The sequence below is a fragment of the Oryzias latipes genome, chromosome 4 (assembly GCF_002234675.1).
Source record: "Oryzias latipes chromosome 4, ASM223467v1".
In the NCBI taxonomy this organism is placed as follows: Eukaryota; Metazoa; Chordata; class Actinopteri; order Beloniformes; family Adrianichthyidae; genus Oryzias; species Oryzias latipes.
This window is the reverse complement of record NC_019862.2, coordinates 3,861,525-3,928,644: the sequence shown is the minus strand read 5'-3', so window position 1 is coordinate 3,928,644 and position 67,120 is coordinate 3,861,525. Positions and strand designations below refer to the sequence as shown.

The 67,120-nt window shown below is 44.3% G+C and overlaps 5 protein-coding genes across 13 annotated transcripts in view; 2 read left to right on the top strand and 3 right to left on the bottom strand.

Moving 5' to 3' along the window:
• The first annotated feature begins 6,421 nt into the window (after nt 1–6,421).
• Nucleotides 6,422–37,014, top strand: prrc2c (proline rich coiled-coil 2C). 6 transcript variants are annotated; one of them, XM_023954005.1, is made up of 34 exons: nt 6,422–6,503; nt 9,861–10,030; nt 10,565–10,739; nt 15,800–15,903; nt 16,181–16,306; nt 16,439–16,734; nt 16,896–16,975; nt 19,844–19,980; nt 20,094–20,181; nt 20,563–20,746; nt 22,309–22,936; nt 23,979–24,142; nt 25,040–25,295; nt 25,379–25,589; nt 26,466–28,892; nt 29,376–29,533; nt 29,640–29,791; nt 29,869–30,256; nt 30,356–30,441; nt 30,530–30,724; nt 30,805–31,062; nt 31,148–31,240; nt 31,344–31,445; nt 31,527–31,695; nt 31,808–32,029; nt 32,100–32,221; nt 32,291–32,439; nt 32,525–32,756; nt 32,881–33,009; nt 33,094–33,288; nt 33,499–33,599; nt 33,951–34,077; nt 35,182–35,418; nt 35,512–37,014. In XM_023954005.1, exons 2-34 carry the CDS (start codon nt 9,916–9,918, stop codon nt 35,767–35,769), a joined length of 8,364 nt encoding a protein of 2,787 aa, XP_023809773.1. In that variant the 5' UTR covers nt 6,422–6,503; nt 9,861–9,915; the 3' UTR covers nt 35,770–37,014. The 6 variants fall into 6 exon arrangements, with proteins under 6 accessions (XP_023809773.1, XP_023809774.1, XP_023809770.1 ...); XM_023954006.1 differs by having other exon boundaries at nt 31,805–32,029; nt 32,881–32,991; XM_023954002.1 differs by having other exon boundaries at nt 31,805–32,029.
• A 137-nt stretch (nt 37,015–37,151) lies between these two features.
• On the bottom strand, nt 37,152–43,143 carry LOC101175634 (myocilin). Its single transcript, XM_023954016.1, has 4 exons — nt 42,507–43,143; nt 39,917–40,009; nt 38,191–38,402; nt 37,152–38,111 (listed from the first exon to the last, which is right to left on the bottom strand). Exons 1-4 carry the CDS (start codon nt 42,991–42,993, stop codon nt 37,530–37,532), a joined length of 1,374 nt encoding a protein of 457 aa, XP_023809784.1. The 5' UTR covers nt 42,994–43,143; the 3' UTR covers nt 37,152–37,529.
• Nucleotides 43,144–46,669: 3,526 nt separating this feature from the next.
• Nucleotides 46,670–62,163, bottom strand: vamp4 (vesicle associated membrane protein 4). Of its 4 annotated transcripts, XM_023954008.1 has the most exons (9): nt 56,907–62,163; nt 56,263–56,373; nt 54,077–54,178; nt 51,088–51,134; nt 50,868–50,918; nt 49,151–49,251; nt 47,714–47,793; nt 47,578–47,629; nt 46,670–47,507 (listed from the first exon to the last, which is right to left on the bottom strand). In XM_023954008.1, exons 2-9 carry the CDS (start codon nt 56,263–56,265, stop codon nt 47,482–47,484), a joined length of 462 nt encoding a protein of 153 aa, XP_023809776.1. In that variant the 5' UTR covers nt 56,266–56,373; nt 56,907–62,163; the 3' UTR covers nt 46,670–47,481. The 4 variants fall into 4 exon arrangements, 3 of the variants coding, with proteins under 3 accessions (XP_023809776.1, XP_023809777.1, XP_023809778.1); XM_023954009.1 differs by lacking the exon at nt 56,263–56,373; XM_023954010.1 differs by lacking the exons at nt 56,263–56,373; nt 56,907–62,163 and adding an exon at nt 56,411–56,686.
• rangrf (RAN guanine nucleotide release factor) lies at nt 56,348–66,446 on the top strand. The gene is made up of 2 exons (XM_020701773.2): nt 56,348–56,459; nt 64,112–66,446. Exon 2 carries the CDS (start codon nt 64,309–64,311, stop codon nt 64,873–64,875), a length of 567 nt encoding a protein of 188 aa, XP_020557432.1. The 5' UTR covers nt 56,348–56,459; nt 64,112–64,308; the 3' UTR covers nt 64,876–66,446.
• A 627-nt stretch (nt 66,447–67,073) lies between these two features.
• The window catches only part of itpa (inosine triphosphatase), a 1,822-nt gene continuing 1,775 nt past the window's right edge, over nt 67,074–67,120 (bottom strand). The window contains exon 8 of the mRNA XM_023954017.1: nt 67,074–67,120. This exon is cut by the window's right edge and continues 131 nt beyond it. Coding sequence (XP_023809785.1) covers nt 67,119–67,120 — 2 coding nt within the window. The 3' untranslated portion in view covers nt 67,074–67,118.

The window sequence follows — 67,120 nt, the reverse complement described above, 5'->3', positions numbered from 1 at the left end:
TTTGTTTTCGCGACCCCCGCCATATGCTTTAACGTACAAACAGGATTATGGCAGGGCATGATCATCAGACAGAAACCTACAAAAAAAGTCTCTTGGTACCAAGCTGTCACTCGCACAGGAAGTCTGCTATAATGATGTCAATTTGTCATTTCTGCTGTATTTTGGTCATTTGTAGGCCTCGTACTAGAACGAACTTCCCCTAGAGATTTGAGAGTAATAACTCCAAAATCCGTTTTTGCAAACTAGACACATGTCCGATGTTATATTGTGGAGGTTTTAAGTTTTTTAGGATGTTTGTTACCGTGGTGGCGGGTCGAACTTCGAGGTCGTTTCGAAAACACGCTATGATAAGAAAAATGGCCATTACTCAGCCATGCATAATCTAATCTGATCCAAAAATGATGTGCATGATCCCTGGTAGGGGGTACTGGGCCCTTGGCAACAGCGGCCGTGTTCCCTGGGTGCTGGCTTCCTGGGCCTGACAGTCCTCTCTCCACGCAGGTAGAGGGATCCCTGAGCTTTCTGGCAAGGCCAGAAGCCGGGGATCACATCACACCTGAGCTGGGGGGTGTCCGTGTTCCTGTGGTATGGGTTCTGGTCCTTGCCCCTGAGTGCCAGGCCTCGCCAAATTTCCAACTGTGGGTGAGCCTGGTCGGGCCATGTTTACAACACCCCTTGTGGCCCCCATCTTCTCCTGGGTGCCTTACTCCTGGGCGGGGACGGCTGGCCCCTCCCTTGCTCCTTCCTGGACCAACCGTGGGCCGGGTGGGTGGCTGCCTGGAGCGCGGAGCGGGTCTCTGTTGGGGGGGTCCCGGCTCGTACCTGGGGTTGGAGCGGGGGGATGCCCAGAACTCCTGGGTGGTGATGGGGTGCTCATCTGGGGTTGTGGGCGCTCCTCTGGAGCGGTGCCTTGCGTTGGGCCCTCCCGGTGCGGCGGGGGGGCTGCTCTCCTGGTTGGGCTGGAGCTGCGCTCTCTTTCCCCCCATGCCTCCCTGTTCTCTGGCTCTGGGGACCCCGCGGCAGTCCTGCTGGCCCTGGCCTGTGTGGCGGATGTGGTCGCCCGGGGGGCGGTTGTTCTCTATCTGCTGCCGTGCGGGCGTTGGGGGGGGGTTCTGGCTGCCGCTACTGCTGCGGCGGGGGTCTTGGTGTGGGGATGGATGGGCAGGTATGTTATAACATCTGAGTGTGTGTGTGGACAGGCCCCACCCTTATAGACTTGTATTACATCTGAACCTCACTGTAATGAGTATAACCATTCAGAAACTTGTTGCTTTATGCTGCTTCATGGTTTCACCCCCCCCCCCCCCTCTATAATCACCCTCCTATCCCCCCCTCTCTAATATCCCTCTCTCTTCCTCCATCCTTTCCTTTTCCGTCCGGTCCAACACAAAAGATTGTCCTAATCAGTGCTCCTTTCACCTTGCTGCCTCCGCCCACTACCCCTCCCCTTTTCAAAGACGGGAGCGTGCATCTGCCGGGACGGCAATTCACAGGTTTCAGGCCGTTAAAGATTCGGGGTTTTGATGCACGGTTTTACGGTTTTGATGGCCAACACATTAGGCGCTGAATTGACACCATACATTACAAACTGGCATCGCATTGCGCCCGAGAAAGACTGGTCTAACGAAACGTTGTTTTTTTTATAATTAAAGATTTGTCTGCGAGGCAGATGTGGCCATCAAAAGAGCCAGATATGGCTCGTGAGCCATAGGTTCCCGACCCCTGAGTTAGAATTTGGCCACAAAAAGCCAGTTCAGCACTGAAAGAATGCTTTTTTCATTTTTTTCTATGTCTTTTATGCATTTAGTATTAATCATTGCTTTTTTTTCATCCAAAATGCAATTAACTCAATATTTTATCTTTTTTTTCACAAATAAAATATGAATATGGTCCAAAACAAAACCCAACCTCACTACACTCCTACAGATGTAACATAGGACAACAAATATCTCATATCTTTTTTATCAATGCTGCAACTTCTTTTCCTTTCTATACATCCAATGAAATTAAACTACAATACCAACAAACACAACTGATAACAAATGTCTCTAAAAATGACGTGTATATATGTAGCACCTTTAAACACCAAACAAATAACAAATGCTTCCCAATTAAAGCACAAAAAATGAAACACAAAATGTAAAACCCAAATTAGAAATTGCAATTTTAAAAATATATGTTTTTAGCAGCTTTTTAAAATAAATCACCAAGTCAACTCTTTTGAGGGTGAAACAAAGAACTCCAGAACAATGAAGCCACTTCTACAAAGTCTCTGTCACTTTAAGTTTTAAACAAGTTCTTTTAAACAAGGATTGCAGTTAGATCCTGTGTGATGGAAATGGTGGAGAAAGATGAAGTGGATTCATTGATCATGCCTACAGCGCCCCCTTTTGGTGAAAATAAGAATTCAACCAAATACTTGGAAATTGTGTTGGAAAAATGACGAATTCCTGTGAACACTGAAGCCTTTTGCAGATGTTTGTGCGGTTTCTGAAGATCAGGTTGCGGTCGTGAGGCCGTGATTTGAATGTTGAATTATCGAATTCGATGTCTCAACGTCTCTGCCTTCACAATAAAAGCACAATCTGTTTTCCCACCGCTCATCATCTCCTTCTTCTGACCATGATATTCATTCATTCATCTTCTTCCGTTTGTTCCGTCTCGGGGTCACGGGGCTGCTGGAGCCTATCCCGGTCACTTATGGGCAAAGGCACGGGACACCCTGAACAGGTCACCAGTCTGTTGCAGGATCTGACCATGACAGTTACATAGGAAATGGATATTTAAACATAATTTCAGTCCTTATAGCACTCCTATGTGGAATTCATGATAAGTCTTACGCAGAAAGAAATCTTTATTTTTCAAAAAATTGGATGGCTAAAGGAAATTTCCCCAGTGTTACATTTGATTGACATCATTATTGAATGAATGGATCTTTATTTATAAAGCACTTCACAACACAGTCAGCGTTCCAAAGTGCCTCACAATAAAGGAAAGATAGTCGAAAGTTTAAAATTACGCAAATTAAGAACAAAATTGAAAACACCATAACATTACAAAAATCAACAAGCAATAAAATACATTAAAGATATATAATAATGTAATAAAATGAATAAAATAAAATGCCACCAACTACTGAGCATTCTAAAAAAAATACATTTGTGTGTTTTTAGTTGACATTTAAAGCTGGTCAGGTCTGATATCCTACACAGTTCTGCAGGAATGTTACTTAACAACTCAGGGCCGGCAAAGGAAGAAGCGCGGTCATCCCGGTATTTCTGTCGTGACCTGCAGGCACATGAAGCAAATGTTGATTAGCTGACCTTAAAACTTTATAACCTTAAAACTATTCCCTAAATCACACTATTTATAGATGAAATGCAGTCTTTGGAACTTGTCTGTGCTTCAAATGTGAGATCTGCATCTAAAATTACACAGAGGTTTCTGACTTTACTGCACACATTCAGGTTAAAAGGTGATAAGTAGGATTGGATCCTTTCTCCTTTTAGCTTCAGGACCCACAATTAATATGTCAGTTTTGTCTTGACTGAGCTTTAAAAAGTTCTCTCCCGTACATGTTTCAGTGTCTAAAACACAACTTAAAAGGTCAGCAATGGGTCCTGTGTGATCAGGCGACACAGTCACATATAACTGAGTGTCATCAGCATAACTATGAAAATGTATGTCATGTCTCCTGATGACATCACCAATCGGAAGCATGTAAAGGTTAAAAAGTGTAGGGCCAAGGACTGAACCTTGTGGAACACCACATGGCAGTCTGTGCCTCCCAGATGACACATCAAAAAAATCTCTTCCTGTGAGGAAGATTCAAACCAGCTGAGTACCATTTCAGTGACTCCAACCACGTCATGGAGTCTGTTCAAAAGAATGGAGTGGTCAACTGTGTCGAAGGCTGCACCCAGGTCCAGCAGTACTAAAACTGATGTTTTCTTTTTGTCAGTGTTGAACCTGACATCATTTATAACCTTGACCTCTGTGGAGTGATGGGGTCTAAAACCAGACTGAAATTTTTCTAAAATATAATTGAATAAAAACGATTTTTTCTAAAATTTTACTTAAAAATGGCAGGGTTGACACTGGTTGGTCATTGTCCAGATCTGAAGCATCTAAACCGCTCTTCTTCAGGGTGGGTCTCACCATAGCTGTCTTTAAGGACGTGGGGAAGATGCCAGTCTGAAGAAAGCGGTTTAGGATGTTCAGGAGCTCCTCCTCACAGGACGAACACACCGACTTAAAAAGCGAGGTGGGGATGGGATTAAGAAAACAAGTTTTAAGTTTAAGTTGGGAAATCACTTTCTAAAGCTTTGCAGCATCAGCCAAGGCAAAACTCTTTAGTGTGTTCTCAGAAGCCAGAGGAAATTCAACAGAATGAACTCCTAGTGGTTGTTGGGTGATGTCAAATCTAATGTCATTTATCTATTCAATGAAGTGGGCTGAAAACTCTTTTGAAGTGCTGAGAATAGAACAGAGACTGGAAGAGATTGGATTGATTAATCTGTCTGCTATTAATTGCTAAGAATATTAATTAATTAATAGACAATCTGTCGCCAGTTTACTTAGGTCAAATGAATTCATACGCCCCTCTTTTGTCAAAGTTATTTCCAAATGTTGAAAAAAACTAAAATTTCCCGACATCATGGGGAAGTGAGCAAATTGATGTTAAATTTCATAAAATTCCCAATCAATCTAAAATCCAAAGAAGTACATTTTAAAATCATAAATGCTGTCTTCTTCTTTCACTTTTGGCTTCTCCCATCAGGGGTCGCCACAGCGAAACAACCCTCCCTCCAGGATGAGTCGCATGGTTAACTTGGCAATGTTTTATGCCGGATGCCCTTCCTGACGCAACCCTCTCAATCCAACCGAGCTTGGGACCGGCACAGCAGCAGAGAAGGGAACAGGGAGCAGCCCGGAATCGAACCCTGGTTCCACGGATGGAAGGTCACGTACGGAAGGCGCCTCAAACCAGCACGAGCTAAAATGTATATACTCATAAAGAAAGTTTATGATTTCGATTTGAGGAAAATAATTGCATTCTTTGTGTTGAAAACAGTAAAATGATTGACCATCTGTTTTTTATTTGCTTTTGGGATGATTTTCATTTCTGGTGTTCTTTCAAATTCTCTGCTATGGTAAAATTAGAAATAAAAAACATTTCCTTTTTGGCGTAATTCCACACAACAGACTGTTTGATTTTAATTTTATGTATTAATATTATTTGGCGAGTTTTATATTCATAAAAGTACATGTTTAAAAACCAAACCCCCGTTTAACATTTTTCTTAAGATTTGTTTATATTTTCCTTTCTTGAGATTTATGAAAAACAAAAAGCAGGAAAGTTTCTCATCTTTGTGAAGGAGAATAAGTTATGAAAAGTGAAACCCTATATCTGTATTTTTCTTTAATTGCGTAAAGAATTTGCTTTACTCAAACTGTTCTATAATTATGTCTACACGTTTTTCAGTGTTCATTAAAAAAAAAAAAGTTTACCCGGAAGAGATACTCTCAACCCGTGACTCTGGGTTGCCAGATTTAGTTAACCAAGTAAAAGAAAGGAAGAAAAAAAACGATTGGTACGGTTATGCGGTTCCAGTATGCTGCAGGGTTCTACAGCAGCCTAAATGTGTTAAGGACTAACACCGAAGTTAAGAGTTCTAAAATAGACTGAGTTTTGTTTTGTTCATTGGCAATCTGGATGTTTGCCTGAAATAAATACGTTTTGGGCAGATTATCACAATTGCTCTTATTTTAAGATACCATTTTAATCTATTTTTACTCATGGTATGTTTTCTGTCTCTTATCCCAGGGATCGAGGACTGCACTAAAACGTTTGGTCTTCTGTGCAGGAAGACCAAACATCAGACACTTTTTTCCAGAATGTGAACAACTAAAACTCAGAGTCATGCCTAAATATGCAGCACACCATTGATGTATTTGAAATCAAATGTAATATAACGTTATAACTACCACATCTGCTTGGTTTGATTTTTTTCATGAAGTAACTTGAGACTATCTTGACTGTAAAAAAAATATTTATATATACATATATAACTTAAGTTATAAGCTACCTAACTTATATAATATAGGTTAATTTTTGGATGGATAATTTAGACTCTTTACAAATCAACCATCACTAAACTTTGGCAGAATATGAGCATCTTGGAGATAAACCCTAACTCTGTTTTAATTGGAATTATTGACTGATTAAAACAAGAAAACAAATAACGTGCTATTTTAGTTGACATTTAGCGACTATTTTATAGTTTACATCATATTTAGTTGTGATAAGACTCAAAGGCTGAATCTGGATTATTGAACCTTAATTGCTGAACACAAACAAGAACAGATGGTTGACTATGCTGATCGCTTTTAAGCGGGTATGAGGAATGAAATCTGGCAACTCCAACCTGCCATCTTTGATTGTGCGACGGCCGAGCGGGGGCCTCACTCAACGAACAAACTGGTCTGGCACGAGATAACGGGTGGGGAAAAGACGCCGAGCCACGAGTCCGCCGCGCACCGGTTCCGGTAGAGACGGCCGAACAGAAGAGAAGCACGAGGGGCAGGAAGGCGCGCCTGCGCTGATATTCTCCGTTATTTGTGCGGTCTGTCGGCAGCGAGGGGCGCCACTCGTCGTTAGCCGAAGCGGGTTAGCGGGCTAGCCAGCTTTTGTAATCCGCCGGCCGTACCAGAATTCAGCTCTCGCACTCCAGGCCGAAAGCGGGTTTTAAGCGAGGCCGCTAAGGACATACGGGTGCCGGAGGTAGCAGGTGCGTCTTGATTTAAAGCAAGTCTCCATGCTGCAGCGGTGCTGCGGGCTAACGTCCACTCGGTCTCTGTTGCTAGCTAGCTAGCTAGCACGTTACGGCTACCACTGCGGGGCTGAAAGGGGATGCGCGTGTGAAGCCGAACCATGCTAAAGGATGCGAGCTGGTGGCACCGCGTTTGGGCTTCACGCACGTGAGGTGCTGCTGCTGAAAACCCACCATAACATTTGGAAGTGAAACTCTGGAACCCGGCTGCTGAACTGAAAGCTGGGCTGCCGTTGGGTCTGGCCTCCTGTCGCCGATGCAGACCCATGGCCTGTAGACGCCTCAGAGATCTGAGATGAAGCTGAATCAAACACTTTATCAATCAAAATGTTTGTTAGGGGCTTTTTACATTGACAGTCTGGCCATGACACTTAATAATTCCTGAAATGTAACGTTATCAAAGTGAGAATGCAGAGCGTTTGTGTGCAAACGTCTGGCTGCGCGTGGTGGTTCTGAAAAAGTTCTAAGCAGAAGGACATGATTTTTATAGACATGAACGGATCTTTGCTTATTGGACAGTAGATGAGGGGAAGGTAACTTTCCTGAAGCTTGAGCTTTTCTGCAGGGACCCCCCCCCCTCACCTGGAGTTTAAGTGGAAGCAAAGATGAAGTCCAAATTTAAGTGCTAACCTCTAGTTCTGTGTGGTTTAAGAAAATCTGATTTACGAACTTCAATCGCTAAGCAATTCCCAAACCTGTGGAGCTTTAAATGTACTCCGCATACTGCTCCTTGCATTGACATCTTGCCTCTGAAGCACAATATTCTTAATTGGTTTCCAACCGACTTTTGTCTTTACTGCACATATTTTACTACCAAAATGGGAGTAATTTAGGGCCATTTCTCTAAAACATAAATGCTGTGGCATGAGGCCCTCAGCTCAACGAACAAGGGAAGTTGGAGTGGAATTAAGTTAGCTTTCTGTGTCAAGCAGTAAACGGTTATGATTTTAAAATGACCCTTTTGTAGGGGATCAATGATTAATTGATTCATCCAACGCAGATCGATTTGGTAACTGTTAAGTTGAATCAAATTCCATTCCATCTGAATTGAGACACAGTGAGTTTATTTTACTGTATAATGAAAACGACCAAGGGCATCACAGCAGACAACACACTCATGTGATGTCATGTCAAAAACTGATCCGTCCATCATTCTAGTCCAATGTGTGGAAACTCTTTGAATTTAGAAAGTCATGTGACCATCCATTGTCTAGAATGTTCCCTTTGGATTCTTTGGATGTGGAAAAACAACAGTGGACTGAACTTTAGGAAACTCAAATGTGAATGGATTTGACATTCATTCTAGTTTACTTGTTTGTTTGGACACATATTTCATTTACTCTTGATGATCTGGAAGAAATCCAAGAATCTGGAAAACTTCACTGTTGAGTGGCAGGAATTTCTGTCTGAGTCTCACTGGTTGAAGTTTTGGACAACGATGTTCTGGATCCATTTTAGATCAGAAAATTGGAATGATTGTGATATCAAGTGAATTGTGGTCATAACAAATCGTCACAGCCCTACTTTTTAGCCAGAGTACTTTCTGGTCCTCCAAATAAGGAAGTGGAAATTAGACTGGTAGGATTCTTAAATCATTATTGTTTGTGTTGTTTCTCCTGGTTGAATGGACACCTAATCAGGTAGACTGTTTATTGTGAATATTAGTTGGTAAAAGCTGCAAGGAAATTTTTTGAAACACTTAATTATGAATTCTCTTGTATTTCATCTCTTTTAAAACTAAATGATCAAATCTGTTGTAGGTTTACAGTGTGCTCTAGCCAATTGTCAGTCAGTTTAGGCTTTGCATGATATAAATAGGCGTTTGCCCCTCTTGATGAAGGATTGGAAACAATTGATGAGAGGGAAGTGAAAGTTGTGTTCTGTTCATCTTTGTCTGCAAATGTCCGTTAACCCTTAAACCAGGAGCTGTCGAAATGACACGTTCTGTGAAATACTGTGACTTTTCAGCGGTTTGCACACTGAACATGATCAAGGCTAAGCTGCTTTTCTCCACTTTCAGATTTGGTTGGAATTACTGTAATTGGAAAAAAAAACAACAACCTGTTAGCAGCATGGTATCTTAAAGGGTGCAAACGTCTGCTCTGTAATGTTACAAAGCTACAACACAGTGGATTAAATTCTTATATTTAGAAAATAGATATATTTATATATTTATTTATTGTAATGAATATCCTGAAATAATGTTGTTGTATTTATCCATCGTAGCATTGGGGTCATGGTGTTTCCAGTATCTTAACGCCACCGCTGTCTCCAAATCACTTTTTACTCAACTTTCTCTTGCTGCTCCAAGTCCAGCAGGTTTATCCTCTCGTTCTGACTGGTTCCAGTTAAAAATCGCCACATGTCCAGCAGCTTCGTCAGCCTAAACTAAACGCTACATCCAAGTGAATTAACGGGGGGGGGCTATCCCCATATTGCGTGCGCTTGCTCGTGTGCAGACAGTACAGGAGGAGCATTGAAGAAGAAAAAATTCACCAAAAGGAGAGCTAACAAACATGAGTAACTTGGCGCAGAAATGTACTCGCCATGTGGCGACTGACCCTCTAGCTTTTACTCGCCAAAGATGAGGAAATGCATGGGAGTGGCGAGAGACGCTGCTCATAGGTGAAATAAAGGATTTCTCGGAACATTTTGTAGTTTGAGAAAATTCTGTAAACGTGTGACGATATACATTTTACACTTCAATTAAGTCCAAGTGCTTGTAGGATATGAAATCTCTTAAAGAAGCTTTTTAGTTCAGATGCAGTGACTTGTACTTATTTTAAGATTTACCATTTATCTCATTTGTGCTTTCATTGGGGTTCGGTAATAAAAGTACGGCCGCAGAGCAACTCGCACAACAACAACTGCGAGCGCAAACTGTGTATGTTTGGGACTTTTTTTTCACCTTGACCTAGATGCTGTGATCTTTACTCTTTTGCTTTCCATCTAAGTATATTCTCTCCTCTAAGTACTGATGGATGCCTATAAGTAGGGTTCAAGTTTTCTCTTTTCCTTACTCTCTAGGAGGCTGGTTCTGGAGGTGCAGCCAGTGGACCAGACTCAATGAGTTTCCAGCGAAATGTCAGAGAAGTCAGGGCAGAGCATCAAGGCAAAGGATGGCAAAACCAAGTATGCAACCCTTAGCCTCTTCAACACATACAAAGGCAAATCTCTGGAAACCCAAAAAACTGCTGGTAAGAACCCAATGTTGTCTGCAATTCTTGATCTGGTACTCTGCCTCTAGAGCTTGTAAGATTGCCTCGTTGATAATTCTTGCAGTCTTTATTGCAGATGAGCACAATGTTTGTTGAAGGTTCCCATGAAACCATACTGCGTATTCAAATGTTGGCCTCCTTTAAAAAAGAATACTTTAGAGGAAACTACAAACAATTGGCATTCAGTTTTTGAGAAGCAGGGCGTATCAGTCAAAACAGCCATTATTTAACCAGCCAATGCTGGGACTTATACTCCAAATTTTCTGGAGTATAAGATTATCAGATTCTCATTCATGTTTTGGACAGCACTTCTTCTGTGTCGCTACCAGTCGCAAATACTGATACACGCACCTACAGTGCCCTCTAGTGGTTGTTGGTGGGAAACAACCACTGGACGGCAACTGCTTGTTAGTGAGGCAAATAACATCTATACGAGCCTAATTATGTTTTAAAAAAATAGCTGCTAATAAAGTGTTTCCGTAACTTACCTTTTACATCCTTTGTTTGTTAAAGTGGCTGCTAGACATGGCCTCCAGAGTTTGGGCAAAGTTGCTGCCAGTCGGCGCATGCCCCCTCCAGCAAACCTGCCCAGCCTGAAAGCAGAAAATAAGGGAAACGACCCCAACGTCAACATTGTCCCCAAAGACGGAAGCGGCTGGGCGTCCCGTGCCGAGGGAGGGGAGGAGAGGTACATTTCCCAATGTCTCTTTTCTTTCTATTCCCAATTAAAGTTCTGGTGCTACACAGCTCGCCCTGTCGCAGCTACGAGTCACAGTGGCCGGAATTGAACTTTTGACTTGCTGGCCAAGTTGGCCAGTAGATTAAAAAAAAAGAAAAGAAAAACTACCGACCAAGCATATCTTTTACTTGGAAAAACAACATTTCACCCTTTTAAATCACCTACAAATGATCAACAATTAGTTTATTAAACAAGAACAACAACAAAGAAGACTTGGGATGGACACGAAGTTGACGCTCCTCACGAGCGCGTGCTCCTTACTGCTGTTTAAAGGCAGTAAATCCATCGCTACACACACACATTAACATTGTCACACTTCTCTCTTGTTTAAATTCTCAAAGTTCAAACTTTCATAAGAATAATCATAGAATGGTTTATAGACTGAAAGCAAACATCTGATCGTGAAATGCAGCTCTTGAAAGCTGCACTCATCTGTACAAAAGACACGGCACGGAGGAGATTGACACGGTCAACAGCCAATCAGGATGCAGAACTCGTGCGCTTGTAGAAAGAGAGAGGAAAAAAACGCCATGCTAACCTGCACCGAATAAAATCTGCAAAACAGCTAAACTACGATGCAGCGAGGGAACTTAAAAGGAAAAAGGTGTGCTGTTTCTGACCATCTTAAAGGTAGGTTCATTTGAACAGCGAGAGAGTATTTGATCCCCCAGAAACAGAGTTCTGGTTCACACAGACCAATTAGAGCAGAGTCTGCAACCTTTACCCCTTACAGAGCCATTTGGATCAGTTTCCCACAGAAATGGAAACACAGGGAACCGCAGCACCCTTTGGAAAACATGGTGTTTCCAGTGAACTGCATCATTTCTCTCATTTTTAAAGTTTTTGTTCGTTATTCTCTTCTCATTCAACCTCATTCAACATGTACTATCTTCAGAGGCGGTCCTGGCTGGTCTGATGCCCTGGGCGAAACAAAATATACTTGAGAGTTAAACATGTGTAAAGCATACTTGTATAGTTTAATTCACAATTCAGATATAGTGTGTAGTTGGTCCACACTTATCACACATCAGTTTGTGTTTTCCTTTGTTTTGTTGTTGTTTTTTTCCTTCTTGATCTGAATACAACCCTGACATAAATTCTGAACGAATAAATTCTGGTCATTTCCATTGTCTTCATGAGTGAACATCAATGGAAACTTAAGGACAAATTCTCCTGTTTTTTATGCTCAAGTGTCACATAAAACTGGGCAAAAAAAGACAAACGATTGTGTAGATTGCATCTGAAACATTGACCATATGAGAACGGCAGAGAAGCTTAGATGAAATCCACCAATAAGATAATTAACAATACTAGTCTACTGAAGTGCAAACCTTCATTCGCCATGTGACAAATGTTGTCCAAGTTTTTTCTCCTCCAACAGGAAATTTGGTCTTTTTGTGCACCTAGTTGGTGTTAATTTTGGACACTGCCTGCATTCCTTTATCCTTGTAGTGTTTTTCTTCCTATTCTTTCTAAACTGATGTTTCCCTCTGACCTCTGAACCTTGAATAGACTTTTCCGTCTGTCAAACACCCAGAGTTAAAATGAGTGAGATGATGGAAACAAATTCACTTTGATGCAGACTCCTTTCTATCTTTTTTTCTTTCACTTTTCATAAATTCCAGTAAACCCAATAAAGTACCGTAATTTCCGGACTACAAGCCGCTACTTTTTTCCTGCGCTTACAGCCCTGCGGCTTATTCAGTCACGCGGCTAATTTATGGATTTAATTAGCGGCAGCCATGTACGTACTTTCGAACTCAGTGAAAAGTTTGAATTCTCTATCTAACACCAAGCACAACGCATTTATATTCAACACACCTCTAAGCAGCCAAACAGCATGGAGTTGACTTCAGGTCTTAGACACTTCAGTCATGGTTCAACAAAATGAAACACGCATGCCCGGCCGCATCCCAGAATCCTTTGGGGCCATTAGACCCAACGTGCACGTGATCGCCGCTACATTATGATGAAGCTTTCAAGTTAAAAGCAATCGTTAAAAGCAGCGTAAAAAAGTCCACCGTCACCAACGGGTTTGGAAAAGCCGGTTTGCTGCGTGACGGAGAGAACAGCGCATGGAGTGAATTTACACTCCATTTACGGTTTCTAAGGAAACCGTACAAGTGGAATTTTGCTTTGAAAAACTGCCTCCGTGTGAGCTGGAGACATCTTCTCCTGCTGATTGAGCTGCGGGGCCGATGGCAGTCTGATGGCTCCCACACGTAACAACGCATCCGCCCCTCATACACAAAACGTACAGTATTAAGTCCGATTGCTTTGCACAGAAACGATTTGGTCCGTCCACCGGCGCAACGGGGACGAAGTGCTCCTCCCTGAAGCCGCCCTGGCCATAGGTGTCGGAGTAGATAGGAAGGGGAGACAAGGAGCGCGCGGGGCGGGAGCGGAGCGCGGAGGCGTCTGCGGAGTGCAGAGGCTTCTGAATTCTGACGCACGCGCCGCACTGAGGCGCGCGTATCGCGTATCGCGCTGAGGCGCGCGCTTTTCAGTCGCTGCTGCTGTATTTTACCGGTGTGTTTTTTTTAACCAGCCCTGTTACTCCCATAACGCTGCCGCGACACAAGCGGAAGGAGAGCTGTACCCGTTCACCCCTCCATGCACTGCTGATACTTGCTAATTCTTAAACACGTACAACAGAATGGCGAGCCGGGCGTTGGCCCCGCCTTTAGCCCCTAAGACTCATGGGAAATGTGGAATCGCGGATGTAAATTTCCTCATCATAACTGAGGGATGTAATATTGATTGTATGGTTACTGTTTGTAATTTTATGTATGATACCTAGATTGTCAATAAGTAAAAAAAAAAATGAAATAAAAACACCATAACTGAGGGACTTGTGAACAGAATAGAGGTCCATGCTGTTTGGCAGATGTCAATACACTCAAATACATGAGCCAGAGGCAAAGCTGGCACCACCCACAATGTGCTAATGAATTGCACTCACTCTGGGATGCTGGCCGTGATCGGTCAGGATGACAATATCGCCTAACATTTGCGCGGCTTGTACTCTGACGCGGCTTGTGTATGCATAAAACTAATTAAACACGTGAAAATGGGTGGGTGCGGCTTGTAATCGGGTGCGCTTTGTAGTCCGGAATTTACGGTATATTAATTTTATGGATGACAACTTTTTTAATTAGAAAGCAGCTGTTCTTTTGTTGCAGGGTCTTATTTTACAAAACCACAGAGAGCCAAAGCACAGGGATGAAAGAGCAGCAGGTTGCCGACCCCTGAGTTGGAGTATCCTAATAAACCTGTCAAAAAAATTAAAAACGCCTTCTTTTTTTTAACTAAACACCTGTATAAAAGACACCTGTTGACAGAATCTCTCTGACTTAGGAAAGGGAAATGGGAAAGAGCTTTGAGTAGATTAAAATGAGAAGATTGTAGACCTGCATTAAAGCTAGAGGCTGAAGGTTAAGGTGACAACTGTTGTTTTAACTGGGACAAAATACAAGAACGTGATCATCAATCCACCTTTGGGTCTGGGACTCCAAACCAGATCGGACCTGGTGTGGTTTCCATGACCATGAGAACAGAGAGAAATCAGCCTAAAACAACACGGCAGAAGTTAGTTGATGATCTCAAAGCAGCTGGAACCTCAGTCACCAAGACAAACCATTGGGGAACCATGGGAAACATCTTGCAGTGCTGGTAGAGCCCCCCCTTCTGGAGAAGACTAGTGTGCTGACCCGTCTGAAGTTTGTCAACGAACACCTTCATAATTTAGAGCAAGGGTTGTGAACCCAAATCTTTACTTTAAAAAAATAAAATTTCATTAGATCAGTCCTTCTCTGCACGATGCGATGCCAGGGGGGGTGCGCAGTAGCAGCGGTGCTTGGAGGGAAAAAATCTGCGCCACTATTGGTTTCCTTTTATCGGTTATATCACAGAGTTTGTACCAGCCTGAAACTGAACTGCCGTCCTGCAGATGTGCGCTCCTGACTCTGAGAAAGATCAGGGGAGGGGCAGTGGGCTCAGGCAGCAAGGTGAAACGCCCACTGATTGTCAAAACCTAAAACCAGCTGCCCGTCACATACCACACACTGCAGCGTGTGAGTATTGCTGACAATGTTTGGCTCCACGTAATTAGACTAGACCATCAGCAAAACCACCATGCAGCACCAGAAGCCCCATTAATGCTAACAAATACTCATCATTTATTAGCAACAGCATAATGTAGCGTCCCTTTCTCACACTGAGGCACGGAGACTTAGTCTCTTTTAAGGTTCCTTATTCTGGTTACTGTAGGCCGTAACCAACGCCGTACAACTTATTCAGCAACTCCTGAATCTCTCCCACTGAGAGGCCCCCCCCCATACACACACACACTTTTTATTCCCCTGTTCCCGCACCAGCCCTCCTCTTTCCCTTATTCGGCCCATAGCTGAACCCCATTGGTCCAAACTCCCAAACAGCATCGCTGCTCGATGCGTTCAATGAACTCCGGAACTTAGAACGCGACCCAACAGCCACCCAGTCCAACTCAGCACTCTACAATTACAATGTTATTAAAAAGAATCCACAGACTTGTTGTACTTTAAAAGTGTTGAAATGACACAAAATGCACACATTCACTTGTATTTTTAGTTTTAAACATATTGTATGGCTCTCACGAAATTACATTTAAAAATATCTGGCGTTTATGGCTCTCTCGGCCAAAAAGGTTCCCGACCCCTGATTTAGAGAGTGATTGGGAGAAGGTGCTGGTCGTCTTGTTTAAAATTATTCTGGTCTTTCTCCATGTTTGTTGGCTAACTAAGATGTGCTTTGATTTAAAATGGTACTGTAAAGTGGTGTTGTAAATACTAGAGGTGCTTATAAAACAATTATTTTTCTACCCTCTAGATAAAATGTATGAGCACCAAGCCCTAGAACTATCTAAACAAGTATTGTTTCTTGTATATGTAGATTTGCTGGAGATGGCAAACGTATGGAAAACAATTAGTCTAAAGTTGATCTTAAAGCAGGTTTTCTTTGACATTTCACAGGCAACAAGAAACTCCCCCACCTCAGATTAAGCCTGTAGTGTCACAGGAGCCCCCTGCTGGTAGTAGCCGGTCCTGGGCAAACAACAAGCAGACACAGCCAGATGGTAAATATGCTCACATTTGTTTTTTTACTCACTTTGATGATGGGCCACTAAAGAAGTATTTGACTGAAGATTTCCTTTATGCACGTAAATGTGCTAAATGGCACCACATTGATTCGGTGGTTGAAAAATGCGTTGTTGGGTCATTTTGCTGAAAAACATATAAATTCCGTTTTGATTCAAAAAGTTAGCAGTTTACCAGACGAGGTTCAATTCTGAAAACCATTGTAAATGGAGATCTGTTCCGTGTTGTGGTAACTCTGGGCATTGCGTTGTACAGGATCCTTACGTGTGAGCAGCCATTTTCACCAAGAGTTTCCCAGCCTGCAGGCAGCTGGTGAGGCTGAGAAAGGGGATGGGCAAGATGAGGAGCCTTATGGACCAGGCCCTAGTCTCAGACCTCAAAGTAGGGACAAACGCATCTACTGCACACTGAAGTAACACAACAAATGCAACAATATCTTGGCTTCTTCCAGTGTCAGCAGCTCTTAATTTGTGTCCCTGGAAAGTAATGCCTTTCTTCCCTTTATCTTTCCAGATGTTGGTAGTTGGCGTGAGGGTGGAGGCAGAAATTTAAACACCGCTTCCAGTCCTACTGAGATGGACAACATGACTCAAGAGGAAGGAAGTACAAGTCAGGGTACTTCTGCCTCACCGGAAGAGCCTGATGATTCTGCTCCTACTGTAACCACTGACAGCCAAAGAGAGAAGGAGGGAAGAGAGAAATTGCCCCCTTCCGGCCCTCCCCAGCCTAAACTCAATGGGGGGCAACAGTCTCCAGCAGGGATACCAACTCACTTCGACCCTGCTTTTAGAAGCATGATGCCACCTTATGTAAGTTAATTTGATGTTTTAGATTGAAAATGTTCCCTGGATTATCACAGGGGTTAACGCACTGAAAAAAAGTCAGATAAAGGTGAACTGGAATATAGCAAGGGACCTCTGTATTAGTGTCATCTACTTTGTGGTGTTTGATGATCATTGTCCTGCTCTAGATGTTCCATGCTTATCCCCAAATGACGGTTGGCCCAGGCCAAGGGAACCTCAGATACCCTGTACCACAAGAAGGAGCAAAGTAAGTTTAATGGACACTCCTTTAGATCAGTGTTTTTCAACCGGTGTGCCGTGGGAGATGGTCAGGTGTGCCGTGGGAAATTACCAATATTAACTGATCTTAAAACATTTTCCATCTCCAGGATATCAGCTCTGTGTTCATCCAAACAGGCCCTGATAAAACACTGAGTAGTTAGGAATATGAAAGATCGTAAAATACTTTTTTCTTTGTGTTTATTTGATTAAATTAAAAGACAATTTGATAAAAATGACGGTACCACGATTTAGCCGTAGCGTCAGCTGTTTTAGAAAAACTGTCTCCACCAATCATTCTTGGAGGTTTAATCAAACGTCATTAGTCTGACCAAGCAGAAGTGGTAAAGTCTTCACTTTCTTGTTCTGATTCTGCTCATAAAGTCTTTCATTCCAACAAAAATACCAGCTAAAGCTCGTCTTTAGCGGTGTAGCTTTCCACAGAATCCACAGTCTGTCTGCCATCGCCGGCTGTCGCACTGCATCTCCCATGATGCATTGTGTTAAAGTGGCAGCGTCTCAGTGTAAAATGAGTCTTCCCTGTTAAATGTCTTGAAACCACAACGAACACGCATCAAACAGTTTTTCAATCTTCTTGATGAAATCAGAGGTCAACAGTTTAGTTCTTCTTCAAGGTTTGTGTTTATTAACAGCCAAACATCCCAGAGTTTGGTCCAAGTCATCTTTCTAACTGAAACACTTTTCTAATAAGGTCTGGATTATTTTATATGTTAAACTTAAGAAGTAATAACAACATTTAAGAAACAGGATTAAGGTGAAGTTGCCAACAGACACAATTAAACTAAATTGAAACAATTTAATCATCTAAAAAGAAATAAACAAAATTTGTTAAAGTTTTCAAAGACTTAATTTTTGATTAAGACAAAAGAAAAACGAATAAAACTTCAACATGTTCACTTTTGTGTAGCTACAGAAAACATAAATATAATGCTAGTCTTTTTGTGTAAAATTTAACATATTGTGATCATATAATTGTTCAAAAATTACAGTTGCCTTTATGCTAACATAAAAAAAATTAGAATATGTTTGTTTTTTTTGGGAGGTTACATAAAATTGCAAGTTAAACTGGTGGGAAAAACAACTACCAGGGTAAAATTTCAAACTATAGAGTTTCTCCTTTTTTTAGTTTTAGGATGCTGGTGTGCTGCGGAAATGTTGTCAAGGATAAAGTGTGTCTTGGCTCAAAAAAGGTTTAAAAAAAACACTGATCCAGAGCTAAGATGGAGAAAAACAAGTTTGACTGTATGTTGAATCGCTCTTCCAGCAGTCCGCAGAATGATAAATCACGCTCTAATCTCCATCAGTGTTAATGGGAGCATTAAACCACTTGGAGGCACTTTAACATTGGGAGTTGGGTCATCTAGACCCACTAGACACTGCGCTAAACCTTTTTTCTTCAATGTTTTGTGATCTTCACTGGTGTCCATTAGGGTTGTGCCGATGGACGATATCATCGTCCATTGTGATGGGTGACTGACATCCCGATGGAGAGACCACCATCGTGATGCCACGCCCCCGCCACGTTGCGAGTCGACCCCATAAGCCGCGGTTACATGTACAAAATATCTTGATCGGATCAATAGTCGGATTAGAATCCAACCGTGTAGATGGGCCCAGAAAAATGTTTTCAGAATATAAAAACGTTCACTAAGGTCACACTTTCCGTCGGAATAAATCATTCGCACATGCGCAGTAGGGTTTGAAAAACGGAAGGATATAAACTCCGCCGAGCGGCTTTTTTTTTTCAAACTTTATTGTATGTAACAATTCAATACAAAACATTGTTAAACAGCGCCGAGCGGCTATATACATTGACATGCCAGCTCGGTAATATACGAGACGATCTTCTAAACGTGCTTTTAATAATGTTACGGTTATTATGAAACACCTGTTCGCTCATCATTTGAATTTTAATCCGTGTGGTCAGTGCTTTTTCTGAACGAAGCCAGGATTAGCAGTATGCTAACACGGGCTAACAACATTAGCTTTGGGTGGTGCTGCTTGCTGGCTGCACGTAAACATGTAAGAATAACATCAGCCTTTATTTAGTCGGGACACGACTGGAAACACAAGTCCGCGTGTTTGTTTGAATGTTTTCTAAGGACTGAGCGACATTTCTGCTTTGAAGCTCAAACCGCTGTGTGTGCTGACGATCCGAGCTGTGCTCAGACACACACTTTTAGACTCGGTTCTGAGTTCGGTAGCTAGTACCCCTAGAGCTGCGGGACGGATCGCAGTCTTAAATCTCCCACACATACCGCTCATGTACCCCCCCCCCCCCCCCCCTCCCATCAAACACAAAGTTCCCTCAGTTTATACTGGATCATCGCAGATTAGTCATCAGTTGGGAAATAAAATGAAAAAGCAAAAAAAACGAATAGCAGTTATATAAGAACGAAAAATGTAAAATTACCCCCCCCTCCCCGACGATGTCATCGTCCATCCCGATGGTTGACAGCAAACATCGTCAACGGCCAATTTAGGGGACATCGCCCAACCCTAGTGTCCATATTACATGAAATCTTTCCACCTTTATCCACCTTTGTCATGGTAGGGAGAACACGTCAATGTAAGGGGGGGGGTCATCTGGACCCCATAGGATAGCACAAGGGTGAAGACATACCCTTCTCCCATGAATCTTGTGCATTTCTTGGTTACCTGGAAACTGGTAGCATTATGGGAAGTTGGCAGGCTAGAAAACGCTTTAGTCTAGATTTTGCTGAGAAATTGTGGTCCCTGTCATTGTCTTCGTCCAACAGCTCTAGAATTCGTAGGGTTTAAAGGAATTGTTCATTTGACGGTGTTCCTTCATGAGTCTGTTATGCTTGGTCCTCAGAGTTGTTCGTCCAGGACGCTCCCAGCAGCCCCCTCCTCAGTCTTGGCTCCAAGACCCTGACAGGCCGTCAATCATCAGTGCAACAGACCTCAAGGAGCTTGATAACTTGGACACCGATGGAGATGAGGGCTGGGCAGGTCAGAAACATCTTTGCATACATTTCACATTTGTGTGAGAATGGGTTGGTTAAAAAATAAGTCTTCAAAAAAGAAAAAGGCATTAAGGGCTATTGTTTTTTGTGACCACTCAGGAGCTCAAATGGAGGTAGATTACACAGAGAAACTCAACTTCAGTGATGATGAAGAGAACCACGCTGCTAAGGAAAAAGCAGAAAACTGGTGAGCATTCTAACTGACATCCCTGTTCATCTCCAGCAGAAGCTCTACAGGGTTTTTTTTTTTTAGTTCTGTTTATGTAACATTTGCTGCAGGTTTTTTTTTTGTAAAGTCAGACCATAAAGTCTATTTCTTTTTTCAGTTATAAATGCACTGAATGGGTAAAACTTCAATTTAGGGGGTATAAATAAAGTCTCACTAGCCACTTTGGCAGGTGAGGCATTGTTCATCATCTCTGACAGGGGGCTCAAACTCACAACCATGACTTTTAAATTTATGGATGTGTATACATGTATGTGTATCTACATATTTATTTATTTGCCATAGGCTAATCAAAGCAAGTTTTTGAAACCTGTCCTAACAAGTTCACCTCATAACTTTCAGGGAGTGGGTGAGTAAGGTGGATCACATGAGGTCTCGTGCGCCAGAGAGTCAGGTGGCGTGGAAAGAGGGATCTGAGGAACGTGGCAGCGGTAAAACACCATGGGTTGACAGTGTGGACTCCAGAGTGGCATCCCCTGGCAGTGTCACGCAGTACAACAAATCAGTGGCTTCACAAGTTTACCAGGTAACACGTGCATGAACTTCACATATATATATCTATATATAAATCAGGATATTTTCCGGCCGTTTCAGAGTAAGCTGATGCGGTTTCTCCATCCAGGGGTACAAACTCAGTTGTAGCGATTCAGGAACCGGTGGCTGTGAAATGTTCTTTAGCAGACGGGCCAGCATGCTCTTCATTTCTGCCCCCTCCTCCCCCGCAGCACTTTCTGCGGCCGCAAAAGTCTCATACAAGCATTTTGAGTTTTTGTGATGAACCGGAGGAGCTACATGACTGAATAAAAGTCTGCAAATACACAAAACCGTGAATAGTAAATACGCGGGGAAAACCTGTAGATAGATATAGAGAGACATAAAGAAATATATGCATATAAAGTATTTTGAGTCTTAATTACTGTACTAATAATTCAAAAACTACTCTAAGACTACATAAATCTTTGTAATGGGATAGCTTTGTTGTGTGTTTTATCTTTGTAGTAATACAAAATTAGAGCAGAAAAGGCATTTTATTATGAAAGCATAATGATGGGAGAGCATGATGTTTCTAAAGTGCGGCGGGCTTTACCACGGCGGGGCGTGGTTTGTGGACAGAATGTAACCAAAGATCAGCTCAGTATTGAAGATTTAGGTAATTGTTGCAAACTAAAGAAGAGATTGATCGACAAAGTCAGCAGACATTCAGGACACAGAATGCAGTGAACTAAGAGAGAAAATGTGCAAAACAGCAATAGTGCACATTTGAGCCATGATAATAGTGAGGGTACCACTTTGTTACAATTATATTTTCATGACCATAGGGTTCACTGGGTAATAGGGCGCAGTCTCGGTTATGGGTCAGTATTTGACACATTATCTCATCATCAAGCTGTGCAATATGCATATCGCAAAAGACGGTGAAAATTGCAATAAATGGTAAATCTTAAATGTGCTAAAACAATCTTATGGCAGCTTGAAGGGATTGCTGGTGTTTAAGCCCATCTACATGTTACACACACACACCCATCCTAATCTGGAGCAGCATACATGTATTTTGTGCTGCTGACCTTTTTTTTCTTTTTTTTTTAACCTTTTATCATGTCATGCTACTTACTGCAGCAAAATATAATTTGACTAAATATCAGCTATAATACATATTTCCCCCAATGTTTAGCACACCTGACTAAAATACTTGTGACTCACTGCTGGGGGAAAACGTGAGATACCTGAGGACCTTATCATACTTGTCTCAGCATCTCATGTTTGGTCTGTAATGTTAAAACACTTGAACTTGTCTCTGGGTTCTGTCAGGTTTGTACCCTTCAGGTGTTCAGTGCGTCCCTCTGACATTCTTTGGCTGTGTTTCTTGCACAGTAGAGAACTACGGTATATTAAAGTCGTGGCGGGCTAAAAATGCTCCGTAACCGAGAGTTACCCTGCCAAAGTTACGACTATGTAGGAGAGTGTATCCACTTTCATCTTAATTGTTAGATTTTACTAGCTAAATGAGGGGGGATCCAGTTTGAATCATGCCAGTAACATTGGTTTGTATATATGAATGATTCACATGAATTCTTTTTGCTCTCTTAGACCAACAGCCGTTCTGCAGGGAATGGAGCTCCGCGGGGAAACAAGCAACAAGCTGCAGGGCTGCTTGCTGCAGAAGAGGACCCAGACGCTTGGAGGCAGAAACGGAAGAAGCCGTCAGATGTGTCTGAAGCTGTAGAACGAGCAAGGCGGCGAAGAGAAGAGGAAGAACGGCGCATGGAGGAGCAGCGTCTTGCTGCTTGTGCTGAAAAACTCAAGCGTCTCAATGAAAAACACAAGCAGGCGAACGAGGGCAAGCTTGCCTCTGCTCAGACTGCTAACAATGAAGCAGAGGCTAGCCGAGAGGAATCCTTACCAGCTTCTGCATCCAGTCCTTTACCTTCAGCTACAGTTTCACAATCACAGGCTCCAGTCAAGCCAGAATGTTTACCTGACGGAATGAATGAAGAAAGGGAAAGGTTGGAGCGTGAACCAGAGAGAGTTACTGAGGATGAGGCTCTGCTGCCTCCTCTGCCGAGCTCCCCTGCTTTAAGACCTGGGGCTTTGGAGTCCCAGGGCGACGTAGAGCCCCCCTTGATTAAGCCTCATCAGGTGGAGATGGAGGAATGCCAAACTGATGGAACTACACCGGCACCCATCCGCGACTACTTCAGTTTGGAGGAAAACAGAGGTAAACCGATTCTAAATGATGTTTAATGTTTCAACTAAGAATGTCCCGATAAGAATGTTTTGTTCCTGAGCCGATTCCGAATCGTTTGATTTTCATCCAGAGTCCAGATCCGATACTTTTGTAAAACATTATTAGAAATTAAAAAAAATTGTTATCAACTGATCCAGATCGGTCCCTATTTTAATTGTATTCAGTTGTTTTTATTATTTAACACTTAAACAGAGCACCTCTCTAAAGTGGCTTCAAAAATTAAGGAAAAACTGTGTACATGAAAAAATGTGTTTACTATAAACTAGAAAAAATAGTTAAGAATTCATCATATGAGAAAGTTTTGTGGCTGTAGTTTCAGGATGTTGAGAACATTTTTCATCAGATGTGATTCACATCTCCATTAGAAATGAAAAACAAACTTCTATGATTGTTGTTGTAGCATGAATGTGATGAGCTTCCATGTCTAAATCATATTAATGGAACCATTTATTAGTTCCGGTTGTTTGTGTGAGTTTGGATTTATTTAGGCCTTTTTTCCCGGGCCTGCACTCTGCAGCCGCCTCACTGCCGTCTCTCCGTCGGCAGCAGGAGAGCGACGTTCTCATCACGAAGAAACAAAAACCAAATCTTTTTTGGTTGAAATGCCTGTTTAGGTCAATGTTTTAGTTGAGACAAAACCCAAGAGACACTTGGTGACAGTTTTCAACGTTTAAGACATTAATTGAACCCCGAAGTAAATCTGTGAATACTTTCTAACTTTAGTGATCCGTTTCTGTTAGCGTTAGCCTCCTGCTCAAACTGCTGCCGTATTCTGCGGCGCTCTATGAGAGTAAAATGTCGTGATCCCTTCACGATATGCAGACATGTATTTGTAACGACAAGCTTGAAATATAAAGCCTTGATCAAAATAATAAAATAAAATATTCTGATCGAGTCTCCAACCACGTGTCCTGATCCAATCACGTGATTGGATCAGGACATCCCTAGTTTCAACATAGGAATAGCTTTTGATAACTGAAACATTTGACCTTAATTTTATTCTGTTTTGCAGTGGACGAGCCCCACGTGTCTCTGCCACACCTGGAAACTCCAAGTGGTGAAGAAATCCCCCCACAGCTGGAAGGAGAGGCTGCCTCTGCTGTGCGTCCATCTCTCATCTCAGGCTATTCCAAACAATTTCAAAAATCCTTGCCTCCCCGTTTCCTTAGGCAACAGGTAAAGCTGTCACCCTTTTAAGTTTACGATGATCTAACTCAAAATCACAGGTTATGATCCTGTTTGTGCTGGAAAATGTGTCTTTCCTAAATGTTCTATATCACTGACATCAGCTCATCAACATCGTGAGATTCAGCGTTTATCGTTTTTCTTTGCCACTGCAGTCAATGTCGGCGCCGGCTTAGCGGCGCATTGTCATGTTACCGTGACATGTTTCACCACATGACAAATAGTCAGTTTTTTGTAAAAAAAAACAAAACGATATTTTGTAAATGACGATGGTATAAGCGGGCCACAGGGTGGCATTCATTTCTGATAATGCACACTTTGTCGGCCATTAACACTTATATCACCTTATAGTTTTGTTTTACTATTAGCTATGGTCAGGATGAATACTGGATTCTGATTGGCTGCTGGGTGTGCATTAAAAAGTGATTAGCACAGTGATAACCACACACCTAAAAAAGAGGTTCCGGTCACATATCTGAAATGTTTTGTATCACTGCACTGGCTTCTTTAAAACAACCTTTAGCTTCATCATCTGGACAAAAACGAGCTGAAAGACGTGAACGATAGGCGATATCGTGTCAAGTTCCTTTACCGCTGCAGTCGCGGTCGGTGACGGCTCAGCCGTTACCATGACAATGCGCCGCACAACAAATAGTCCACCTTTTGTGAAAAAGTGATTTTAAACCTAAAAAGTAACACGACTTAATTACTAACGGTTGATTTAAGAATTATTTATTTTGTAAGTGACCATGGTATAAGTGGGATATTGGCCTTTGATGTGTCCAATACCAGAAATGAATGGACATTATTTCAAATAAAATTGGGTGAGATGTTCACCATCAATTAAACATTTCTTCATTATTTGCATCTATTTGTTTTTTTTCTCAGGAACAAATGAAGCAACAGCAATGGCAACAGCAACAACAAGGTGGGGGCACTGCCCCCACGCCAGTTGGTGGAAGTGTCCCAGCCACCCAGCAGCAGCAGCAGCAACACCGGTCCATGTATCAACCCATGGGCCCCCATCCCCAGCACTTGGCCTCAATGGGGTTTGACCCACGCTGGCTGATGATGCAGTCGTATATGGACCCCCGCATGATGTCAGGTCGACCCCCAATGGACATGCCAGCTAACATGCACCCTGGTGAGAAAATGCTCAAGAAAGCCTTAAAATGTGAAGGTTTCCTGTGATGGCCGGTATTTTTAGCTCTCTTCTAAACTTTTTAGGGAGAATGCCTTCAAAGCAGATAGTGCGGAGAGAACCAGCTGACAACTCCAGCTCAAGTTCGGACTCATTCGACCACTTGACCCGGCCGGTTCGTGACCATGGCTTGCACTCAGACTCACGAATGGTGTGGGGATCTGACCCATACCCACAGTCTGAGCCATTACCTTCTGCAACAACCCCAAAAGGACGAGATGATAATGAAGAACCAAGGTAAAATTAAATAAAACCTTGTAATAAAGCAGGATGACAAAGTCATCCCTAATAGTTTTCATCACTTCTTCTTACCATATAGATATTTTTTTAAATCACCAGTTCAAAGCACGCCGCCTCCTTTTCTTTCTTTTTTTTATAGCAATGCTTAACAAATGTTAACCAAAAAAGGTTACACTCATTAAATATACAATTATGACAGAAGTTACCCCTATATAACATTTTTTCACATTTAATTTGACAAAGCTAATTATGAGCATAACTTAGTTTGTATTGCACACCTAAGCCTTTCCAGGTAAGTTGAAAAGTATATTACTGCAGATGGTGTCATGTTTGTTTGTGCTGATATTTTGTCATAAATGAGTAGAGAATGGAACAAATAGTTTATTTCCAGCTCTGGGACCTACCTCTACCCAGTTGTGGTGGCTGTTGCTCCAGCAACATCCAGCCACTTTCCCTTAACCCTTGTGCTATCCTAGGCACTTTAACGTTGGGAGTTGGGTCATCTAGACCCACTAGACAGTGCTCTGAACCTTTTTTCTTCAATGATTTGTGATCTTCACTGGTGTCCATGGATTAAACCTTTATCCACCTTTGTCATGGTAGGAATAACACGTCAATGTAAGGGTGGGTTCATCTGGACCCCATAGGATAGCACAAGGGATAACTGGAGCTGTGTGACCGTTTAGACCCATCTCAGTGTTTTAACTTGGCTTGTTCCACCTTCTCTAGCTCTTCCCACTGTACGATGGAGGTTTTGTCTTCAGGCTTCTAAATCATTATCACCCTTGATTTTATTTCACTGTTGTCAGATCCAGTTGAGATCGTTTTCCAAAGATTCTGACTATATGATGTTTTTTCTTTTTTTTTTTTTAGAGTGAGCTGTAGTTTGGATCTGGACAGAGGTATTTCAAATCCCTATACTCAGGATCGCAATACTCTGGAGCCTCACAAGAAGGACTTTTTTCAGGACCCTTCAGAGTCCCTGCAAACATTTAAACAGGACCCAGACAGTGTTTCAGGACCTTTAGACAGGGTCCCAAGCAGTTCCAACTTTGATCGAGCAGAATCGGGCTTACCTAGTGGAGAAGTGGAAGCTCTTGGTAAAGCCATCCTCCAGAGAAGTGTCTCGCAGGGCTCCAGCCATTCCCTTAAGATAGATGAACCAAGGTTTGATGGGCTACCTCTGTCAACAAAATCATTTGAGCTACAGGATGCTGGAGAACTGAGTGAGAAACCCCAGAATGAACTCTGTGCTCAGTCAGCCTTAACCAGCAAGAGTGCCACACTTCCTTCTGATGGATTACACAAACAAGAGAAGTTGCCTCTGCCAGCTCCTAGTAAGCAAAAAGCAGAGCTTCGTTGGGCTGGAAGATCGGGGATTGGACGCAGAGAAGGACTAGGGGGAGACAGGCCGATTCGCAGGTCAGGGCCAATAAAAAAACCTGTCCTAAGAGATATGAAAGAGGAGAGGGAGCAAAGAGAAGAAAGAGAGAAACGTCATGAAAGGGGGGAACGAGGGGATCGGTCGAAAAAAGACCAGTCATCCAAAGTTACTAGTGCTGCTGCTTCTGCTGCTTCTGCTGTTGTGTCTGAAGGTTTTAAGTCTCACGGTGAAAGCAAGAAAGAATCTACGGAGATGGAAGACATTCAGACATCCCATTCAAGAGCCAGAGAATCCCAGCCTTCCTCGGGAGTGCCTACCTCTTCATCGCAAGAGGAGAAAGTGGAAAAGCCCAGTGCTGACAAGCACCCAGAACCAAAGTTAGCTTCTCGAAAAGAGTCCAACCTGTCTTCACGGGTTTACAGGCGAGAGGAAAGAGAGAGGGATCGGGACAGAAATAGGGAGAAAGACATGGACAAGGACAGGGAAAGAGAATGGCCCACTGATGCCAATTTCAAGGGGCGTGGCAGAGGGGAGTATTATTCTAGAGGACGGAGCTTTCGAGGATCTTATAGTGGTCGAGGTAGAGGGAGTCGGGGACGAAGTCGGGCAGAGTTCTATCGAGAGCCCAAATTACGCTCAGATCTGCCTTCTGTTGGAGGTGCTGCGGCCTTTCGCAACAGAGAAGAAAGCGAAACGCGCAGCGAAAGCTCAGATTTTGAGGTTATACCAAAACGGAGAAGGCGCCGGGGTTCTGACACTGATTCTGAAAGTGAGGGTGGAAGGGAGTCTGCCAGCGACACGGGACCTTCTGACCGCGAGCCCAGCACCAAACCTAGTCGTCTAATGAGGAGAGACCTTCCAGTTGACGGTCGTTCGGTGTCTCACAAGCCCAGCTTTGGGATGCCCCACATGGGAGAAAAGCTCGGGATTAGAGGTGAAGATGAAAGCAGGCCCAAGCCAGGATTTCTTCCAAAGGGGGAGCCTTCTCGCAGGGGAAGAGGTGGATTATACAATCGACGGGGTGGAACAAGGGAAAGGGGAGCCCCTCGGTCAGTCCCTCTCAGACGATCAACACCAAGAGATTGCGCTTTCCAGTGGCCCTCTAAACCTATGGAAACATTCAGGCCTGAGGATGCCGATTCTATATCAAAACATGACAATCTTGCCGACAGGCGCCCCCCTAAAACAGAGAGCAAGAAATTAGGAGAAGGTGCTCCTCATAGTAGAGAAAGGCCCCGTAGAGCCAGACCAGCTAGGCCCCCTAGGCAGGATAAGCCTCCCCGCTTTAGACGTTTGAAGGAGCACGAGGCAGCAGTGATGGCTTCTGGTGAGACAACAAAAAGTCCAGCCACCTCTTCGGTACCTACTGCAGCTGAGCCCGGTTTAACCCTAATTCCTGTTTCCCCAACCATTTCTCGAGCCCCCCCACCCGTGCCTGCCGACATGGCCACAGCCGTACCTGTACCCGACCAGCCTTCTCCTTTAGAAGCATCCTTAGCTGAGACCAGCAGTCCTGCCACTGGGGCAGTAGGTACCAAGTCCCCCGACTTGTCGAACCAGAACTCCTCCGACCAAGCAAATGAGGAATGGGAAACGGCTTCTGAGAGCAGTGATTTCAATGAAAGGAGGGAGCGAGAAGAAAAGAAAGGAGCCCTGGAGGCTGCTACTGAAGTAGCCTCGGCCTCCACCCCAGCACCTGCATCTCCCCAGGGCTCCATGACTCCCAATAAAAGCTTTGCAGATGGAGGTGCAACTCCAAAACGGGAAGGGTCCCAAGCAGCCAAGAGAAGTTTCTCAAGCCAGCGACCTACAGAGAGGCAGAATCGCAGAGGCAACAGTGGAGCTAAACCAGGTCGCAGTTACGCTGGAGGCAAAGGAGAGAGGAGAGGAGGTGGATCGAAAGCTGGTCGAAAAGGGTGAGTCTGAAACCTTCAAGCTTTAGTCTATTGTCCGTCTCTGTTTAAGCCCAACAGCAAAAGGAAGCTCAACTCCAATACCAGGGACTTCCCCATGTAGTTCTTAAGTCATGAAGAGTTCCTGTAAATAACATAAACATGTAAACACCTGTGTAAGTGCTTTTGATGTGTCAAACTTTATGTTTCATAAACCCTTGGAGTGGAAAAAGTCACACTGCAGAAAGAGAGTGCTAGACGGACAGACTCACGAGAAAAGCCTCAAATTCTGCCTGAATCTCTAAACCTTTGAACTTTATTCTGTAATGGCACAACCTCTTTGACTGCCCAATTTCCTTTTTCAGCCTCTTCACAAATGGTTGCTCAAAATGTCAGTCATCTTTGTTTTGGGTGAATGTTTATTTGCAAGTACATGCCTTTAAACTTTAGAGCAGTGACGAAAGTAAAAGTTTAGTTTGAAGTTGCTTTTTTTTCTCCTTAAAACAGCCTTGCAGCCCAGCAGAACGTTGATGCACCAGCAGCCGGAGGAGCAGCCCAGAAACTTGCTAAAGAGCAGTCTGCCCGTGGTAAAGACGAGGGCAAACTGGCCACCAAGAAGCCCAAGGAGAATGCGCTTTCTCAGTTTGACCTCAACAACTATGCCAGTTAGTCAACACTTTTCTATCGTTGGCACTTGTCACACACAAAGTCTATGCTACGCCCTTGCTGGTCGCTCTTACACAGCAAGAAACGAATGTCTGATTCTTGTAGGTGTTGTGATTATCGACGATCACCCAGAAGTTACCACAGATGACCCGCAGTCCAGCGCCAATGACGATGGCTTCACCGAAGTCGTCTCCCGCAAGCAGCAGAAACGCCTGCAGGACGAGGAGAAACGGAAAAAAGAAGAGCAGACTACTCAGGTGAGAAAAGTTGTTGTTTTTGCTGTAAATTCCAAAAACTAATGATGGCCAGCTGTACTCACCTGTTGATCTTACAGAACTGGGGTAAAAAAGGCTCTGGTGAAAAGAGCAGAGGAAGTGGAGGAAAACTGCCCCCAAGATTTGCCAAAAAGCAGTCGTCTCAACAGCAGCATCATCATCAGCAGCAGCAGCAGCAGCAGCCGCCGCCGCCACAGGCCTCGCAGTCTCAGCCTCCTGTCACTGCTGCCCCAACTTCCCAGCAACATTCTCACACTGCCCCCTCCCAGCCCACTTTGGCTTCGCTGGAAGGAGCCACAGCTCCCATCTCATCCATCCCCCCTGGTACTGTGGACGCCCCCTCAAAGAGCCTCGCCCTGGCCCCCACGCAGACCCACAGCACTTTGGGCACCGAGCTGTGGGAAAACAAAGCAGCAGGCTCCTCTGTTCTTCCTGATGTTAAGAAGCGTGAGTGGACAAGTTGATTATTGACTTTGTCTTTAGGGAAATTCTTGATCAGTTGACATCTATTTGCCAAAAATAAATACGTGTAACTTTTTGTCGCAGTTGGTCCCATCAGCCCTCTGCAGCCCCCGTCAGTGAGTGCTTGGAACAAACCTTTAACCTCCTTTACTGCTGCGACCTCTGCTGAGGTAACCTCACGGCCTCTATTCCTTCACTCACACATGAATCTCCTTCCGTTTGGGGCATACCAAATAAGAATTATTTTTGTCCAATTAGGGCCTAAAACCTGGAGTTGACGCCAGTGCAGATTTGGGAATAGACGCCATCCAGTTTGGAGCACCGTCATCTGCAGGCAGCACCGACAGTGATGGAGGCCCGGCGTTGTTGGAAAGTGTCCCTGAAATCAAACTGCCGGCTCCCAAAGAACAAAGACAGAAACAAACTCGAGCCGGTCCAATCAAAACACAGAAGGTGGGAATGCTGCTGAACAGATTTTTTTTTTAGCTGCTGGACTGTGGCCAAATGTTGAACATTTTTCTCCTCTTCCTCAGCTGCCTGAGATGGAACCGGTAGAAACCAAGGAGTACAAACCGGGCCCTATTGGTAAAGAGCGCTCCTTAAAAAACCGCAAAGCCAAAGACGCTCGTGGAGCCGAGGGAGAAGCGCTGGAGGGCGGGGTTTCAGCTGGAAGTGCCACCAGAACCGCTGACCCCAGTCCTCCTTCCAGTGACACTGTAGTACCTGAACTGGGAGGAGAGATGGAGGGAATGATTACAGTACCTTCAGCAGAGTACAGCACTAACTCGAAGGTACGGAACAGAAACATTTATTATTACAACAATCAGAAGTCGTGTTGGGGTTGAGGGTTTTTTTGTTTTGTTTATCCTCTGTTAGGAATCTGTGATGGACTATACCACACCCTCCTCCTCCCTAGCTGACAGTGTTCCTACTGGAGGGAACAAAATGGAGGAGAGTTTAGTGGCCAACGTGAGTCCAAATCCTCAAACAACAGTATATAATGCCAACACTTTTTAATTCCACGGTTGAAGTTTGGTTTCTTATTTTTCTCTGGGTTTTTTTCTTTCTCTAGGTGGCTCTTCCTCATTCCTTGCCTCTTCCTCGCCGAGAATCCCTGCAGCAGAGCTCCAGCCTCAGCACAGTTTCCACCGCCACTGCTGACTTAACGTTGAAGGTAAGGCCCACCGGCCCACCGCCGTGCTGCCCGCTTCTATACGCAGGCCATCAAACATCCGTTTGTGCCCGTTACCCTCAGATGGAGTCGGCCCGTAAGGCTTGGGAAAACTCCCCGAGTCTGGAAAAGAATTCTCCTGTCACCTCCTCGTCTTCTCCCATCACCTCCTGTGCGTCTTCATACTCTTTTTCCTCGACTTCCATGCCACAGATCCCTGTGGCTTCTGTAACCCCGAGCACCTCCCTGCAAGGTAACTTCTGACTTTTTCCCATCTTAACTTGCTGGAGGCGTGCTTTACCTCCGTCATTCCGTAGTGAGTCATTTCCCCCCATCCTCAACATGTTTCCCTTCACACCCAGCAGGTTCTGGCACCTACACAACACCCTCCCACAGCACCAAGACCACCTCCGCCTCTGACCCCCCTAACATCTGCAAGGTGAAGCCCCAGCAGCTTCAGGGTGGGGGTCTGACAGCCTCCGCCGGTGGCACCAACAGCGCCAGCAGCTTCTCCCAGCTCAGCTGTGTGCCCCCCCTCCTTCCACAGCAGCAGACTCCCCAGGTCTACGTCTCTCAGTCTGCAGCAGGTGAGAGCACGCGGCCCCCGCAGCATGAATGAAAACAGCGTGATGTTGCATCTCTAACAAATGTCTTTAGGTTCTGCAGCTCAAATTCCAGCGTTTTACATGGACACCAGCCACCTTTTCAGCACCCCTCACCATCGTCTGGCCCCTCCCTCTCTAGCACAGCAGCAAGCCTTTCAGCCTGGCCTTTCACAGGTAGGCTTTCGTTTTGGAAACACGTTTCAAAGTCCTTGGACGTCGGACTCTCAGCCAACTGTCTTGCAGCCGACCGCCGTGCAGCAGATTCCCATCCCCATCTACGCGTCAATGCAGGGCCAGCCCCAGCACACACACCAGGCTCAGCTGGGGCTCAGCACCGGGCCCCCGGTGTCTCAACCACAGGACCTGTTCAGCTCTTCGCTGCAGCCTTACAGGTATGACGTTGCCTCCTAACCTTTTAGAATCTCTACAAAAGAAGCCGCGTGCCCTCCAAACATGTTCCTGTGGGCGCTCCCTCAGGTCCCAGCAGGCGTTTATGCAGAGCAGCCTGTCCCAGCCCTCCATGATGCTGTCAGGGCCGTCCCTGCACAGTTATCCTGGCGTTCAAGGCCCCGACCTGGGAAAGGCGCAGTCCAGCCTGGCCTATCAGCAGCCTTCCTCCACTCAACACATTCCCATACTGTTTGAACCACAGCTCAACCAGCCCTCTGGTATGGGAGCCTCCCAGCTGATGGACACTCACCTGCTGCAGGTAACCGCTGACCGGATGGATCAGTGCTGAACTCTTCTCACGTGCTACCAGACGTTTGCTCAAATTCAGAGGTGTTACGGTGCGGCTCATGCATGTTTCTGAGACATTTCTGATTGCTGCTTAGGCTCGACAGAGCATCAGTCAACACTCAAACTTGTACTCAGGACAAGTACAACAGCATGGACAAAGCAGCTACTACAGCAGCACTCAGTCACCCAGTTCTGCTATGCAGCAGGCAAGGACTCAACGATATGTTTGTGCAAACTTTTTTCTACAAATTTATCTTCTGCTTGTGTTTCAACTGAAGTTGTGAAGAGGATTTCTAATTTTTCTCCAGGTAACGGTTCCACTGCCAGGTTCCCAGTTGTCCATGCCAAACTTCGGCTCGGGTGGGGGCCAGCCCCTCTTAGCCCTGCCCCCCACCCCTCCTCAACCCCAGCCCCCCAATCTCAATCGACAGCCCCCAGCTTCTCAGGCGTACAGGGGGATGATGGGCCCTAACCACAGCCTGATGCAGCCTCCAAGCAGCAAGGTTCGTGTTCAGCTTTTAGTTGCTCCTGTAATAGTTTGTGTTGTTTGAAACTCCACAAACTCGTTTTTCAGACGGGTAAACAGGAAAGATCAGAATTATTTTAGACCTTTCAACTCTTTCAAAATGCTCTTCTGCTCTGGTCAGACAGAGAGTCTTGCGTTTCCTGAGTTCATCAGCAGTTTTCCCGTCTTTTTCTTGTGACTCCTGCAGATGGACATGGATCTGAAGCTCTTTGGCAGCGGGATGGATGTGAAGCCTGGAACTCCTCCAGTCAGCGGCAGGAGCACAACACCCACCTCCAGCCCATACAGGTCCGGTTCTGTTGAGCATGAGCCTTTTCTGAAACCTTTGGAATGTTCTAATGCTGTCACAGGACCTAGGTTAGGCTGTGTTCACCAGGGCACAAGCTCCTCTGGCGTTGAATGAAATTGTTTGTTGGAAAAGACGCTGTCCTCAGTGTGCGAGTCTGTAAATGAAGGGCGTCACGTTTGCAGCACAAAAAACACGCAAAGCGCTGTATGCACTCAAAGTGTGGAGATGTGAGCGTTCTGGTGCCAGGGACTGCAGAATCCTGAGTCTCCACTCTGCTAGCAGAGTCCAGAGCTGCTGCCTCTCCGGCTGTCTGACCGCTTGTCCGTGTTTTCCCCAATGTACTCGTGCAGGGCCAGCTCCACCTCCCCCAGCAGTCAGTCCAGCAAAATGAACAGCCTGCTGTACCAGAAGCAGTTCCAGCCCAGCTCTGCTGGCCTCAGAATGACACAGCACTTCCCTGGACAGTTCAACCCGCAGGTTAGAATCCCTTGCTGATCTCATAAGCATTCTTTGTTTTTGGTTAAATGCTATATAACATCAAAAAAATGGCAGAAGATACTAATAAAAAGTTTTCCTGTATCTCTTTCTTCATTATAGTATCTTCTGCCATTTTTTTGATGCTTAAGTCCTTCCACAATTTTTCAGCAATTTCAACCGTTATTCAAATGTTCAGCTTTTTCCAGCTGTGTCTTTTGGTTCTTCAAATCCTTGAACTTTTCAAGATATTCCAGGATTTTTGCTTCCATTGAAAAACATGGAGAATCCTTGTAAACCTTTTCTTGTTTCAACCATTATAACTTTGACATACTTTTAGCTAGAGACACCAATCAAACTACAAAATATCCACAATACTTTATACTGATTCCAATTCTTTCAGATTTTTAAAATATGTTTTAGTATTTGAGATATAAACCATTAAACTTATGGTAATTTCCGCTTTATAATGGGTTTTAATGGGAGAGGCTTCCGACATTTTCACCAAAGTTCCCCGTTTCTAAGCTTCTTATTTTGTCATTCTTTCGGCTAGAGACACCATTAAAACGTTAGTCCTCTCAAGGTTTTGGACTGCAGCATATTTTAGTCTTGTGATTGATGCAATTTACAGTTCTTGTCACAAATTGACTTCAAGCTTTGATAACTTTTCAACAATCTCCCCGCTCTGGCGTGACGTCATACCTTAGCCTTCAACTTTTACAAACAAAGCTTCCTTAAGTTTAGAATGTCAAATCAATCCCAAAAAATATGTAAAAATGTAGGCATTTTTGTTGGCTTTTCAATAATGTATTTTGTGTCAAGATGTTAGTTTTACTTTTCGTTTTAATCACCCCTGATGCCAGAGAGTCGCAGCACTAACTGATCAAAAACAGCTGTAATGTGTGCCGTCCACTGTACCTGGTTGGTGGCGTCATGGCGTGACACGCTACTTTGCTGGTTATTTACTGCATTTTTCACAAATATCTTTTTTGTTGTTGTGCTGTTGTCACTTTATGGTCACCTTTGATCATTTCTTTCTTTATTTTTTTTCCAATTATTACCCTTTAAGTTCCATTTTCACACATCTGTTGCTGTTTTTCCTTTCAGATTTTATCTCAGCCCAGCATGGTTTCTCCTGTGATTCGCACTCCTCGTGCTACATCCTACGGGGGGGGTGTCCAGCGTTCTCCCATGGGACCTTCGCTCAATGTGGGCGCTGGTCTCATGCCCCACCCTCGACCCCAGCATCCACAACACGGCCTGCACCCACCCCGAGGCCCCCCTGGTCCTTCCCTCACTGCCAGGGCCACCCAGGCAGCTCTGAAGGCTGAGCAAGACCTGAAGGTAGCTGCAGGTTCCTGTGCTTTGGAGTCCTGCTCGGTGTGGTTATTTTGAGGAATGGGGGTGTCTCATTTCTTTTTTCTGCACCCCCTTAAGGCCAAGCAGCGAGCTGAGGTGCTCCAGTCCACTCACAAGTTTTTCTCGGAACAGCAGCAGCAGCAGATGAAGCCCCCCCAAGTTGGCAAACCTCCTCGACTCGACCAAGGAGGAAAACCAGCTCTGGACACGTCGGGCTCAAACCACCAGACGGGAGCTGAACGCCCCGATGCCGACAAGCCCCCCCTCTCTACAACCAAGCCCATTCGGACTGGTCCCATTAAGCCACAGGCCATCAAACCAGAAGAGGGCAAATAAAGAGCTGGAGGCCTCTTCTGGTCCCAGAATCCATGCTGATCTAGTGGTTTAGGCCTCTTGTTAAACCTGGAGAAGAGTGGAGGAGGAAGAAGCAGAAGACGGTGACGCTGCCGTCGTCTGCTGCGTAATCTCTCATCACTGCAGGTGTGGGGGGGTCGTTCGAGGTGGATTTTTTTTTTTTTTTTTTTCATGGCTCGATGCTGATTTTAAAAAAAGATCCACAGGTTTGACAGATATGTAATTCCAAAAGAACATTGGAGGTTTGCTGTTGTTCTGTTGGAACTGTTTTTTTGTTTTTCAACTTTTTCCTGCAAGTGACGTCACAAACATGAATGGAGACGTTTGAGTTCAGTATTCTTCTTTTCCTGAAGGAGATGTTAGTGAAACAGACTTTACCCTCCTAATTAGTGCATAGAATGTGCCGTTGCTCCTGTTCAGCCGTTCCATCCATGGACTGGCGCACGCAGACACCAAACCACAAAAGAAAATGTGACAATAGCAGCATTTGACTGACTGACTGACTGACTGGTCTGCCTGTGGGCCTTCGCTCCTGCCTTCTGCTCTCGTTTCCTCGCCTGCAGTCGTCTGCGTGTCGGGTGTGTGTGTTCGTACACGGCTTGTTTGTCTCGAGCCAAAGGGTTAAGGCGACGGCCTCCTTGAGCTGCTGTCAAACCAACGCCGATGCTTTGAGTGGACTCTGAGGCTTGCATGGATGATGTCAGATCACTGTTTTACACCCGGTTCAGTATCAGAGCAACACGCCCACCCATCCGGCTTTCACACACGCCTGACTATATGAAGCTCCCAGACCTGCTGCTTAGAACGGTTTCAGCGCCCTTAGCTAGTATTTCATGGCAGGACGAGATTTGAAAGAAGTCAAACGGTTGAGGGTCTTTGCTGACTTTCACTGAAAAAGCAAACGAGTTAAGGACAAAGAAAATCCGAAATCTCAAGTCCTGAAGGACACTTCTCTGCTGGCCCCTCCCACAACGCTCTCGTCTTAGGTCGCTGATGAGAAACCTTAAGAATTGTACAGTAGTATACACCCTGAGGTGGGGAGGGATTCCCCTCACATCTGCCCACGCTGGGGGAGACTCCTTCGTCGGGAGGATGACAGAAGAGGAGGCGTAATGACCTATTGTTTTTGTTGTACAGGGGTTTCATCACTGTATTAAATATGTACTGTATTATTTACATTCTCTTGGTTTGGTTACAGAAACTAATAAAAAATAATATACTGTTTCATTTAGTCAGCGCCTTCATTTTTCAGGCTGAACTGCTTTTGACCACTAGGGGTCCTCAGAGGTTTCTGCAGGAGCTGCTGCATGAAGTCAGGTCTGAATGTGACGTTTCATCCTAGATTTAAGCTGAACCCACACAGATTTAAGCCACAAGACTTTATGTGCATTTGACACAAAATGGAAAACAGTCAAGTTTATTTCATACGCTGTCTTGATGCTGCAAATGCATGCAATAACCATGCATTCTTTCTCAGATCTATGTAGAACCACGGGATTCGGCTATACAAATAGTTGAGCTTTAAGCACAAACATTGCTGCTCCATTTCCAGATATACTTTGATTAAAACGTCAAACATCAGGATTAAAAGCGGTATAAAAATAATTCCTCTTTCATTTGCCACTAATCCAGTTCTCCACAGTCGTGCTTGGGCTAACATCTGCCGCTCGCGTTGCTCTAAAGGTTTGAGTCTCTGATGCAGGAACAGGTCGGCGTCGCTGAAACGGTTGGGCCTGCTGGCCTCAGGTGGCCGGGCTGTGACTCATCCTGATGTCGTAGGACACCAGGTGAAAGTTGTCCCACGCAAACAGCTTCCTTTGGGCCAAGCTGTAGTCGATCATGCTGTTGTAGCGATACTTGTTTTTGAAAGGGATGGATACGGCCTTCCCCTGGCTGGTTTCTGTGTCGTAGACATAGTTGATGGTGCTGTCCGGAGCAGAGTAGCTGGCCACGGTGTACATCTTCCCACAGATGATGAAGGAGTTGGCCACGGACGACTTCCTGATGTTGGTCTCCCAGCTCCTCCTGACCTCCAGACTGAGCGGATCCAGCAGTGAAATCACGATGGCTCCTTGGGCCTTGCTGGTGGAGTAGACCGCCCACAGCCCCTTCTCGTCCACAGCCAAGTCGATGTCCGTGTAGCCTCCCCAGGAGTAGGGGAACTGGCCGTGGAAGCCGGCGTGAGGAAGCTCCCGGCGGGCAGCCACGTGCTCAGCAGCCAGCTCGTAGCGGATCAGAGTGCGGCTGAGTCTTCTCTGGTAATACAGGGAGCCTCGGTAGAGAGTGGCCCCGGTGCTCTCCAGGGGGTCCAGCAGCAGCAGGACCTGAAACGGAAAATGAGGAGAACTTGACGGGGAACGCTTTGGGGTTTGTGGCTCAGTGTGAGTGCTGGGGGAGACCTACTTTAGATGGGAAACCTTTAGAGAGCTGCTCCAGGTCTTCATATCCAAACAGCTGCCTGACCTCCGTGCCAACGGTGTCAATGCGCCACACCATGTTGGGTCCATATGGAGAGACCGGCTCAGGATCCTGCATCCAGACTCCATATTTCCCCGCGATGTTGTCGGCCCTTCTGTGACTGACCGGCTCTCCAACTGACAGCAGGTCACCACAGCCTGCAGGGGGAGAGAGGGATCGAGATTCTCAGTCAGCTCTTTAAAGCAGGTTTGTCGTTTTCATCGGCGATGTGCTATTTTGGTCTTATTCAATAAAAACTACACAGTCAAACGGGCTTGATGGGAACTTAAGGACACTCCATGATTTCGTTCGGAGCTTTTTGAGTGTTAACTGCTGGAGTCCGGCCTGGGCTCCATCGGAGCGCCAAGACTCGGCGTTCCAGCTGTGGAACTATTGGTTTTAGCAGTGGGACACATGGAACGCCTGACTCTGGTGCAGCACAGCCTTCATGGTGGCCTTCATGACTTTAAGAGGCCTGGTTCTGTCAGTACAGCCTCAGCCTTATGTAGGACAGGTGCTGTCAGGTGGGAAACGCCCTTTCGTTTGGCATTAGCGCCAAACATCTCAGGTGTCCTTTCTACATGGGGTGGTGTTTGCTCAGAAAAATGGCAGCTATGATGTCATGCACTTCAAAAAAGAGGGTTATAAGCCTTTGAGAACAGATGGCTCTTGAAAGCCTGATCACTCTGCTTGTTTTTAACAATTTAACCCTTGTGCTATCTTGTGGGGTCCAGATGACCCCACCCTTCCATTGACGTGTTCTCCCTACCATGACAAAGGTGGATAAAGGTGGAAAGATTTCATATAATCCATGGACACCAGTGAAGATCACAAATCATTGAAGAAAAAAGGTTCAGAGCACTGTCTAGTGGGTCTAGATGACCCAACACCTAATGTTAAAGTACCTTGGAGACTAGACCCTAGCTGTACATTTCTTCTATTGGACCAGTCATCACTGTTTGGGCTGCATCAGGTGTTCCAGGTTCTGTTGGACTCAACACCCTTGGTCCAGGTAATCAGCGATAGAGCAGGAAGGGTGGAAGATTTCCAGCCTTGGTGTGTTCTCTCATGCAAAGATCAGGACGGTGATGGCGTTTCTTCTCATTATGGAGGCAGGCGGGACACCAGAAGAAGCTCCCCGTTGTTCTCCAGCTTCTGCACAACCAGAAGGTTGCTTGGATTTTTAGCGCCTCCCTAAATGCTACCCTGTCGCCAGGTTCCAGGACAACACATTTAGGGGCCACATGGGTCTGAAACACATGTCTGTTTGGCTTTCAGTGTTGATAGAAGAAGGTTTTCTGTTGCTGGAGGTACTTTTCCCCACAACATCAAAGTGGGAAGAAAACCCAACCAGAGAAGGTCAAAGGTCGTCTCTGATGGCATCCTAACTGGAGGGGCTTTCTTTCTCCTCCTACGAAACAACAGAAGTCCTCTGATCACAGCTCAGCATCCAGGCTGGATTCCTGTCCTAAATTCCTGGATATTTATAGCAGGAGTTTGTTGACAGGAGCGACAGACGCGTTTAGCTGGGAAGGATCACAGTCCGGCGCCTCGCCGGGCTCATCTTTCACTCTCAGCTTTGCTATGTCTGAAACGTGGAGGTGTCGCTTCCTAGACCAAAATGTAAACTGCAGAGAAGCTGGAAGTTGTGGTTTGGGTCAGAGACCGATACCTGTTTGGTTCTGTTTGCTGTCAGGAACTGGAACCTCCGTCACCTCCGCCTTGAGCTCCTGGAATGCTGGGGACCCATACTGCCACGCGGAGTCTGCGACGACACGACACAGAGTTAGATCAGGAAGCTGCGCGGGGCGGGCGCGTGGCCGGCGCTTGGCCCCAGAGCCGCGCGGGGCCGGCGCGGGCCCCAGAGCCGTCTCACCTGTGCGCCCTCGCCACCAGGTGAGACGTGGAGGAGACACACAGGCAGTTTCCCTCCCAGGGATTCCCGTTCACGCTCAAGATGTCTATGTGCGCGCGCGCGCTGACAGTGGGGAATGTGACCGCTGTCATTCGGGCTACTGTGGCGTCAGACGGTCCCGCCACGTGACACACTGAACAGCACGCACGCTCCCGGGGCTGTCAACTCAAATGGCCTATGGGCACCACAAGCCCGACTCTCTGCTTCCCACTCCTTTTACAGGACGATGATGATGATGATGATGATGATGATGATGATGATGATGATGATGATGATGATGATGATGATGATGATGATGATGATGATGTTCTCAGAGCGAAAATCCGCCGCGAAGCAGAAGGACCTCCCCCGGTGGCTGAACGGATCCCCGCCGTGATGCAGGCGGAGCTGCTGGCTCAGAAACCAGGATTTTCCCCCTCACCTGCTACGCAGTCACACTTTCACACCAGGGAGAGGCAGGAACAGCTGCTGGAGTTCCCCTGCATCCAAGATGAGCCACAGGCTGTCAATCAGATCCACAGTCATGGATGGAGGATGTTCACATATCCTATCAAGTTCAAGCTTTGCATGCAGAGCAGATAGGCCAAGAATGGTCTGCATCAATGCTCAGAACAAGTGTCCGGTGGTGACTCGGCTGAAACGAGGGAGGTTTGTCACGTGACTCAGCCTAAAACTAAACATGGACACACCAAGCAGCAGGAAAGAGTTCACCAATCACATCCGTGATCGGATCAGTGAGATCTGGAGCTGTGGCCAGCAGAGAGGGACCCCAGAACTGTGACCTGAAACAGCTTAAAGCAGCCGAGATCTGTGAACGGCGAGGAAAAACATCCTACAGGAACAGAGACTGGAAAGAACCACGTGAGACAACGGAGGTTTGTGCTGGCCCTCCGTTGCTGCTGTGTGCCGGTGCAATGCCAGCAAGAAGAACAACAAAATCATCAAGAGGGTGAGCTCTGTGGTGGGACTGAAGCTGGCTCTGGAGGAGGAGGCAGAGCAGAAAACTGAGCAGGTTCAGGGCCATCATGAGGAATCCCTCCCATCCCCTACATGAGGAAGGAGGAGCACATTCAGCAACAGACTGCTGTCAGCGCTGCTCCACAGACCGACTGAAGAAACGTTTTGTTCCACGTGCCATCAGGCAGTACAACTCACTGGAGGAGCAGCTAAGAAGCAATTTCTTCTAATTCATTTTAACCCACTGATTTTTTAATAATTGAATCCATTGATTTTTGTATCTATTAATCTATTTTATCCATTGATATTTTTATTTTGTTTAATCTATTGATTTTTAAACCATTGGCCTTTATTGTTTTTTATGTGTGTGTGTGTTTTATGATTGTCAGTAGATGGACATTTTTTAATTTCCTCAGGAATTAATAAAGAATCTATCAGCTCAGGCCTCCCTGATGCCATCAATCATCCTGCAGGTTCATGCTTTCTTTCATTTTAAGGGAGTATCGTACATAAATGAAGATTACTCGCTGCAGAACATTCACTCGGAGGTTTTGAACAGGAAGTCCCGCCTGGCTTGTTGGTGATGAGGTCCAGGAGTCAGAGTGAGAGCACAGGCAACCGAAAATAGTTTGACGAATGTCTTCTGTCTTCTGGTCTTGGATGTCCTCCACCTGCTGGGATCCGTTGGTCTTCCTGAGGGGCCCTCTCGGTATGCAGGTGAGAGCCTGACGCACTCACCAGATAACCTGCTACGTGGTGGAGGGGCTTCGGAGGCCCCTGAAGCGTGGGGAGCCTCTCAGGAACTAGAGAGAAAAGATTTACTGCTGCTGGAAAACTCAGTCGTTCACAGCAAATGAAGCCGAGAGCCAAGAAACAAAAACAGAGTTCTAGTTGTCCTAAGAAACAAAAACAAAACCCCTTTTTTTGTGCTCCTGCTGGAGGAGAAACTGCTTGTAAAATGAGCAGGACTTCTCCACAGATATTAAACTGATCCTCTCTGCACCCCCCCCCCCCCCAGCTGCTAAATGCAGCACAGGAAACTGGACCTGAGGGTCTCCAACAGACAACCAAAACATTACAGCGCAAACGCACACATGAAAAGAAGCGTGAGCCGCTGCACGCCGCACAAACATCATCCCTCTTTCAGGAGACCGGAGCTGAGATGACAGAAGCACAACGGTCCAGCTCACTGAGAACAGCCTTCCTGTCCACGTTAGGGAAAAGCAAGTGGCATCCTAAAAGTCGGGATTTCCATTTGCTTTGACAGAACATGAACATTTCTTTGCAAAAAGTCAACGACTGTCACAAAAAAATGTGCCAACAAAGTCCAAACTTGAAATGTTATCGACCGTGTTGAGATGTCTGTACAGCATGTGTGCTCCTCCCTTACCCTCGAGGGGTCTCGTCGGGGCCCTGTCCCTCTGGGGGTGGCTCGGCGGGGCCGCCGGCGTCTGAGGACAGGGTCTCTTCCTCAGCCGTTCCGTCTCCCTCCTCATTTCCTCCATTCTGAGCTGAAGAGCCTTCATCTCCCTCTTCAGACGCTCCTTTTCGCCCTGCAACAGACTCCTCTCTGCCACGGCTCGGTTCAGTGCGTCCTGCAGCTCAGCCTGAGCTCTGTCTCCAGCACCCTGACGCCCCCCCGGAGGCTGGAGGCTCTTACCGCTCAGCTGGGACACCAGCATCTCCAGCACGCCGAGTCTGACCTTCAGAGCCTCCACTTCTGGAGCTGCAGGCTGTGGGCAGCTGGCCTCCACAGGGCTGGGTACGGTGAAGCTGTAAACACACCTCCCGCTCCTGTCGTTTCCTCTCCACAGAGACGCCTGGTCCTGAGCGTCACCTTGCAGCAGGAGCCCGGCGAGCAGCAGGAGCAGGAACATGTTTGAGACGCTTCTCTGATCCGGTTCCTCTGAGGCCCCTGATCTTCTCCGTCCAGCGCTGGAGCGTGGCTGAGCTTTACCTCCAGTCTGCTTTCCCTCCCTGTGAGCTGAGCTTTTCACCAACAGCTCACAGATATTTATACAGCCTGGAAGAGGGAAGCTGAACAACTGAGGAGGGGGTAACAGGGAGGGAGGGGGTTTGACGGGAGGGAGAGAGAGATGGGTGGGAAGATCCATGCACAGAAACATCAAGTTTTTCCATAAGCTGAAGTTTGTTTGGAAATAGACAAATAGATTTTTATGTCTCTCATTTGACTTGAACGCTGAAGAAACCTCCATGTGTCTGTGAGGACTTGTCTGTTGGTTTTCGTTTCGTCTTTCGAAGGATCCGTGGATGTCTGACTCTGTTCCCGGTCACACTGTGGCCTCTCAGCCAAGCTTGCGTTGTGTTCTCTTCTTGCAGAGTCCAGACTCCTTCCAGTTTGATGCTATTTGTCTTCCAGCTGCTTTCTCTCCATCTTTGGAAGAGACTCTGTAAAGGATTTCTTTGGGGTTATTTGAGGCCACGTGTCGGGCGTTTCACCTGTCGGGTTTCTCTCGTGTCCTGATTCTATGTTTGGTAACCTCTTCTCCCACACACAGCTCCTCACCTCCATGTCTGTTCCAACTCATCATCCATCAACCTGTAGAGCCCCCCAAGCCCCAGTCAGGTCATGTTCTGCAGCTTCTGTCAGTAAACAAATGAAAATGCCTTTTTAAATCCAGTCAGTAAAACTGGACACTAAAAGCCACTAGACATTGATGTAGTGAAAATGTTACTTTTTCAGGTCTGAATGTCAAAATAAAATGCATCCTGCTATTGAATAACTAAATGGCATTTTTCTGATGATGGAGGACATTCAGCTCTGTATTTCTTGATTCAACTCATTGTGCATCAGGATGGGAAAATGCCGTTTAAAAAGAGTTTGTAGTTGTTAAGTAGAAAACATGCTGGATGGGCTGAACTCCACCCTAATGCAAGGTCAGAAAGTGAACCACATTTCATACTAACATGTTATGAGGCAGATGTTCTATTTTTGAACAAACTGAAGGATTTTAACTATGATTACAAAGGCTGTGAGGGTCACTCTGATTTAATTTTTGTCAGGAAGCTGTACGCATTTCCTGTTAAGATGCACCACAAACAGTTAAATAAAAGTTTGTTTTTTAATCATTGCTGACATTACACCACTTTACTTGTAAGGCCATCTTGGGTGCCCATAAAGTCACCACAGAAGTAAAATGCATTAATATTATTATCATAATTATCACCTTCCACTGCATCTGCTGCATCAAGATGATCCAATGTGACACTTTAGTTTTGAAAAGAACTCTGAACCTCTGTTAAGTTATAAACTATTTCCTATTTTCTCTTGATGTTTTATTTGTGCCAATAGTTTGTTTACATTTATCATAACAGTAAAAATGATAAATGCAAATCAGTGTTTTATTTCTCTAAAGGGTGAAAAGAGAATTTGTGGCTCCTACCGGGTTCCAGTCAGTGACAAATCGACCCAAATGGCTCTTTAAGTGTGGAACGTTGCAGAGCCCTGGATTAAACAGACACCACTCAGCCATGGGTGATGGGAAGAGGGGTTGCCTATGAACAGCATAATCATAATTAAACTGCAGCTGGGAATGCTTCGTAAAGACCTCAACCCTTGTGCTATCCTAGGCACTCTAACATTGGGAGTTGGGTCATCTAGACCCACTAGACCTTTTTTCTTCAATGATTTGTGATCTTCACTGGTGTCCATGGATTACATGAAATCTTTCCACCTTTATCCACCTTTGTCATGGTAGGGAGAACACGTCAATGTAAGGGTGGGGTCATCTGGACCCCATAGGATAGCACAAGGGTTAAAAGATGATCAGACTGGGTCTTTTAGTTCTGTTTTGATGCCAGAAATCAGCCTGAACAGCTGGTTTTGTTCTGAGAGACATGATTGGTCCAAATCCAGCAAATCTAGAGCAAAACCAGGTAAACAGTAAGAGACTGTAGAGTTATGTATTTCATTCTGGACTGACTTTTGCCTTCGTGAGAAGATGAGCAGATAAAAACAAACTAAAAGGCTTCACATCCTTGGAGAACATTTCATCGTCAATGCAGCGGCTTCTTCTCCTTCTGGACAGGCTTTTTTGCAATTAACTGTAGCTCAACCAATCACCCCGAGATGCATTTAAATATTTTGGGAGAACACATTTTTTTTCAGCAAAAGTCTTCCTTTTTGTCAGCAAAGTTCCAAAAAATAGCTTCCTGCGTGTTGTCCAATCTCCTGTTTCTTTGCCTGGATGCAGAGGTCATCCGACTGTAGACAAAGCATCAATCTGTGCTGCAAGAGTGGGCGTGTCTGTGCAGAAGGGATTATGTGAAGCCAAGATCAAGCTATTTAAAGAGCCTATGTCATGCTTTTCTTAAGTCTTTCAGAGTAAATTATTTCCATACGATAATATGTAACCTTTGGAACACTAAGGAAAGACTTTTGTATGCAACATTAATTGTTTTTACAGCTCATTTTCCAACCTGGAAGTAAGACAACTCTCTCTCTGAGGCTCCGCCTTTCTCTCCTTGTGGGTGCCGCCCATTTCATGACGTCAACCTGGTGTGTGTCTTCGTTTCTCCCACAGAAACAAACATCCAAACTTTTGTAAAGATAAATGTGCATACTGTGCATGTAAAATGAAAGAGTTTAGCCGATCACCGCTAGCTCCACTGAGAAAGCGGGTGTGTGTTTTAGCCTGGGGGCGGGGCTGCAGGTTCCTCACTTTGTGATGTCACAATGTGAGGACCCACTCGTTTTCATGCCCTGGGAGGGGCTGTTGCTCAGAGAGCAGGTTTTTAGAGGAATACTCAGGAATGGGTGAATGGATCAAAATACCACTTTGGGGTTGTTGTTTTTTTGTGAGGAATGAACATTAAAATACACTCAAAAGCCCCCAAATGGATTTTTGGTGTAGGCCCTTTAACCCTTGTGCTGTCCTAGGCACTTTAACATTAGGTGTTGGGTCATCTAGACCCACTAGACAGTGCTCTGAACCTTTTTTCTTCAATGATTTGTGATCTTCACTGGTGTCCATGGATTACATGAAATCTTTCCACCTTTGTCATGGTAGGGAGAACACATCAATGTAAGGGGGGGGGGGGGGGGGTCATCTGGACCCCATAGGATAGCACAAGGGTTATAAGACACGCCCGAGACCTTCAGAAACATCTCATGATGTTGCTAATTCAACTCTTCAATAGGAAAGCTGGGCGTGAAACGACCTCTTCTTCAGAAGTAGAACAAAGCAGTCACCAAGGTGTGTGTCAGGTCATGTGGTGTTCAACAAACCTTCCAGGTCAGCCTGGTCTCCCAATGGACAAAGCCACGTGGGCGTGGCTGAAACAAGAGCCGCAGGTCTGTTAGAGCAATAAGCCTTCAGGGGTTCCAGGCCCTCCAGCTTTAGTACCATGTTGGGACTCCGCCATGCCAGTAAAGCTGCAAACCACTTCAAATGTCTAGTAATGAGCCGCTGAAAGCACGGACCTGGACTGGCTCAGACAGCAAATGGAGATTCCAGGTGTGCTCAGAGGTGAGGGGCTGGTGCAGCAGTTTTACTCTCCTCGCATTATTAACTCAAGAACAGAGTCCAAAAGTGCTCCTTAAAACCACTTTACTTCAGAGCAAAAAAAGATCACAGTCTTTCAATGTTGTATATAATCAGTACAGATAACTATTGACAGCTAAAATAAATTAGACAAACAGAATGAAGTTACAATGCCAAGTTATTACAGTCACATTTCCACCATTACATCCATGGCCTCAAATGTCCCACAGGAGGAGATGAACGCCACCCGTGGACGAGCAGAGCATCTCGAAGAGCAAAACCCAGAGCTCCAGGATGTCGGAAAAAGCGGTGAACCAATCCCCTCCAGAGTAAAACTGAAACAGAACCACCAGGAAAGAGGAGAAGACGACGTTTGCTGACGAGGAACCAGAACTCAAAGGTTCAGTAAAGTGGGATGAAAGCACAGATGAAGGTTTCTTCACCTCTTGCAAGGTTGGAGAACATGTGCTTTTGGTCAAAAAAAGGGGGAATGGTGGGTCAACATCAGAGGTTCATCAACCAGAACCAGCTGCAGCAGGGTCTCTCCTGCCACAAACACTGCTGATCTCCCTCCACATGTGCTGCCAAAGCCAAACGGGTCATGGAATGGAGGACGGATCCACGGGATGCCGTTCTCCCTTCTTCTGCCCCTTCTCTCTGTGAGCAGGGGGACGTCCAAGCAGCAGTGGAGCGTCCTTCCAGTTTAAGTAGGAATACAACAGTCTAAACAATACTGGAGGACCGGACCATGGACCCTGGGATGTGGGGGGGGGGCGACAGCTGGAGCCTGTGTGCAGGTGGATGGGTTTCCGATGGAAGAAGAGAGGGAGACAGGCTGTCCCTCATCCTCCTCATCAGCTGCTAATGATATCTGATGATTACTGGAACTACAGAAACACTGGAATGAGTCAGCAATCCTCCCCATTCCAGACGTTCAGACGCTTCTCCAATACTCACTGATGATAACCAGCAGCAGAGCAATAACAACCAACGCCACGATGATCTTCATCTGTGGAGGAAAGGACACGTCAACACACTCCCCACAACGCTGGACCCTGACCTGCCCCCCCCTCAGAGTGTTGCGCTGCCCCACCTTCATGTCTCTCCACCACATCCTCCTGTGCAGCTGCTTGGCTCGGCTGCTGAAGGCGGAGGCGTTGTCTGACAGACTCTCTGCCGCGGCGACACCGGAGCGGGCCGTGAGGAAGAAACAAACAGCGTTAATGTCAACACAAACTCTCTGGAAGAGGGGAAAAAAACAGGCCCCTCTGCGCCTCGGCTCCATTTGTTCCTAACAACAGTTTAGGCAAAGTCGGCTGTGGTGGACTGAGACGTCGAGGACAGAAAGACGCACCATCGGCCACACACATGTGGGCTCACGTAAACAGAGCAGCCCAACCAGCTCCAGATGTGCATGTTGTTTCCCTCTTCCTGCAGACCACGTGTGCGGGAGCCGACACTCAGACTCATGACGAGAAGCTCAGAGCACCAGACCAACCGAGGCACCGAGTCTCGGCCAAAGCTCCTCCCAGCACACATGGAGGAGCACTTAACCTTTGAGGACGTCCGGCCCCAAGTGAAGATGCTTTGATTTACGTACACAAGCGGCTGGGGCCAAACTTTAACCTCTCTCTGCTGCCCTCTTTTCCGCTGTAGCACATTTTTCGACCCAGGAGCCACAACAGTTTCTGCAGTTCAGATTCTGAGGATCCAGGAGCTTGACAGCAGCCCAAAAATGCCCTCAATCTGAACACGGGACCTGCAGCTCCTGTTTAGTGCCGTCACTGGATCAGAATCAACCACATCTGAACAATTCTCCTTCTCTGAAATATCAGAAATGGACTTCAACAATACTTGGAGAACATTCAAAGTGTCCCATGCCTCAGATGTTAACAACTTGACCCTTCAGAAAACTCATGCTAGTACTCCTTTTCTACTTTTTCACCCTCTGTTCAACCTGGCTATAAGACAATCTGCGTTTCCTGCAAGGTGATAAACAGCCTGGATCGGCCTTTTTTTTTAAGTCAGATGACCCCAGCTGTGTGGCCCTGCGACAGACTGGCGACCTGTCCAGGATGTCCCTATCTCTGTCCACTAGTGGCCAGGATAGGCTCCAGCAGCCGTGTGACCCCATAAAGGGACAAAAACGGGTTTAGAAGAATGAATGAATGCTTCCAACTACCAGCCAGTCACAACTGTCTAGGGATGGGTGGATAAAATTGATTAAATGATCTGAACCGATCCAAGCTAAACTATAACATGGACTTTCTCAGGTGTTCAGATACTTTTTAGCAGCATTAGCATCCAAATAAATGATCTTAAACATCACACAATGTGATTTCCAAAACTCTTTTAGACGTCTGTCACAGTGGACATGCACCTAGGATGAAAATGTCAGACCCCTCCATGATTTCTAGGTGGGAGAACTTCAAATACTTTGGAACTGGAACTCTGACACGATCGGAACGGTGAGTTTTGTGGTCCGTTTCCCACGAATCTGTTCTGTCAGAGGGGCGTGTGCTCGACTCACCTGACTTGTCCTGCAGGTCATCGAGACGCTCCCCCCTCTCGATCACCTTGGAGATGTTCTCCTGCATCACGTCGATCACCTCATCAACCTGCGACTGCACACTGAAGAAGCATGTATTCAGTGAAACATTCCCCGACTCTAACCTCACGCAGCAGGCAGGTGAAGGGGAAAAAGGAGCTTTTCAGCTTCAGCGTGACAGTTTGATCAGCAGCCTTCGCTTCCTTCACAAAGTCTGCTCCTCTAGATCAGTGTTTTTCAACCTTTTTTTGAGCCACGGCACACTTTATCCTTGACAGAAATCTCGCGAAACACCAGCATCCAAAAATTAAAAAAGTAGAAACTCTACAGTCTGTATTGATGGACAGTTCCTCCATGATCTCACATGTATTTTTATGATTATTGTGGCAGAAAAAGCTGGAAGCTGCAGCTGTTTTTTCTGAAAGTTAGAATAAAAGTTAAGTTAGTTTTCAGTTGTTTTTCCCTTCAGTTTATTAACATGCAATTTTATGTAACCTCACAAGAAAAACAAATATATTCTTTCTAAATAGTGATTTATTTATTTAAATATATTTTTTTAGATCAGTGAATGGGTAATTCCCCACGGTACACCTGACCATCTCCAACGGCACACACCGGTTGAAAAACACTGTTCTAGATGATCCCTGACACACACCATCACTTTAAACAAAGTCAACATCTCAAAATGTTCTTAAAATGATGATGAGTAAGGGTTAATGGCCGACAAAGTATGCTTTATCAGAATCAGAACCACCTGACGCGACACATCGGACGGTTGCTTCCGCGAAGTGCGTTTAAAAGTGATAACGCACACTTCGAAGGCCATTAACCCGCTTATACCACGGTCACTTGCAAAAGAAATAAATAGTAAGCAGGTTTTAGTCCTTAAATCTTTTTTTTTATTCTAATTTGAAACACTTTTCTCACAAAAGGAGACCTATTTGTTAACAACACCGCTGCAGTCTAGATTCGGTGATATAGATATGCTGATATTTCCGAACAAAGCATCAGTTCAGAGAGAAAGTTCTCCTCTTACCGCTTGTTTTTGTCCAGATGATGAAGCTAAAGTTCGTTTTAAAGAAGCCAGTGCAGTGATACAGAACGACTAAGCTATGTGACCGGAACTTCTTTTTTAGGCATTCATTACCACTGTGCGTTATCACTTTTTAAATGCACACCCAGCAGCCAATCAGAACTGAGAACTCAACCGGACCATTAAAATGACCCAAGATAATGACTCCTCTAACAAACCAGGGATATTCCCAGCTTGACTGAACAGATGTGGCGGCGAAAACATCAGGACAAAAGCAAAAGACATTAAAGGACAGAGGACCTGCAAACACTTTAAGCTGCCAGAAATGTGTGACCACTTCAAAGGAGGACGAGCAGACAGAGCCAGACACTACATCCACTTGTGCAGGTGGCATTCCTCTACTCTGTGATGAATGCATCACATCCCTCAGACTGCCAGTGCCCTTAAAGCCAACATGGACAAACAAGTCTACAGAGCTGAAAAGGGCTTTTCTGCTCTCTGGCAGACTTAAACAAAGCCGAGGAGAAGTCCAGCAAAGGTTACACAACATTCTGCAGCCGCTCTCACACCAAGTCATCCAGCAGCCTTTGGTAAACACATGAGTTACATAACACAGAGATGGCAGGGAGATGCTGTAGCTACAGTGAGAAATGTGTTTGTACTTACTGCTTGATTTTGTTGTTCGGAGCTCCAAATCTGGGTCCTGAGGGCCCCCTCCTGCAAAACAGTGGAAATGAGTTCCAGGTGTAAAGTCATAGACTTGTGAGTGTCATAATGTCAGCCAAAGGAATTATTTGCAGAGAACACTGGCTTTTAAACTACCCCGTCTTTCTATTTTCTGACAGTATACTTGGTGGAGAAAATGTTTCTTATCAAAAGAACTCACAGAAAAAAGTCTTCCTCCTCGTCAGAGTCTTCCTCCAGGAGGTTCCTCTGTAACAGTGCAGACAAGCAGTCAGGGAGCAAGAAGATCCAAAGAAACAATCACATACAAAACACATGAAAGATCTTCTGCAGATCAATAAGATCAAACTGGTTCTTCACACCAGCCTGTTCACTGCATGTCATTAGTTCACAAATAAAAAAAACCCCACATCATTTTACATTTAATGTTGCAGATTAGGATGCAAATTGACTGTCCTGCTGTCCAACAAGCCCTGAGCTGCAAATGACCTCTGACTTCACAGAAGGTCCAGTAGGTTTAAGCACCAATGAGTGAATAATAATAAACGCCCTGCTTCTAATGGTCTTCTCTGACACTTCTAAACATCTGGAACTAGAAAAATCACTGCATTGAAAGCTTAAATGCATCACTGACAACTTTAAGTAAGACTGCGTGCAAACTGAACCAAATGGTATATAAGAGAATAAGTGCAGAAAGCTGGATTCACTTCTCTAAGGAGGAGAAAGGAACGGCTCGTTCTGATTGGGCCAAATGCAGCAGCACAAAATCCATTAGTGAAAAAAAAGCCTTTAAATGTTTGACTTTTCAGTAGTTTCTGTCATTAGAATCATCTTTTAGACAAAACAACACCTGCTACTACAAAGAGAAGCAAAATGAAGAACCGCGGTTCCAATAAACCGACTTTTTCCTTGTAAACATGTCATCTGTCAAACCGCTGCAGGGATGGCAGGAGGCCTGGTGAAAATGAAACACTTTCTCAGCCAACGCCTAACGCTTTCCCTCTGTGTGAGCGTCTTTGAAGACAGACGAGGGCTGTAGGACGGTGGGCTGTGATAGGAAGGAAGGAGGATTTGTTCCTGGGGCTGGGTCTCACCAAAGATGTCCAGAATCGAATCACCAGAGCCTGGATCCATTTGAATCATGACTTTAGATTCAATTCAATTTGAATTGACGCTGTTTACACATTTAGACATACTTGTATAGAAACACAAAAATACTCTATATATGTTTTGTAGTTATTCATATCACTCTGATAAAGTTCACAGACTGTCAAATGTATTATTGAAATAATAACCAACCAGATTGTTAAGACCATACAGTGCTACCTGGTTTTTTACGGAGCCCGTGATCTGACGTTAAAACGTTTGAATGAAGAAGTGTTTAAAACAAAGAAAATCCTAAACCAGAAGTAGTTATTTGTCGGGGAGTCTCTTTTCTGGCCCCGATTTTGTGGAAAATGAAACAAATCTTCTCATCTACTTTGTTAGATTTGCCAAGTTTAATTTGGAACTACACTGTTTCCATAAATATGTGAATAAACCAACTCACGCCATGAGTCATTCATAAAGACGGATACTTGGATTTACAGCAGATACCGTCACATTTCTGTCTGTGTGTGTCTCCTGACAATGCATGGAAGACACAGAGGATGTTTAGAGATCGTATTTAGATGTTTTAAAAAGCTCTGCAGACAGCCGCTCTGAGCTTCCTCCGTCTGCCGTACAACCGGCGGTCCAGGGGCCGCCCGGCGTAGCGATCACCTCGCCGAAGTCAATGGAAACATCAATGATGCAATGGCAAAATATATTTTATTTATATTAGAGCTGTGACGGTGTGGGATTTTTGATCAGCGCGGTGACGAAGCTGTAATAATCGCGGTGTCGCGGTCAGGTAGTTGATCTGTGTGCTCACAGAGCCGACCAAGCTGAACAGCAGGACCCACGCCAGCGGGTTTTTCACCACGTTTGTCCCCGCTATGGCTTCCTTGACGGCAATGCCCACTCCTTTGACACACACACATAATATGGGGTGTGTAAAAAGGTCCCCATTATTTTGAAGGAACGAATTTCTATTTCGTGGGATCGAGTAAGTATTTTTTTACCGATGTAGGATCACTGGCTCCGTAGGTTTCTCAAACGGAGAAGCTCCAACAAAATGTGCAGATTGTTCAGAAACCTGCGTTTGAGTTTGACCACTAGGTGGAGCTTTGGCTATAGCGTTACACTTCATTTCAGAAGAATGAGCAAATACCGCTGCTTTAGACCACAAATGGTTACGTTGAAAAAAAAGTTTACTTAAAAGAGTTTGGAAAATTCATGCCTGTGAGTATATAAAGCTGTTCATTTAGTTAGCAATGTTTGTTTAGATCGACCGAGCGTTAGCATTAGCCATCCTATGGGAAATTCCATTATACGGTAGCATTAAGCTAGCAGAGTTTGCCTTTACTGTTGTTATGCGTTAGGTTCCAGGAAAAGGTAAGGCATAAAAGATCAATCTGTACTTTTATGGATCGATTACTGATTTATTAAGCTTGGATCAATTCATATCGATTGATTGATTTGACCAACCCAGCCTTATTTTGTTCAACAAGAATTATCCATTCATCCATCCATCCATTTTCTTCCGCTCATCCAGGACCGGGTCGCTGGGGCAGCAGTCTAAGTAAAGATGTCCAACCTTCCTTCGCCCTGGCCACTTCCTCCAGCTCCTCTGGGGGGACCACGAGGCATTCCCAGACCAGCCAAGAGACGTAGTCTCTCCAGCTTGTCCTGGGTCCTCCGCCCAGTGGGACAGGCATACAGGAGGCATCCGGACTAGATCCCCGAGACACCTCAACTGGTCCCTCTGAATGTGGAGGAGCAGCGGTTCTACTCTGAGCTCTCCACGGGTGAACGAGCTTCTCACCCTATCTCTAAGGGAGCGCCCAGCCACCCTACGGAGGAAGCTAATTTCAGCCGCTTGTATTCGGGACCTCGTTCTTTCGGTCATGATCCAGAGCTCATGACCATAGGTTAGTATTGGAACAAGAAGGGTATCCTTCTTCATTACTTTACTTTAACACCTTGAAACATATTACTGAAACGTATTTCCAATCATTTGATCAAATCATTTTAAGGAGGGAACCATCATCTCCATTCGTTCAGCTTAAGAACAACCAAACCTTAAATCGGTATCATCGGTTCCATCTCACCCTTTCACTGCGGACAGATCCTGTGACCTCCTCATCATTGAGATGCCGTTTAAACTTGGGGGGCATGTTGTCTTCAGGCTGCTCCTCCCACTCTGGCTCCCTCTACAGGCCAGAACAAACAGTCAGTTCATGACAGGAACAGTCCGCAGTTATCTCTTTGTCACAGGTCAAAATACCAGAAAACCTGTCATTCTTCCAGAGGGTTAGGGTGAGTGTGTACTGGAGTTCTACATGTCATTTAGTATAAACCATTGATTGTATAAGACATTGTTTTTCAACCTTTATTGAGCCAAGGTACACTTTTTCCTTGACAAACATCCTGCAGCACACCAGCATTCAAAAATGCTAAAAAAAGGAGAAACTCCACAGTCGGTATTGATCAACAGTCCCTCCACGATCTCGTGTGGCAAAGCTGGAACGTTCACCTGTTTTTCCCGAAAGCTGTAATAAAAATTAAAACAATTTTCAACTAAATTAGTTGAAAACTTGCCCTGGTAGTTGTTTTTTCCTACAGTTTATTAATATGCAATTTTATGTAACCTCACAAAAAATAAAATAAATAAAAACAGTATATTCCGTCTAAACAGGGATTTATTTTTCTTGAATGTTTGTGCAAAAGCAACTGTAATTTTTGAACAATTAAACGATCACATGCTTGATAAAGTTTACACGAACAAAGACTAACATGTTTATGTTCAATTGTAGCTCCACCGGCAGCCCACTAGTGTGCCATGGCTCAAAGGTTGAAAAACTCTGGTAAAAGAGAACTGGACTGAGCAAGTGTGACGTCATTCATGGACAACGACTTGTTTCCCGTTCCATTGAAATAGAGTCAATTCAGTCGCCATTATTTTTTGATACGGCTGTTGTCATGTTGAAACCAGAGGTCGTCAGTAAGCAGTCATCTGTCCAAGTGAGTCTAAGGTTGTGTCCGAATTCCTTCTCTGATCACTATAAAGTGCGTTTGCCACTTTCTAGGATCTCTGAATGGATGGATGTCTGAATCCACTATTCCAAAATCCAGCGCCCTAGAAATTTCTCAGAAGTCTCTGCGAAAAACCAGTGTGCATGGATGCTCACTAGATCTGTGAATATAGACCACAATGCATTGCGCCGGTACAATTTTTACCCAAAAAGTATCTGAATGTATTTTTTTAAATAAACCATCAGAGTTTTTATCTTCAAAAGACAGTGGACTCATAAATAATCCTCACAAAATGCTAAATTTTAACTTTGTAAAAATCGATGACATCATATCCACCGTTTAAAAAAGAGAAAGAGTAGTGAGCGTAGTGTCCGAATTATTATATTATCATTATAGTTCAACACTATGGAGCCCCAAAATGTTGTTATTAAATAAATATGACCTTGTGCAATCACACAATCAACCAATGAATCTCTCATAAATATATAAAAAGGTCATGAAATTGTGAAAAACCTGCACACGTATTTTAAATTAGCCATTATATTATTAAATATGTTTCATTTTGCTTTAAAAAACCTGTTCATTATTTTAAAACAGCATTTTAAAATATTTATTTTTTATTATGTTGAATATTATTCTAATTGTCTTTTTTCAGGAACTGAAATATTTATTGGTATATTGTGTGATTGCACAAGGTCATATTTATTTATTTAATTATGAACAGTTTGGAACTCCATACAACACTATATAGTTTAGTTAGTAGTTAGGGCGAGAATTCGGACACAGCCTGAGTCTACATTTCTATGGCAACCACTCTCACCAATTATTAGTGAGTGTGTTAGAAGACCACACCCCTCGAAATTGGGTTCGGGGGATCCTGTCAATCAAACACTTGAAGCTTTGGACACACAAGACCACCTACTTTTACTGAGGCATCTGATTGGTCAGTTTATAACTTGGATATCTTGCACCACGGCAAAAAATATTGTGGGGGGGAAAAACAGATGTTTTAAAAAAAGATATCAGATCAATAATGTTTATTCTGACCAATAGAATGAGTAACGACTGTTTGGAACGCCAGGGGGCGGAGTTACCCGGTCCAGTTCTCTGTGTACAGTCAATGGTGTAAACACAACAAGCAGGAAATCACTAAAGGGATGCTGGGAGGTGCTGTGATCCACACACACACACACACACACACACACACACACACACAATCATCCACAGACCTCACTTATCTCACAAACAAGACAACGGATACCATTGAATCTGATACAGTCGGACAGTGTAGCTATGGCTGTGTCCTTTTCTGGCACTGCGACTGGAGAAAGGGCCTCTGGGCGGAAGAGGACAGCAGAAGCATCGGACAGCTCTGAGGCGGCGAGGAGAAAAGCAGAACCAAGACTAACCTGTTACAACTAAAGGGAAAGCTTTGGCAAACATCACACCTTTGTCCAAGTAGGACTCCTTTGCTGAAGATCATGTTCCGAAACTACCAAATACATTTGTTTGACTCGAAGAGATCTAAGAAACTGCAGTGATTTTTTTTAATTATTCGTTTAAGTTAACAGTTTTTATTTACAGATTTTCATATGAATAAATGGCTATCCGTTAGAAATGACAAGGAACTAGGCTGAAGCACAACTACACCTGCGAGGCTTATGACCAGTGACTGACTGACTGACGCAGTGACAACTTAGCCGATGGAGCTTTTTTGCTAATTTACCCGGAAACTGCACAGATTCCGGTCACCACTCAAACGTGAGCCACTGTCCGGTACTGCCCGTGAACCGAAGCTACCGTAACCGTGTGAACGTCACCAAATCGTTCATTCAAAGGCAAAAGTCAATTTTAAACATAGCTCAGCTAATCTATGCTAGCTAAGGATGCTAAAGAGAAAGCTACCTGTTGTTCAGAGCTGCGGCGCCGGAAGTTCTTCACAGAGACAGGCTAGAGGGGCGTGTCCATAATGTATGTGGGCGTGTCCTAATGCAAAATTCCCACGCACTTTACCGAGAGTCACATACACACATTCAGAACAGTGCCTTTGGTGTGAGAGAGGTGTTTTTTGGACTAGCTCTGTGTGTGCTATGTCATTAAGTATTGTGGGAAGAGTCTCAGCTGTGATTAGTCTATTTCTACCAAAGCTGTCCAGAATTTTCATAAGATCGTCACAGTCAACTGCAAAGATGTCACTCATTGGTAACATCAAAACTTCAAGTCTTTGGTTGCTCACAAACGGCACAATATGAGCTTTAAGGTCTGTGTTCACACGATAAAAAAGCACTTGTTCAATGAAGGGAAGTTTGGGAGATGCTTGCTGACAATCCAGGTAACCAAAAAAAAAAAAGAAAGAAAACCTTCCAAAAGAAATCTGGCTACTGCTTTCCATGTTTCAGCAGTAAAATCGTGTTGAACGTGCAAACATTTGTAGAAATCATGCCAGAAGCAGCTCAGAACATCTCTCAGTCTTCCAGATCCATTTCCTACTTCCTCTGTGTTGTCTGGAAGTCTGCGTTTCACAATCACTTCTGTGTTTAAAATTTCAGCATCAGAGAAAGCAGCAATCAAATCATGCAAGGTGTTGCTATGATGTATGCTGACTCTTGTTTTATCTTGTGAGGTAGTCGAGCTTGGGGGGAAAAGAAAGTCTTCGTAGATCAGCGTGTCACTTTCATCTTCACCCCCATTGTAAACAGGACCAAATGTGATTTCTGAGTCAACAGACATTTTTATTTATTTTTATTTCACCTTTATTTAACCAGGATAAAAACTCATTGAGATTAAAAATCTCTTTTTCAAGAGCGTCCTGGCCAAGAGGCAGCAGCACAACAATAACACACAACACTTATATACACTCACACTCAATCATAAAAGACAGTTTTAAATAAAGCATTTACAATTTGAAAGCTTTGTCTCACGTTCATTTAAAAGTTTTTTAAAAGAGCCCAGGGAGATCAATTCTTTCAATTTAAAATCTTTCTGGAGTTCATTCCAAAACTGTGCCGCAGCAAATCTAAAAGCCTTTTTTCCCATCTCTGTGCGCACTCTGGGCACAGAGAGCAGGACCGTGTCCTGAGAGCGCAGGCTGTAGCTGCTGCTGCTCTTCAGTTCTATGAGCTGCTGGAGATAAGACGGTACCAACCCAAGAATGCATTTATAAATTAAAAGGTACCAATGTTTCAGTCTGCGCTGGGATAAGGAGGGCCAACCTACCCGAGCATACAGAAGACAGTGATGGGTTAGTGACCTCATGTTTGTTATAAAACGCAGTGCACCATGAAAAACAGTATCCAAAGCATGCAAAGCATCAGCAGAAGCATTCATATAAACCACATCACCAAAATCAAGGACAGACATAAAAGTAGCAGTGACAAGTTTCTTACGGGCTTCGAATGATAAACATGATTTGATTCTGAAATAAAAGCGTAATTTTAGTTTCAGCCTATGAGCCAGTTTCTGAATATGTGGTTTAAAAGTTAGACAATCATCAATTAAAATACCAAGGTATTTGTATTCTGTGACCAGTTCAATTAAATGCCCTTCTTTTGTAGTAATTGGGAGCAGGTTTTTGAGTTTGGCTTTGCTTTTAGAGAATAGCATGTATTTAGTCTTATTTGAGTTTAAAACCAGTTTTAAATGATAAAAAGTGTTCTGCAGTTGATTAAAAGCTGATTGGAGCTTTGATATGGCAAGCTCAACTGAAAGTGCTGAAGTGTACAAGATGGTATCATCAGCATATAAGTGCAGGTTATCGATGATACCTTTATCAAGGTCGTTTATATAGATTGTAAAAAGCAGTGGCCCAAGAATCGAGCCTTGTGGAACCCCTGCGGATACTTTTAAAAATTTTGATTTTTGGTTCTGAACCTTTACACACTGTGTCCTGTCAGACAGGTAGTTTGCAAACCACCCAACAGAATGCTCTGACAGCCCAATACTGCGCAGTTTATTTTTAAGCACAGCATGGTCCACAGTATCAAAGGCTTTAGAGAGGTCGATGAAAAGGGCGGCACAGTGGCGTTTGTCATCCAGAGATTCAGATATGTCATTTAAAACTTTAAGAGCTGCGGTTGTTGTGCTGTGTTGCTTTCTAAAACCTGATTGTGATGGGCTTAAAATATTATTTGAAATGAGAAATTCTTTTAATTGTACGCTTATAAGACCTTCCAAAACTTTTGCCAAAATGGGTAACTTGGAAATTGGTCTATAGTTATTCAAATTTGTTGGGTCACCACCTTTAAGTAGAGGTAACACATAAGCGGACTTCCAAGCATGCGGAATGGTGTTTGTGGACAAAGACAAATTAAATAAATAGGTCAGTGGAAGTGCGATAGAGTCTGCTGCCGCTTTTATAAAATATGGTTCCAGATCATCAGGACCAGCAGATTTAGTAGGATCAAGGAGTTTAAGGGCTTCTGAGACTTCTGAAGTTGTGAAGAGGGAAAATGAGAAATTATGTATTAAATCTTCGTGATTCACAGGGAGGGAGTACTCAGCTGAATGTTTTATAGAATTAAATAATGATCCAGAGGAAACAAAATGCTCATTAAAACATAAAAGCATCTCTGTCTTGTCTGTTATATTACAAGTGTTTTTCATTATACTTGAAGGGAGCTCAATACCTGAATTATTTTCATTTAGGGACTTAACTATCTTCCAAAACTTTGAGGGATTATTTAAATTTTCTGTAGTATTTTTCAAAAAATGGTCAGATTTCACATTTCGAATTGCAGTAGTGCAAGCATTGCGTAGTTTTCTGAATGCCAGCCAGTCAGATGCATTATCAGAATGTCTAGCTTTTGCCCATGCTACATTCCTTTCATGTAGTTGGTTAGCCAAATCTGAGCTAAACCACGGATTATTACGACCTTTCACTTTATAGTGCCTGATAGGAGCATGTCTATCAAGGATTTTTGTAAATTCATTATGGAAATAACTCCAGGCCCTTTCAACATTATCAATTTCCATCATCGTGTGCCAGTCAAATTCATATAGTTCTTGACAAAAGGATTGTTCACAAAATTGCTTGACATTGCGTTTTATGATAATGTGTGGTTTGGTTTTGGGCATTTTTGTGTTTCTCGATGTAGCAATGATACAGTGATCACTTATATCATTTGCAAATACAGCAGCAGTTGAATACTTTGAAGGAGAATTTGTAAGAATCAAATCAATTAGCGAGGATTTCTCCGGAAATTTGGGGTTAGGTCGAGTAGGATCATTTACTAATTGAAAGAGGTTCAGGGAATCACAGTAAGATTTAAAATCATCAGAAACAGCTTGCAACCAGTTCCAGTTTAAATCTCCAATTATTACAACTTCATTGTATTTTAAGGAAGACAGCAGTTCCATTAAAGAGGGAAGAGCAGAGCCATCAGCAGAGGGCGCTCTATAGCAACCAACTAGGGTAATATGCAGAGAATTAGAGATCTCCAGATCAAGAGCTAAAAGTTCAAATTTCTTTGCCATTGATGTTTGCAGAAGAACTTTTGCATTAAGTTTAGTTTTGATATAGATGGCTATACCTCCCCCCCTTTTGGGACGATCAGCCCTAAAAACATTATAACCATTGATATGTATGTCAAAGTCAGTTATTGATTTGTTTAACCATGTTTCAGAAACAACAATTACATCTGCTTCAGTTGAAATTGCCCAAATGCGTATCATATCCATTTTAGGCAATAAACTCCTTACATTGAGATGAATGAATCCAAGACCATTACGAGATTTGAAGTCTTCAGGAGTACTAAAAGTAGGACTATCTGGTCCAGGGTTTGGTGGAATATTCCCGGAGATTAACAACAATAAGAAGATGAGGCGTCTTTGAAGTTGTGGTTTCTTACATACTGCATTTGAAGGTCCTAGAGATGGGAACGTTTTTAAGAATGCTATAGTAGAGTTTATAGTAAAATTCTTCTGAAGAACCATTACACAGCTGAGGTGCAGCAGTTCATTTGGATTGTCTGAGAGACACACAGATGCGTATGCATTATGACATTCATGAATAAAAGTTTTTGTTCCAGCATGAAATACACAACACACTGGATTCACTGGACGGGAGTCATCTGACTCCCGAAGAGCTACGGCAATGCCAAAGTCTCCGATGGAATATAAGGCCAATGTTAGCAGGAAGAATATTTCAGCCCTTGATATTATTTGCCGGGGGCTTTGAAGGAAGGTATTTAAAACTTTGGCCATGGCAGCCTTCAGTCCAGATATCTGCCAGAATCCAGTTCGGGATACACCGAGAGCCGTTTTTTTTTTTTTTTTTTTTTTTTTTGTTTTGTTTTGTTTTTTGTCAGACGTCCTCCCGTGACGTGCCACACAAACAGCAAGGAACACGGAGCTTGAAAGCTGCGGGCAAAAAGAGCGAAATTACTGCCCAAGCTTAGTTCAACTTTAAATGGGTATAGATCACACGATCCGAGGGTTGAATCAAGCACTTTCCTTCACACAAAGATAGCAAGCTCATCAACCAGCCAAGCGCTCCTGGATCTGCTTCGGATAGGGCATATCACACAGGTGCTAGGAAGGCAGGACGGCATCAGCATCTCAACTTTGGCAAAAATATATACAATAGTGCGCCAGCTTCGATAGAAGGTAAATTGGGACTTCCCTTAATTGATGAAGTATAAGGCCCGTCAAGGTTAGTCACGCCAGGAATCCAGCGACGATCACCCGGTGATAATCTTCATGATGACCGCATACAGTTCATGATCGTCGAAAAAATAAAAAATAAAAATAAAAAAAATAAAAATAAAAAATGGAGCGTTCCTTCGAATATCAGTGAACCAACCCTGGTTTTGGGTCTTAATGAATCGAGTAGGCTTTGACTCACAGAGTTTCGGAGCTAGCCTTTCTAAAAACAAGCACGGTAATTGATAAACAAAATACCATTCTCAGAAAGGCCAGAAACAACTATAAATTATAATCTAAAATAGCTTAAAAGTCGTTAAGAAAAAATAAAAATAAACTCATTCATTCACAGGACGCTAACAGACAGACAGAGTGCGTGCTGCCATCTTGGCGTCTCGACCTGTGCACCAAATAAAAATAGGACGCCCAGACATGGATAACCAGGGGGGTATTCCAGGGAGCATATTAAAACTACCCTGACTTTAATCCTGAACTCTGGCTGAAATCCGCCTGAACTTGCTTACTCTGGGTATGTTGGTTCCAAAAGACCGGATATGAGTTAGCGTAATTACGCTCGACTTGGTAACCCTGGGTTAATGCACGTGCACAGCAAGTACATAAAGACATTCTCAATGGATCACCGATTTCCGGAGTCACCATGGAAACGCGTGGTGAAAAAAAGAGAGCGCTACAATTCAGTGAGACGGAGTCTGAGATTAATGACGGCGTATGAAGATTATAAACCCATCAAAAAAGTAACACGGCTGCATCATCAAAAGAAAAAAGGAAAAAAAAGAGTTTCTGCTTGCAGAAAAATAACGGACAAAGTAAAAGCAATAGTTTCTGATCTTATTTCTATTATTCTTGTGACGCATATATATATATAACTTATCCAACTTAAATGAATTACTTATTACTTTATTCAACCTAATTTCTTACGTCTATCCAACTCAATATTTCTTTTTACAACTCAAATTTACATATTTATCTAACTAAATATCATATTACTCCAGTTTAATTAAATGTTTTTCAATCTTAATTTATTGCAATTCTTGAACTCTCCTATGTCTAAGAGGCTGCAGATTTTCTCATTTTTATAACAATAAAATGAATGAAACAAAATGGAACCACATTATGAAGTCTGTTCTCTGACTTAAATATTCCTCCACTGGGCAGTAAAGGTTCTAAATAAACTCGTGATCCTCTTCCTCCCTCTCCCTCATGGTGCTGAAAGAATTAAACATAACAGGGTAAAATAACTTGGTAAAACACATTAAAACAGCTAAACAACTAAACACATTTTGTCAAAAAACCACACTTGAACCCAAATCCGTCCAGACAGGCAAAGTGAATGGTATCCCACAATCCCTTGCGGTGCCGATCTAACAGCAGCACCAAAGTTACACCTACTTAATTGAATTAATTTGAATGAAAGTAAAATAACTGATAACTACGTGTTATTTTTAAGCTGACTTAAAAATGATTTCTCTTAACTGAAGCACATAATTAAGTTAGATCAAAGTAAAAAAGTTTATCTTTCCAACATCCATATGTGGTCTTATCACCATTTCACTGTGGAAAAAGTATTATCTGAGCTTCTTCATCCACTAAATCATCTTCAAATGGACACGCCATGCTGCTTCACCTCTCTGAAAACAAACTAACCTTCAACTAAACCTGCTCCAGACCAGGTTATGTTCAGAGCATGAGTTGCCATGGCAACTTGACATACCCTGAAACATACCTCTGTTTTTGGAACTGAAAGCTGAGGTTATCAACTTCCTTAGCCTCAAACTTACTGTGGTAGCTCACATAACCTGCTTTCTGGAACAGGGCCCTGGGCTTTCAGTAGTGCTACGTCTGAATCACTCAACACCGCATAAACTATTTTACGATGCAGAAACGAGCTTTGCGTTGCGTATTGATAATTCCTGTAGCCATGATAAATGCCTCTAAATAAACTGAATAAACAAAATCGTAAACAAATCTCTTTTTTTGCAACTACAGAAAGTAAAAAGCATTGAAAATAACACGTGAATAATTAACACGATTCAGATATTTTTAGGCCTTCAGAGAAGGCCTTGACGACCCACCACTGGACAAACGTCATCATCTGATCAGTGATGATCTAAATTACCAACCTTTCTTCTTTTGTTTCATTTTTCAACATTTTATGTTGTTTTCTAAAACTTTTTTTTTCATTCATTCTTTTCCTTTGCCGTTTTTCCCTCTCGGGGTCACTATCCCGGCCACTTGTGTGTGAAGGCATGGGATGTCCTGGACAGGTCGCCAGTCTGTCGCAGGGTAGAATTTTCTAAAAAAAAAAAAATGTTTTAAATAAGCTTTGGTTTCAGGATTTGTTGTGGTTTCTAAAATCGATTGTTGTTTTTTTGTTATCTGTTTTCTATATTTGTTGTTGTTATGATCTTTAATATGTTTTTGTGTTGATTTGTTGGTGATTTCCCCTTTAGGGCAAAGTCTTCTGACCTGCGAGAGCCCCACCATTAAACAAACGGGCAAGATATGTTACTCCCTTCCTGACCTGTAGGGGGCAGCAGAGTGCGTCTCCAGTCTTCTGTGAAAGAAAGAAGAAGTAGAAAGTGCCTAGGAGCGGGCGTTCGACTCGTTTGCGTGTTTGTACGGTCCTATCCTTCCTTTTCCTGCATCCATGCAGACCGCAGGCGGCGGTACTCGTCCTCTCTTCGGGGGGTCCATGTCCGCTGTCTTCCCCTCAAACGCCACGGATGTCAGCGTCTTTAGAGACATTCCGGACAACCAGGAGGTGTTCGCGCATGCTCACACGGACCAGAGCCTGATCGTGGAGCTGGTGGAGTACCAGGCCGACGTGGCCGATCCGGACGCTGCCAGGTTCCACCTGGAGGACATCGCAGGCAGCAACGGGGCTGTGGGCGCTTCCGAGGTGACCGGCGTGCTGGAGCTGCCCAGAGCGGAGCTGTCTCTGGTGGAGTGCAGCTCCGCGTGGAAGGCAACGGGCGCGCAGCGCGTCGCCAAGTTCAACGAGGAGACCCGGAACGCGGTGACCGTACACCTGGGCGTGTTCCGTCTGCCGCAGTTCTCCACGGACGTCCTGATAACCTTCAACGACCCTCAGAGCATCAGCCCCGGCAGCAGCAGCGCAGCCTTGGCGGAGGCGCACCGAGAGCCGTGGACGCTGCAGGACTTCCAGCGCCTCCTGCAGACCGTCACTCTGAACGACCCCGGCCTGTTTGGCTAGAATCTGCTGGGCTTTTGGACAATCTGATGGATTTTGCGTGACAATAAAAGCTGAACCTGTTGTCAGAGAATGAATTTCAGCTGATGCTGGAAGGCTTGTTGAATACTGATGTGTGATGCTGAGAGTCCTTTCAAAAACAGACCCGTAGAAACTAAGTGCGTGACTGCAGCTGAATCTGTGCTGTGTTCAGAAACATGACAGTGACACTAACTTAGTGTCCCTGCTCTGTTTTTACGGTCCTGGGCAGAGATGGCGCCTGAGACTGAACTGTCACTTGAGCTGGTTGCCATGGCGATGGCAGCAAAGTGGTGGTAGACCCTCCTGCACACCTTTCCTTTTCTTGACCATTTCAGACTGTTGCTTTCCGTTTCAGTGTCTGGAATTTAACTTGAAAAGAGGGAATAAGTTATAGTTACATTGCCCAAAGAGTAATAGTAACCCCATTAACGCATCCTAAAAGTAATTACTCAAAGTAATTTCAGTGATACATTTTGTTAAAATACAGCAATACATTGTATGTTTTTTTTCAGCTGTCCATAAACATAAAAAATAACTTTAGTGCAATGATCCAATGAAAATGACACTTCCAGTATTCTGGTCTAATTCTACCAATTAAATTATGTTTAATTATAATAGGATTGAAATATTTATCAGAATTATCTCACAAAACAGCAAAAAGCACCATAGGGGGGGGGGGGGGCACCATCCTTCCACTTAAGAAGAATAAGGCGTCTGGCTAAGAAGGTTGAGAAGGTGATCCTGCAGGCAATGTTGGCGCCACGCCGTTTATTCAAAACAACAATCCAAGTGGGTTTACGGTTCATTTGACTCCTAAGATGCAGCTAAGTGCCTCACAGATATCTCCCCCAAAGCACTGTAGTTTAGGACAGAACCAAAAAGTGTGAATTCATGTGGCTTCTGATGACTTGCAGCTGCTGCACAGTGGATCAGTTTGTGGATACATTGGAGTCAATCTGGCTTTACAGAGGTGGGAGGGATGCCCAACCTTAAATTGTAGTGGACAATGTTTTGCACACTGAGGATGAGTTAATGTTCCTAAAAATATTGTCCCAGTCTGTTCCACTAATAGTTTCACTAAGATCCTGTAGAGCAGCGTTTCTTAACCCTGGTCATCTGGAACACTGTCCTTCGTGTTTTCCATGTTGTCCTGCTTATACATCGTCATTGAAGGCAGGTTGGATTGAAGACATGTAGGACAGTGTTTTCAGAGGACCAGGGTTGCTATAGAGAAAGAAGCAGCTGTTACTCAGTCATTTTATTGGTCAGAATAATCGTACTTGACCTTTTTAGAAACAACTGTGTGTTTGTTCATCTGCTTCTCATCCCCAGCTAGGATGAGGGGGTTTTATGACACGCTGTCCTAAGCTGATAAAGAATGCTGTTTGAACTGAGAATCCACCCAAATGGTTCATTATACGACACCCCCAGATGAACTTTTCTCTTTGTTTGGAAATTGTCACCTCCTACTTGTGTTCTTAATAAAGCAGCACTGGGAGAAGCAGTCCTTTGAGAGGAGAAGGGTGGTGGACATCTTCCGTCACACTTGCTTTGATTCTTGTTGTGGTTTGTTGTTTCTTATTGTATTTTTCTTTAATGTCTAGATGCATTTATCTGACAATACCTCAGTGAAAGCAAGTGGTGCCTGCTGGCCCCCACCTCAAATGTTTGACTGATTCTCCCGAGCCCGGTTTTAGTGTGGACTTTGAATTAGAGGTGTGTCTTAGTAAGAGTCTGGTGATACGATACCTATCCCGTCACTCTAGATTGTTCTCCTGTCCATCCTAGGGCCCCGCTAATAAATAACCTCATGCACTCACATTTACACCTAAAGAACAATTTAGTCTCCAATTAACCTACAAACTGTGTTTTTGGATGGTGGCTGGAGGAGACCAGTCCGTGCACCAAGAAGACACACAAGCTCCACACAGAAAGGACCCAGTTGGGATTCGAACCAGGGCCTTCTCACAAACCCCTACATGGTGCAGTGGACCATCACACCAAGTTTAAAAAGTTCAAGTCCGTCCTCCTCAAAAAAGATTTTGCACAAAAAGAGACTTTTTGAGGAAGAAAACCAACAAACGAGTTAACAAATTGTTTTTTCAGAAAAAAATGAAGAACCGAGGATGTTTGTCTGCAGATGTGTTGATGGACACTGGCAACAATGGAATGAAAGCTGCTAGAGTAAATTGATTCTGCTTTTATTTTGCAACAGATTAAACAGTTT

Excerpts from the sequence above, each read along its gene's own strand:
- rangrf (XM_020701773.2), top strand. The coding sequence starts at position 64,309 with ATGCAGACCGCAGGCGGCGGTACTCGTCCTCTCTTCGGGGGGTCCATG.
- LOC101175634 (XM_023954016.1), bottom strand. The coding sequence starts at position 42,993 with ATGTTCCTGCTCCTGCTGCTCGCCGGGCTCCTGCTGCAAGGTGACGCT. Across the intron at positions 40,010-42,506 it reads CCCGACGAGACCCCTCGAGG|ACTCCGCGTGGCAGTATGGG; the intron begins GTAAGGGAGGAG and ends GTGTCGTCGCAG. Across the intron at positions 38,403-39,916 it reads CAGCAAACAGAACCAAACAG|GCTGTGGTGACCTGCTGTCA; the intron begins GTATCGGTCTCT and ends CTCCCCCTGCAG.
- vamp4 (XM_023954008.1), bottom strand. Across the intron at positions 47,794-49,150 it reads TGACCTGCAGGACAAGTCAG|AGAGTCTGTCAGACAACGCC; the intron begins GTGAGTCGAGCA and ends TCGCCGCGGCAG. Across the intron at positions 47,630-47,713 it reads TGTGGTGGAGAGACATGAAG|ATGAAGATCATCGTGGCGTT; the intron begins GTGGGGCAGCGC and ends TTTCCTCCACAG.
- prrc2c (XM_023954002.1), top strand. The coding sequence starts at position 9,916 with ATGTCAGAGAAGTCAGGGCAGAGCATCAAGGCAAAGGATGGCAAAACC. Across the intron at positions 20,747-22,308 it reads TGGCTTCACAAGTTTACCAG|ACCAACAGCCGTTCTGCAGG; the intron begins GTAACACGTGCA and ends TTGCTCTCTTAG. Across the intron at positions 30,442-30,529 it reads CTGCTGCGACCTCTGCTGAG|GGCCTAAAACCTGGAGTTGA; the intron begins GTAACCTCACGG and ends TTGTCCAATTAG.